Here is a 70,945-nt window from a genome sequence, read left to right as displayed (position 1 = left end):
CCTCCAAGAGGACCTCCAAGAAAAATATAACAGAAACATAAAAAATTAGAACATGGAGGAGTCGAACACACGACCTCCAAGAAGAACATGGAGGAGTCGAACACACGACCTCCAAGAGGACCTCCAAGAGCCTCCAAGAGAAGAGGAAAACTAAACAACTTCCCACTGCGCCAACAGAAACATAATATTATTATTACGCCTAATCTAATATATATAGAAATCTTGGTGGATGCCATAGCTCCCATAGGTCCCAAAGAAATCCGCCACTGAGTATGGGTTGAGCCCGAGCGCGTGCCCAAGCTAGCTGGGCGGTAAATCCGCCCCTGAATTCAATAATATGATTCTAGCAAGTCTTGTATGCCCTACACTTATATATAAACTTCATGCTCTTTTAATAATTTTAAGAGCAGTGATATTTAAACAAACATTTGAGAGAATAAAAATATAATATAAATATAAACGAGAGATTTATTAAAAAGTTATCATAAAATAATTGTACTAATATTATTTCTCTAATTTTAAATGCACGAAACGCTTCCCATTCAGGGGGATGGACCAACTACAATACAAAAATATTATCTATATTCACGAGCATATGTAAAATTTTAATGTCATGAACATATAATCCAAGATGATAGCCGCATATATTTATGTCACTATATATAAAATAATAAGGGATATACATTACTTATTTCTCTACGTTCGTGAAAAAGCAAGAGTCATCTCCTTCAAAATTACAGCCATAAATTAATAACAAATAAATCATAAATCGAACATATAGATCGTTAGAACTTATGTTGGAGGATTGCTGCAAAAATTAAACAAGAAGAAAATGAAATTGAACATTGATCTGTCTGGTGAGGATGGATGAGAGGCAACAGTGACGGAAAGTGCTTCGATGTTGGAACTTGTGTTGGGAATCTGCTGCAATAACTTGATTAAGAAGATGATGAAGATGAACATGATGAAATGTGCACATAAATTCCAAAGATTGTTGTATATCTTGATTGTTGGAAAGAGGCTGCTGCACTTGAAATCTGAAATGTTTAATGTTTATGCATGTAAAACTCGAAGCGCATGGGGTTGCCACACTAACCTTTAGGTTCGATTCGCTCCCACCAATAACTGTATATTGGATGCAATAGGAGTGACCGATGAATCCCCTTCAGGATACTATGAGTTCCTTGACGTGTATTGCACAACCACACCAAGCGTATCTCCTAACAGTATTTTACAGATTTATGATTCCAGCAATTCACTCATGCATTAGAGAATTAATGGATGGTTTAGAGTAAGAGAATGAGAGAGAATTATGTTAATGCAACGAAATTCTGTCCAAAATTATGTAACATTCCAGACTGCTTACAGGATTGCCGACTAACCCCACAAACCAACACGAGTCTTTTCAGCATGCTTTGTCCTCACTCACATGCTTACCGGGAAACTTCCCGGTAGGTCACCCATCCTAGTACTACTCCAAGCCAAGCACGCTTAACTGTGGAGTTCCTATGGATTGAGCTCCCGAAAAGAAGATGCATCTTGTTGATATGGGTAGTACCTAACAATTCTTATAAGCCTTCCTTCAACCATGTAGTCCCATACCTACACGGCCTCCGGATCCCTCTCATTCCGATGTGTTTCGGTTCCTACTATTGCCGTGGGGGTCCCTTGCGGCTTAAACCGTTCCCCTTAGGTCGGGAACCTTTCGTATCCACCTAGCGGGATATCGAAAGCCACGACGTGGGTGTTACATGCCCACCAGCTTCCGCCTGGTTCGTCCCCGAACCACACCGTACTGGGAGAGGTCTGCTCTGATACCAAGTGTAACATTCCAGACTGCTTACAGGATTGCCGACGAACCCCACAAACCAACACGAGTCTTTTCAGCATGCTTTGTCCTCACTCACATGCTTACCGGGAAACTTCCCGGTAGGTCACCCATCTTAGTACTACTCCAAGCCAAGCACGCTTAACTGTGGAGTTCCTATGGATTGAGCTCCCGAAAAGAAGATGCATCTTGTTGATATGGGTAGTACCTAACAATTCTTATAAGCTTTCCTTCAACCATGTAGTCCCATACCTACACGGCCTCCGGATCCCTCTCATTCCGATGTGTTTCGGTTCCTACTATTGTCGTGGGGGTCCCTTGCGGCTTAAACCGTTCCCCTTAGGTCGGGAACCTTTCGTATCCACCTAGCGGGATATCGAAAGCCACGACGTGGGTGTTACAAATTATGTGTCAAATTAATGCCCAAATGTCAAGTATTTATAGTGCATTATATGACCCTTCACATGAAAGAAAGCACCCTTTTGACTTGAATCCATATTATGGTTCATTAAGTACCTTTTTGCCAAAGGTTATGATCATACACACTTGAATCAATGCAAAGGTTCATTAAGCACCTATTTGCCAAAGGCTCCAATGTATATGAAAGACTCTTCATGAAGAGTTACAACTTTTGGTTCTAAAGTGATTCCATTATTTTGAAAATTACCAACATCCGGTATGCCGACGATGAGTCTTTGCAGTGGGACAAAAGGTGTCTGCAGACACGTTAGCACTCCAACGCTCAAGTCAATGATGGAACTAAGAAAGATTGTGTAAAAAGTATGGGAAAAGTGAACCATACCTTGAAGGTGAAGCTAAGTCACCCTTATATAGGCGCACGTGAGAATAACCGACTCCGGGATATGCGACTTGTGATTAGGGAGCAGTTTGAGTACACATGTATGGTGATTGTTGCGCGACGGCGTGCTCGAATGTGATACGGTGCACTGTTATTGATGTGTTCCTTCAGGCGTCGTGCCATAGTGTGGTGCACGTCTAATCCACGTGTCAGCATGGGATTGATCTTCTAGCCGATCCAGAACAAACATAATGAAGAGCGCACATAAATTCCAAGACGTGTGCGAACACACAAAGCTTTAGGTTCGATTCACCTCATCAACTTATGTCAATCAGATGCAAATGGATATAATGATGAATCTCCTTCATGATACTTTGGAATCTTTGATGTGACTAGCGAACGTGTCGATCAATGGTAGTTTACAAAATAAAGTTATGTCAATTTTTCTCATGCACTAAAGAAAAGAAAAAATGATTTAGTATTATTTTTGGCAGATTTTTCGGTTTATAAAAATGTGATGTTATATCTCTTTTTTGCCTTCAAAGTGTCTCTATTTATAAAGAAATTTATGTCATTTTGATGAAGAGAAATAACTTTTTAGAAGAGTTTCTTCATGAATAAACACAATGGTTACATTGCCTCAATAGTCAAGCCTTATATTTGAAAATTCATCTCACAATACGTAGATGAATAAAGCCTTCAGTCTGAACCCTTTATTTCTAAACAATGGAATGAAAATGTGTTCTGATATATGAATAACACACATCGACACGAATATCGGACACAACACGGATGTGTGGGCATTGCTAATGTAAAAAACAGGGAAAATACACACCACTGCTTATATAATAGTTTATTTATTAGAATTAAACACTTTCTTCGTCCAAAATTATACGATGTTTTGACCATTTCATACAAATTAAGAAGTGTAATGTAATTAATGTTGTATAAGAAAGAGAAATTACAAATCATTTTACAAAATTATCTTTCATCAATAGTATAAGAAATATAAATTAAAAAATTGAAAGAAGAAAGAGTAGTAAATTGTTGAAAGTATAATAGAAAAAGTAACATTTAATCTTTCATTGATATTGTAAAATGACTTATAATTTGAAATAATTTTTTTCTCCAAATGAAGGGAGTATAAATATTAATATTATTTATAAAAGAAATCTCGTAGAACACTAACATATGTACTTAGATATCACCCTCTAACAAATTCTAACGTCAACAACATGAGTTGAACCTACGTTCTTACGATGTATACATCAACTCTTTATGTTGAATCAACTTACGCAACAAGTATTTAGTTGTTTCCGCTTTAAAAATGTTGAAGTGATTATTATAAGGGGTAATAGTCATATATGTCTCTGAATGTGTAATAAGCAGTCATGATCCTATATTGTATCAACATTTCAAAATAGTTCTTGATTATGCACTACGTTAGTCAAAATAGTCTTTGACATTAAAATAATCCTTCAATGTTTACAATGTCTTTTATTATAAGGATTGATATGACAATAAATAAATCCTTATAATTATTAATATGATAGTAAGTAAATATATTAAGGGACTATTATGACAGTAACATTTTAACACGAGAAACTATTTTGATTGATAGAGTGCACAATCAAAAACTATTTTTAAATTAAATAATGATATTTGTACAATCGTTTGATGACAACTTTTGTGACAGTTTTTTTTCCTCTCTTTTTATTGATAAAAAACAATAGAGAAAGAAAAAGGAAGAGAGATGGCATAATTTTGAGTATGAGAGAAAAATTGTTAAAAAAATATCACAAAATTATTGTACAAATATTCTTTCTCATTTTAAGTTCCATACATTCATAAACTATTATCACGTTCATATATCAAAAATGATTAAAACTCCCTTGTTATTTTCTGCATGAACCGGTGAAGTAATTATGAGACAAGTAAAAAAAAAAACTAGTGAGATAATCACTTCAACTACTCCCTCCGTCCCTATATCTAAACACTCATTTGATTTTATTTTAATCCCTAAATGTAAATTTATTTTCAAATTACTAGATGCATTTAGTACTTTTTTCCTAAACATACCCCTAATAAATACTACTAATTTGTCTTGAAATATGAATAGTCAAATTTATTATACATACAAACAAAGGACAATTTGGTAATATTAATACACAAAACAGACACATTAATTACATTGACAACTTTTCTTAAGAAATGTGAAAAAAGCAAAGGAGGGTTACATTAAGGAAGGGATGAAGTAGTTGGTTGGTACTATAAACCACTAAAATAAAAACCGGTGCTTATTGAAGGGTCTGTCTCAGCTTGGGGTGCAGTCTAGTGGCAGGGTACGTTTAAAATAGCTGTATAAAGATTAAAGACGGGTGGAAAAGTTAATGTAATTAGGAAAATGACCCCACTAATTTATATAGTTTGGTATTAGTACGATGAAGAAAATTTTCTTGTTGTACTGTTAACTGAAAATTAAGGATTGCCCTCGTTAAGAGGCAGGTCATGCCAAAAATATTCTTTTTACTCAACGATAAAAATTTATTTTTTTAGTATTTAAATGAGTCGTTTATATATACATTATTTATGGAAAAAATGTTAACTTGTACCTTTAAGACATAAGTTAAAAAGTTAAAGATAAATGTATTATTTTAGAACTTGTGTATTCATGTGCGATTTCGTATATTATCATGTAACCCTTTTCGTTAGCTTTCTCAATACAACAAGTTTTTAATGTATGCCAGATTATTAAACTATTTCACCTAAATGAACCGTGAGCGATAGTTTGACCGAGGATCATATCTGTACGTGAGCGATATCACCGATTAACCCTTTTTTCGATTCAATTGCTGCAATTTTCCTTCTTCCATGGCTTACGTTGAACGAGCCGCATGACCTAGACACTAGCGGCGAGGCTGTTGCATTTCAATCGGTGTTTCTCCAACTCTGTTGATTCATATCTCCTTTATTGACGTTTTACCTTCCCGCTCATGGATAATTTAGCACCGCTAGTGTTACCTTGGTTATTGTAAGGGCATTGCTATTAGCTCTAAGATTGCTTTTATTAAATACGATTTTTATCTCCTCGTTGTGAGAGTTTTGGTTTTTCTTTCCTCGATGTGAGAGTTTTGATTTTTTTTTTTCCTCTCCCCATTGTGAGAGAACACTTTTGTGATCACACTACAATATATGTTTTATCATGGATTTTGAAGATCTTACTATTTTGAGCTGGAACATCAGAGGTGCTCTTAGTCTTGAGGGTCGTAGATATGCTAAGAAATTGATAAGGAAACATAATCCTCTTTATTTTTATCATGAAAACTCATTGTCCTTTATCATAAACATCACTATTTTTTTTTTTTTGAAAGATAAACATCACTATTTTAGAATCGTAAGTTTAAAATAGTTGTATAAGATGGGTAGAAAAGTTAATGTAATTAGGAAAATGACCCCACTAATTTATTGGTTTGGTATTAGTACGCTGAAGAAAATCTTCTTTGTTGTACTGTTAACTAAAATTTAAGGATTGCCCTTGTTATGAGGCAGGTCATGCCCAAAATATTTTTTACTCAACCGTCGAAACTTATTTTTTAGTATTTAAACGAGTCGCATATATACATATTATTTATAGAAAAATGTTAACTTATATATATTTAAAGAGTAGTGCTATATCCAGCGAAGGATAAGCGCAACGAATGTCCCGAGACAATATGTGTTGTGTTTTCAATTGGTGGTCAAATTTTCAACTTCCGGTGGAAAACATGGGAGGAAAATGGGAAAGTTAAGGTGCAATTATAGGTTCGCTAGTTTTCACGAAAAATCCATTCGCGACATAAAACATTGGGCATATTTAAAACACACAAGTTATAACGTTAAAATTAAAAGTATTTATTTTGGAATTTGTATATACAATGATGTAAAAGTTTAATAATTTATATATTCAATACAAAATTTATTTATTATTTTATTTTTTAGTTCTTTAACTTGTGTACTTAAGGACTTGACAAAAAAAAAAGTTGTGTACTTAAGGTACAAGTTAGCATGACAATTTATTTTTAATTTTTTAATCTGATCACTCTAATCGAACATTTATAACAAAAGTTTTAAATATGCTCCATCAATAAAACACTCATACGTTGTAATCTCTTAAGTCCAAATACTTCAAAATAGATGACATACTGGTATTTGATGCATATCCTGCACCGATACCTGTCTCATACGCCCTGATACGTATCAGGAGAGTATCCAAAGATTTTTTTTTTAAACAAATTGTTCAATACTTTTCAGATAAACATCTCATCTATATCTATACTATATATAAAGAAAATAATATCTTTCAGCTTTTTGGGCTTGCTTTTTCTCTTTCCAAAAATGCCCTCAATTTTCAATACAAATAACATATGTAAGAAATAGATAAGAATAAATTTTCCTTCAACAAAAAAAAGATAAGAATAAATTTAAATATTAAAATAAAAGTGTAACAAACACATCCAATTTTTCCTTTATCATTTACATCCAATTTTTCCTTTATCATTTAAAAATATAACAAACTAAATGAGTGTATCTATACTTACTTTTTTCATCATCTCAATTATACCCTTAAACAACAACTTTTTCTATAATAAATATTGTTGTTGGTGTCAATAAAAAAAAAAGAATTTAAATTATATTTTTTTGTTATATTGTTGGTTTCATTGAAATAGATAATCATGGTTAATTTAGGCCCCGTTTGGATAAACAACTTATACATATGCTTATAGCATTAAAGCTTATTGAACAAGAGCTTACATTAGAAGCTCTTATACTTAATAAGCTTTTTACGTTTGGATATATACACTAAAAAGTACTTACATAAATTGTGAAGGTGAGAAAAACACAAGAAGGGGGGTTGAATTGTGTTTTGAAAAATTCTTCGTTTCTCTAAACAACTGAATACACTGATCAGAAGCTAAGTGAGACAGCTTCTGAAGTGATGATCAGAATCTAAATGCAGCGGAATAAAACAGAGAGAGAGAAGAAGAACGACACAAAGCAATTATACTGGTTCCTTCCACAATCCGGAAGTAGTCCAGTCCCCCTTGCACTTCCAAGGAGATTTCACTATGAGTAATATCTGATTACAAATGCTCAAGCACACAAGCAAGAGACTTCCAATGCTCAAGCACACAAGCAAGAGACTTCCTTTGCTCAAGAACACAATCAAGAGACTTCCTGCTCAAGCACAACTGCAAGAGACTTCCTAACTAAACAAAATTACACAGAAAATTGTTTAAGGTTGAACACTTGATATACAATCAGAGGTGCTCACAATACAAATCAGATACAGACTCAATGGACTTAAGAATTTCTAAGATATGACTTTGAGACACAGAAATTCTAAGTGAATGCAGAACAATTTCAGCAGAGGTTTGGTACTTGTGAAAATCTTGTGAGTCTTTCGTTCAGCGTTCTTGCATTACCAATTCTCTAGGTCTTCACTCCTTTATATAGAGGTGTGAAAGAGACGTTGTGAAATTGCCAGCACACCAAAGAGTCGTTGTTGAAGCTTGATCTTTCACCAATGATCTTTTGCCTGATTTGGTTGTTGTCCTATGAAGAACAAATTTGAAATCCATTCCTTATCCAAAGGAACATCTATGCAGGCGAGACCGTATTCTGGAGCTGTTTTCTTGTCTTGAAGTGCAGACACAAAACAGAGTAGTGGAGAACGTGGTTGTACAATTCGTACAAAGTACAATGTCAACGCTTTCGTCCAAATTGCAAACACACACCTTCAAACACCTTTGAAATGACCGTTGCAAGCTCCACTAATCCTTTGTTTGTGTTTTCGAATCCAATAGACAGCTTTTGCATTGATGATTCTTCAATTCTTGATTCTTTGCAAATCCAGTTGATATTCAGCTTCTGGTGAAATGGCTTCTGATGAGGCAGCTTCTGATGATGCAGCTTCTGATGATGCAGCTTCTGATGAGATGACTTCTGCAGCTTCTGATGATGCAGCTTCTGATGATGTGACTTCTGGACCTCTTGTCTTCAGGAGCACTATTCTTCAGGAGCAGCTTACTTCAGGAGCGCTATTTCTTCAGGAGCAGCTTGACTTCAGGAGCGCTTTTTCTTCAGGAGCAAGTTGCCTTCAGGAGCGTCCAAGCTTCAAATTTTTGTTGTTTCCATAGCTCTTTATTTGCTCATTCAGAACCAATGATGATGTAACTTTATAATTATGGTCCTGTACACTTGAACAAATATTAGCTAATCCAATTTACAATTTTTAATACCTTGTTATCATCAAAACTCTTTAAGGTTTATTGTTAAACACATTTTGTTCCAACAAATTGAAGTGTTTGGATGTATCATTATATAAGCATTTATAAAATATTAATATGATTTTAATTTAGAAAATTAAAGAATCAAACAATGATTAAAAATCTGTCAAAAAAACATGATTAAAAATTTAGTAATAATTTTAATAGATAAAAAAAAAAGATGAATGTTTGTATAGGTATGAAATTATTATCTAAAAATAATAATTGAAGAATCAAAGTAGTGATATAAACATTACAATTATTTATAATGAGATAAATAAACAATCAAAATATCATTATTGACAAGTATAATAATATTTTTTATCCTAACAAGTATAATAATATAAATAAAATAAGAAACGATATATCGATAAATAGAATAATATAAGTTGGCATAAAATATAAAGATAAGCGTATAAAACTATAAGATAACTTTGTTAAAAAAAATTGTGTTTATTAAAATACAAATATAATTGTGAGTTTGGAAAAAGAAGGTTCAGTGAGAATCGAAAGAGCAATTTCAGAGAAGCTCCGTGTTAAGCCTAAAATATGAGCTTATTAAAAATATAGCACAAATTGGGATAAGCACTTTCCATTGATTTATCCAAACACTTTTATAAATGCTTATGTTAGTAGATAAGCTCACATAAGCTTAAAATAAGCTAATCCAAACGGTAGTTTGTTATATTTTGAAAGCAAAAAATATTTATATTTTTACTTTTAGGCCCCGTTTGATTTGAGTTTATGAAAAATAGCTTATGTAAATAAATAAGCTTTTATTTTAATTTATAAGCTCTCACAAGCGAAAATTGTATCTTTATAAACTGTTTTTTCATAGACTACCTTAAAAACTTATAAATAATACATAAAAACTTATTTATTTGCATAAGTTGTTTTATATAAGCTAAAATAAACTAATTCAAACGGACCCTTAATCAAAATTAAAAATTCATAAAAAAGCACCGTTTATATTTTTCAAACGTTAGCGAAATAAAATTAGCGGAAAGACGGACACGTGAGTGTCTGTCTTTTTGCTAGTTATAATACATTTTTCTTTTGAAGGAAGTAAATTATAATACATATTACTCCCCTCGTTTCTTTTTAAGTGTCGTTTTAGAATTTTAACACAAAAATAGCGAAGTGTATTTTTGCACATTATTTTCCTATTATACCCTCATTTTAATCCACTAATAACTCCTATTTTTTTGCACACACTTTATGTTTCCAATAAATTTAATATGTAACAAAGAATTGTTAGTTACTACTCTCTTTCTATAACAAACTCCTATTTTTTTGTGCGCTTTATCTTTCTCTCATAAGAAACAATTTTCAATTTTCTAAATATTGTGCATATCTCTTTAATTATTTTAATTATTTTAAGTCTATATCAAAATTATTTCAACTTCACATTAATCGAAATCTAAGAAAAAATTAACTTTCCTCCAACTCCTTTAATCAAAATTAAGGCTTCAACCATTTCTCCCTCTTCACCTCCCATCAACAGTTCCAATGAGTCTTCCACTCTTTCTTCCTTTTGAACATTCATGGAGTCTTTTATTTTTTTTCTCATATATGTTCTTTTACTTTGCACTTGAAATTTTTAACAAGTGCTACTCATCTTATTTGTAATTTTAACTCTTCATGGAACCATTATCATAGGTTGCAAAATTTTGTTTAAATTTGAAGATAACAAGAAACAAATTTTGTTTTAAAACAAAACAAACGCACTTTGTTTAAAAAAACAAACTTTAATTTTCCAAATATATAACATTAATTAGTTTGATTGAAAAATATAAGATTGATTGAAAAAGGATATAATTGACAAATCATACCCTTAAAATACCAAAACCACGTTTAAACAGGAACGAAAAATTCACCCTAAAAAAGACAATTAAAAAGGAACGGAAGGAGTACTAGTTAGTTTTATCCCTATGTGATGTAATCTCAAATCCTTCGCCTTCTATTTATAATGAACCAACCTAGTAGTCAGCACTACACTACACCTTTCTCCATGGATTCCCAAGTATTTGCCCTACTATCCTTTGCCACCTTTTTCCTTGTCATGCTTGTGGCACTAAAAATAGGGAAGAATCTCAAGAAAAAAGGCTCAGCTCCAAACCTACCTCCAGGACCATGGAGGCTACCTATTATAGGACATATACACCATCTTGTTTCCTCTACACCACATCGAAAATTAAGAGACTTGGCCAAAATACATGGACCCTTGATGCAACTACAACTAGGAGAAATCTTTGCCATTGTTGTTTCCTCACCAGACTATGCTAAGGAAGTACTTAAAACCCATGATGTAATATTTGCATCTAGGCCTAAAATTTTGGCCATGGAAATACTATCATATGGATTCACAGATATTGGTTTTTCACCTTATGGAAATTATTGGAGACATTTACGTAAAATATGCACAATGGAGCTTTTATCACAAAAACGTGTGAGTTCATTCAAGCCAATAAGAGAAGAAGTGCTTACCAATCTCATCAAAAGGATTGGTTCCAAGCAAGGGTCATCCATCAACCTCACTGAACTTGTAGTTTCGTCAACATTTGCTATCATTTCAAAGGCTGCGTTTGGAAACAAATGCAAAGACCAAGAAGAGTTTGCGTGGTTGGGGAAGGGAGAATCAATTGCAGGAGGTTTTGAGATTGGTGAACTGTTTCCTTCAGCTAAATGGCTTCAACTTGTTTCTGGTTTGAGGCCTAAACTTGAGAGGTTGCATAGACGAATTGATCGTATACTTGAAAACATCATCATTGAACATAAAGAAGCAAAGTCAAAAGTAAAAGATGGACAAGAAGAAGCAGAAGAAGATTTGGTTGACGTTCTTCTAAAATTCCAAGGTGGCAATGATAATGACAAAGATATATGCTTAACTGACAACAACATCAAGGCTGTAATCCTGGTAAATACAATAACCCTTTAAGTATAATTTAGATGAATGTTAGATACTTATTATTATTATTATGATTATTACTATCATCATCATCATCATCATCCACGTTGAAGCAGGTTTTGGACTTCACTTGTATACCATTCAGGCGGAAATGTCATTGACATTAACCAATTCAATTGCGACACACAAGACAATTCAATTATTTTTCTCTCTTTCTTTCCTTCACATATTTTTACGTTTAAAAACATTGTATTGTCACGTCACGTATCACATTTGAATTGAAATTGTAAGAAGAAAAAAAGTATCACATTTGAATTGAACAATGTGAAGTTATGTCACATAAGTGCAGTCCTAGCTAGGTTTTTGATGTCTAGGTTACCATAATAGAATCACAATTAAGATTTGCATTTTAATTTTCAGGACATGTTTGGTGGAGGAGGTGATACATCGGGTTCTACCATAGTTTGGGCAATGGCAGAGTTGGTCAAGGATCCAAGAGTGATGAAGAAAGCACAAAATGAAGTTAGGGAAATGTTCAACACAAAAGGAATTGTTGATGAGAACTATATTAATGAACTCAAATATTTGAAGTCAATTGTGAAAGAGACCTTAAGGTTACACCCTCCAACCCCACTTTTAGTTCCAAGAGAATGTGCACAAGCATGTGAGATTGATGGGTATCATATACCAATCAAAAGCAAGGTGATAGTGAATGTATGGGCAATTGGAAGAGATCCAAAGTACTGGACTGAACCAGAGAGGTTTTATCCGGAGAGATTCATTGGTAGCTCCGTCGACTACAAAGGGACTAATTTTGAGTACATTCCTTTCGGCGCTGGAAGAAGAATATGTCCAGGCATCACGTTTGGTTTGATAAATGTTGAGTTGGCACTTGCATTATTGTTGTATAACTTTGATTGGAGGCTTCCCAATGGAATGAAAGGTGAGGATTTGGACATGACTGAGCAATTTGGAGTTACCATCAAAAGAAAAGATGACTTATACTTGATACCTACTGCTCCTCTTCCTTCTATGGTATAAACCATGCAAGCAAAAGAAAACATCGTAGTTGAGCTAAGGACTTTCTAAATTTGTTGTTCCGCATTTAGTTTTCAAATAAAACTTCTCTATGTTTGGGTTTATTAGGGTTGGGGACTTTCTGAATTATTATTGTTGACATATTTTAAAGTGAATTATGATGTTTGGAATAAACGGTATATGAATATATATACTTTTGTAATAATAGAATTGAGAAAAATTGAAAATGAATAAATGATTGTTCTTTCGCCTATACCCCCTTTCTTTTCCCCCCCTTAAAATCTTATATAAGGTGATTCATACTCGTTGGGACTAATATGTTGGTCTTAAAGTATCCACAATGGTAAGTAAATCAATGGGTAAACATTTACCTTTTTCATGTATGTTGCTCATGTGTGAACTCAACAATGAAAAAATTGGTGCAATGTCAAAATGACTCACTTTATAGCCAGTGCAAAGAAAATGTGAACGTACGTAGTTTAGAATTTGTGGTCTAAGTTTTGGTGGTTTGAGTGAAAATTAAAATGTGGATGATCCCATGTAAAAATCTATGTAGCAGCCAAAATGAGTGGAAATCTATTTTTGATGATGGTGAAAAAAGTTCTTTTTATAAAAGCAATGGGAAGGGCAGAGGTGTCACTATAGAAACATGTGGTCCTGATCATGCATAAAATCTAGATTTGGACTATCTTGTGCTCTCATACTCTCTCTTACGGAGGTTGAAGACAATGTTATAAAAAAAAAAATAATACAGTGTGGAAAGACCATAGTAAAATTATGCTTCTTTAATCTAATGACAAATAATGAACTTACCCATACTTTTGCATTATGAAGCACGGAAACTCCTCAGATTAGACGTGTCTCGGTGTCGAACACACGTCGGTGTCTGACACCGACACAACACCGACACATATGATTACACTGAATTATGTAATTTTTACAAATTATTAACGATATCGGCATGTCAGTGTCTGTATCGTGTCGGGTGCCTGTATCCGTGTTTCATAGTTTTTCCACCCTAAATGCCCCAAACATAGACCTATTGGCAATTTGAAATACTCTAAGAGTGCATTCCCTGGTATAAAGACAAAAAAATTATAAAGAAAGTCGTTGAAAGCGTGAAGCAAATAAATAAATCGTTGATTAAGATTTAGATGCCAAAGATCAAGATTTTAAATTGTTGTAGCAGGTGTGTAGTTGCATCGAGATTCTTAATAATGTAAAAAACAAAACTATAGAGATCCCAAAAATCTTGACATCTATGTCAGCCCTTGTTGCCAACCAATTTTTTTATGATAGTTGACAACTATTTTCTTTTTATTTTGCTATTGGTCTAATAACCAACACATACTCAAATAAAAACACAATGAAATAAGTGTGGAATGCAGAGACCCGAGATCAAACCTAGAACACCACGTAACTTCACAACCAAACCACTAGACCGTAATAACCGGAACCAACATCTGAAATACCACATAAAATGTCCTCGCAACTTAACGATTATTTAAAATAATCATATAGCAGTGCAGTGCTGTAATACACATTACTAGTTGGTTTTATCTCAATCTCATCATCACCTTCACATATATTTAAAACCTTGATTTTTTTTTTTGTTGGACAAATTCAAAACCTTTGTTGATAGCTAGCACTATACTACTCCTTTCTAGTTGGTTAACTCCATGGATTTCAATTTTTTTGACTTACTAATAGTCCTTGCCTCCTTTTTCCTCTTCATACTTGTTGCACTGAAAATAGGGAAGAATCTCAAGGAAAAAAGATCAGCTCCAAAGCTACCACCAGGACCATGGAAGCTACCTATTATAGGAAACATACATCATCTAGTTACTTCTACACCGCATCGAAAATTAAGAGACTTAGCCAAAATTTATGGACCTTTGATGCACCTACAACTTGGAGAGATCACTGCAATTGTTGTTTCCTCACCAGAATATGCTAAGGAGATACTTAAAACCCATGATGTCATATTTGCATCTAGGCCTAAACTTCTAACTATAGAAATATTGTCATATGATTACACAGATATTGCTTTTTCGCCTTATGGAAATTATTGGAGACAATTACGAAAAATATGCACAATGGAGCTTTTCACGCAAAAGCGTGTTAGTTCGTTTCAACCAATAAGAGAAGAAGAGCTCACCAATCTCATAAAAAAGATTGATTCGCAACAAGTGTCGCCGGTCAATATAACTCAGCTTGTAGTTTCATCAACATTTGCTATCATTACAAAGGCCGCGTTTGGCAGCAAAGGCAAAGGCAGAGAAGAGTTCGGATCTATTGGAAATGGAGAATCAATTGCAGGAGGTTTTGACATAGCTGAATTATTTCCTTCAGCGAAATGGCTTCAACGTGTTTCCGGTTTGAGGCCTAAACTTGAGAGGTTGCATAGACAAATTGATCAAATACTGGAAAACATTGTCATTGAACATAAAGAATCAAAGTCAAAAGCAAATGAAAGTCAAGGTGGAGAAGAAGATCTGGTAGACGTTCTTCTAAAATTCCAAGGTGGTAATGATGGTGACCAAGATATATGTTTAACAGATAACAATATCAAGTCTATAATCCTGGTAAGGATAATAAACCCCTTGATGTAGAGCTTAGATGAATGTTTGATACTTTAGAGCAATACTACTATTTGCCATGTTAATAGTTAAAACAAGATATTTCTTTTTTAAAAAAAAGTTAGCAATGTGTCGCTACGTTTTTGAGGTCTTGATGCAGCGATAGAATCACAATACCTTGTGATGACCAATTGGATGCCATCAAAATATCTCTTTTAGCTCTCTCTGTTGATATCCTTGCATTTTTCTTTGCAGAATATCGTTGGTGCTGGAGGTGATACATCAGCTTCTACTATAATTTGGGCAATGTCAGAGTTGGTAAGGGATCAAAGAGTGATGAAGAAAGCACAAGATGAGGTAAGAGAAATATTCAACGTGAAAGGAAACGTTGAAGAAAATTGTATAAATGAACTCACTTATTTGAAGTCAGTTGTGAAAGAGACCTTAAGGTTACACCCTCCAGGTCCTCTTTTACTTCCAAGAGAATGTGGACAAGCATGTGAGATTGATGGGTATCATATACCGATCAAAAGCAAGGTGATAGTCAATGCATGGGCGATTGGAAGAGATCCAAAGTACTGGACTGAACCAGAGAGGTTTTATCCAGAGAGATTCATCGGTAACTCTATTGACTACAGAGGGAATAATTTTGAGTACATTCCTTTTGGTGCTGGAAGAAGAATATGTCCAGGTAGCACATTTGGTTTGATATATGTTGAGTTTGCACTTGCATTGATGTTGTATCACTTTGATTGGAAGCTTCCCAATGGAAGGAAAGGTGAGGACTTAGACATGACTGAGCAATTTGGAGCGACCGTCAAAAGAAAAGATGACTTGTATTTGATACCTACAGCTCCTCTTCGTTCTGTGGCAAGATAAAACCATACATACAAGCAAAGGCTTATAAGTATAACCTTGAATCTGTTGTTCCATATTTACTTTTGAAATAAAGCTCTGTTCATCTTTGTTGGTATAGGCTTAGGACTTTCTAAATTTCAGTGTGTCCAGTCTCGGCAGAAACTGTATTAGGAGCCAAAATGCTGACAAAGTAAATTTAGTTTTCGATAAACTGCATGAAGCATTTATGAATTTAGTTTAAATGACTATTCTTTCTCCTGAATTAATATGGTCCTTGAGCATCCCCTACAGAAGGTGTACCATAATGTGGCTCTGTTACAAATTCTTACAAGCCCTATACTAATCACAAATTTAAAATTTGAAAGTAGCATCAACCATGAAATCAGGATATACAATGCAAATCCCTCAATAAACTCAAAACTTATCCGTGTAAATGGTTCGCATGTGAACGATGAAAAATATTAGTATTATTGAACATGTCTCAGTTTATATAGCTAGTGTAAAGAAAATGTAAGCATAGTTTAGAATTTGCAGTTTGAGTAAAATCAAAATGTGGATGGATGTTCCAAGGTGAAAAACTGTGTACTAGCCAAAATGAGTGGAAATCGTTTTTTATGATAGTGAACCAATAAGTTGAGAATTAAAAAGTGTGCATTAAGTCTGAAAGAAAGACATTTAGAATGGTGTTTGCAGGTGAAGAGCGACGGTGACCGACTTAACTTATCGGTTCGTTCAGCTGGAAAATCTCACACAACCTTCCATGGTACAAAAAGTACAAACTACAAACATACTATGTAAAGTATAGGGGGGAAAAGTGATGTAGTATTTCAATAAATCATTTGACTATTTTTTTCTTCATTGGAATAGACCTTGGAGGAGGGAAGGTTTCCTCTAAATAAGTAAACAAAAAGTCTGCATATAACTTAGTTACACACCTCAATAAGGTTTGAAATTGCTTAAAAAGCACAAAAAAACTGCAGAAGACTACATATCCTTAAAAATAATAATTTTCATCTACTTCTTTCTACCCTTATTTTTTTTGTGTGAAACCACAAACCATCCATCATCTGCTTTACCAGCAACCTCTGGCTGAGATCCGTTAACCGGCTTGTTCGCAGAATTCATGTTGGATTCGGATTTTGAATTGTCCACATCCATGTTTGCAGCATTATCATCCTCAATAATGTTTTCATCAGAATTGTGCTTCGGCTGAGACCCATTAACCGGCCTGTTCACGGAATTTGTGTTAGATTCGGATTTTGAATTGTCCACATCCATGTTTGCAGAATTATTATCTTCGTCGCCAGAACCACTATCCTCATCATCAGAATCACTATCTTCATCGTCTCCATCAGCATTCACAACCTAGCATAACATAAAATGTTGGACATCAATTCAAGTAAATAGAAGGACCATCTAAGAAATGTGTATCCATCAACCAAACATGCTTAAGTAACATATATAGCAAACTGACAATTACCATCATTTAGCCCTATGTTAAGAAATTAACAACATAAAAGTTGTTCACATGATCAACAATCAAGTCTGTTCCTACTTGTTTTTCTTGGCTACATAGAGCAATCGAAGTTACAGTTACAGAATGTATATTAAGTTCGCAAATAGATAATTTCCATCTAAATTAAAGGTTTGATCTAAATTTGTTTATGGAGGGGGGCTGATGGCCAAGAATTTAAAAGAAATAAAGGCCTAAGAATTGGGGTGAATGAAGGAAGGTAAGCTAGAATGCAAGCAAGGAAGGGTGCACCAACAATTCAAACTCAGATGCTCGAATTTTATATCAATGAATCATCAGAACTCAAAAGCCTCTAAATTTTTGCAGTGAAAACTTCTCCGTAGACTAAAATACCCAATAAAGCCAAACCACCTAATGAAACCATACTATAATATGGAATAAGATAAGAAGAGCCCAAATTAGAATATGATCCGTAAAATTATAAAATCATACTATAAGTAAATAATGCAATCAACAACCTTCAGCTGCGGGATCAAGCAGTCCCTAAATTTGATCACTTCTTTTTAACATGGTACAAGAGCAGTTTACATCATTTCAATTTTCATAAATACCATGTAAAAAAAGATTATAACTTTCATCAGATTCTTCAATACCACTGTCAAGTGGCAACAACCGCAATTGATCAAGCCGAACGTAGACAACTCAAGTAGGTATTTGGCCAAATACGTCAGAGAGGCTAGAGGTTTTGGCCAAAGGGGAGAGAATTGAGGTGTGGACTGTGGAGGAATATTGAAGGGAAATCTGATAGGAAATGGTACAAATAAATTTGTTTAGAATTATGTTGACAGAAGAGTGTCTCTCTGAAGGTTAAGCTTGGTTTAGAGGATTTTCTGTAACTTGAATACTACTACACACATTTGCATCTCTTCACTGTTTCTGTGATGCATGAGGTTATAGAATAGGACAACCAAATCATTAATCACATCAATTAATAATTCAATATTCTTCTCGCTTAAAACACCATAGCAAGGTCCTCGTGAGTTTAGCTCAGTTGGCAGGGACGTTGCATATTATATGCAGGGGCCGGGGTTCGAACCCCGGACACCCCACTTATTCACCTTTATGAGGTGAATTTCTAGCCACTAGGCTACTAGACCAACAAAAAAAAAAAAACACCATAGAGTGTAGACATTTAAAAAATCTAAATCAATCATACTTATAAGTTAGAAATTTATAGAACAGTTAAGTTCCATTCCAAATGCATTGTGCCTTAATTTACCTTTCCCACGGGAGGATGAGCAACTTGATTACGACTAGCTTCCCTGAGACGCTCGACAGACTTAAAATTACCAACTAAGCATTCTTCGTGCATTTTCATTAGTACTTTAGCTACCTACATAATCACAAACATGTACATAAAAATTAAAAGCAATTAAACTATATGCAAACACATACATACATGTTTTTCACCAAGTAACAAGTCACATAATATGCAATACTCAAATTCTATATGACTAATTCCCAAAAGCATATCACAATACTCGTCGGCAAATAGGTGTAAGTGTAACCAAAGGTCAACAACCTCCATCTAGGCCACAATATCAATGTGACTGCAATTGAGGTCGCATTTGTGGTTACACCAAGGCTCAAACCTATTTGACAAAACTGGGGAAGAGTGAATTATCATTATTAATTGTAATAACACTAACACTAATAGTCATTTGAAACTTTTCTAAGAGATTTGAACTCCCTTGAGGTTATCAACAATGTTTTTACCACTGAATTGAAACCTAAACTACAAACCACATTTTAAATTCTTGATGAAAACATAATTGCTAAACAGTTGTGTTATTTGACAATTAAAAGACAGACAAACACAGTACATATTTATCTTCATCTTATTGAAAAATTACTGTATTTGAACATTAAAATACATACACCATATGAGTTTATCTGTCTTATTTTTCATCTTCTATACACACGAAAATATGATCCCGTATTTGTCATAACAAAACTATATATCTTAAAAAGGTAATGAAGTAAATAGAGACCTCTTCAACGCTACCCTCTTGATGCACAAGTTTGAAAGAATCCATGGCTTGATGAAGTAAAGTTTCAAGGTCATAAACATCAAGGTTTTTGGAATGAGTGAACCAAGAAAGAATGTTGGAAGCGAGTTTTTGAGCTTCTAGGTGAGAGTTACCGTCGCACCATCCTTCTTCAATGGCGTATTGGAGTGCAGACCAACGTCCCAAAACCAAACTAATTCCTTCTTTGAATACTTGTATCCATTCTCCTCCGTTAGGACATGCCATTTCCGCAACGAATGTGAGGTTGAGAATTAGGGTTTATGTATGCTGGTGGAGAATGAAGATGGTGTTACCTGGAATGGGTACGTGAAATTATGAGGCCGTCAAGGTTATAATGGGAAGATTATTACTTTTCCCACCTTATTTGTTACTCGTCGCCCTATTTTATTCCCAAAATGTCTTTTGAATTTTATAATCCGAATTTAATTCCCAGAAATTTTCGGATTTTATAATCCGAAAATACTTTTTACCAGAATTTAAATACATTTTAGTTACATTTTATTTTATTTTATATTATTTAACACTACCAAAAAAAAAAGATGTCAAAATCATAAAATAAATGCAAAATAAACAAAAATACAAGAACAAAATTTATACACATAAAATCTTATTTTATTATTATATCGATATATTTACAATAAGGTATGTTTTTTGTTTAGGGAAGGGAGATTGGGATAAATTTATTTTATTATTATATTGATATATTTGCAATAAGGTATGTTTTTTTGTCTAGGGAAGGGAGATTGGGATAAATTTAAATATGTTTCACAAGAAGATGGAGGTGATGGGGTAAAGTAAAGGTAAACTAGTGGTGCAAGCTAAACTAGTTGAGAATTAGGGTTTATGTATGTTGGTGGAGAATGAAGATGGTGTTACGTGGAACGGGTACGTGAAATTATGAGGACATGAAGGGTATAATGGGAATGGATCAGTTATGAGCATGTATAGAGCTGGGTATGTGGGTATTGTGTAGGGCGGTCGGCTTACCTGCCCGAATAAATTCACATGTTATATGGATTGGACTGACCCATATACAAATTATAACTAAGTTGTAATATGTTGATCTGAGTAAAGTCATGTTGGTCCACGTGAGCATAGTTCCGGGGTTCGAACCCCGGATATCTCACTTATTCACCTTGAAAATGGTGAATTCTAACTATTAAGTTACTTAACCAAAAAAAAGTCGTGTTGTGCAAATATGATGTTAAAAATAATAATACAACTTAAAAAAAGGGAACAAATCATGCTGGTACATTACGAAAAATTTCCTTGTAAACAACATTGTATTTAGGATGATTTGAATGATTCAAAAATTCACCATATACTAACAGATACAGGTGTTTCATTTGTTGAAACTGACATTAAATATATTGTCGGTTGGTTAGTGATGACAGATGGATACGGCGTGATAACTTATTGTTCGGTTACTGCACTGATGGTGTGGATAATGAATGGTGATAGTGAACAGAGAAGTGAGAGAGAGGGAAATGGAACAATGGAAAAAAAATGGTGTATTGAAGTTGAAAAAAAAAAGATGACATAGATAAAGTAACGTTTTTGGAAAATGAAAAAGAAATTAAAGTGGGGGACACAAAATTAATTGTGAGATTTGAATTAGGTTTAGGGTTTTCATATTAGCGAGTACAAATAAATAAATTGTGATTCATATGCTTGGAGTGGTGACAATTTTCAAGGATTCATCAGATGAGTGAATTATAAAGGGGGAGTCAGTTATGTAAAACCACCCACTACACATTAGTTATGCTTGGAGCGTTACCTATTTTCAATGATTTATGAGATTATGGAAAACAGAACATAAAGGGCAACAACAAAGACACCTATTTATAAGAAGAGATTGAGAATTTGAAAGTTATCATGAAAAACCACCCACGATGCTTGGAGTCATGGCTATTTTCAAGGATTTATCTAAACCCACTACACATCAGTCATGGTTGGAGTGGCTATTTTCAAGGGTTTTCAAGCAACAACATTGTACGTGTTCAGGGTCAAGACTATATTTTCAAGGATTTATGAAAGGCCACTACACATCAGTCATGCTTAGCGTGGCTATTTTCTAGGAACAACATTTGCACGTGTGTTCAGGCTGAAAAAAAAACTACCTAAGCAGTGTTTAAGGATACAATAACAAAAATACGTTGAGGTGGCAATTTTCCCTATTTTTTAGGACTAAATCACTATTAGAAATTATAACCATTGCCAATCCTAACCTATATCAGAAAATGTGAAGACTGTATATTTGAAAATTCAAGGATTGAGAAACAATCTTAATTGAATTGAAAAATCATAAAATCCCCAAATTTTGAAACCCTAATCACTATCCAGAAAATCAAAATGAATAAAATAATAAAATAGCATTGATATCAAAATTAGTTTAGTGCCATTAATAAGTTATCATGGACGAAATATGCATCAGAATCATATTTTTGCGGAGAAATCGAAGGAAAAGGGGGAAGAAAGGGTTGGAAATGGTTGATTTCTGGGTTGAGATCGCATGAATAAGGGGAGAACATAACTTCATAACCGTATAACGTTAAAGTCGGGAAGGAAGGGAAAAGAGATTAATTGCCTTTTAAAATGTCTGTTTGGTATAGGATATGCATTAGTGGAAGTGATATTATAACACTAAAACAGCTATTGGTCAAGTGGTCAAAATGCTTGGATGGAGGCAATGGGTTGCGAGTTCAACTCTCTGTAGAGACATTTCATAAAGATTTTTTAAACCTCTCAAAAAAGGCAGGATTAGGGTTAATTAAAGTGGGGGACACAAAGGTAATTGTGAGATTAGGTTTAGGGTTTTTATATTAGGCATGCATTGTGAACCTTCGTATTATATATTAAGATAAGATGTATTTGTTAAATTAAAAGCATGTTATTTGTTAAATTAAAAGCATGTTATTTTTCAGAATTTCAGAAAGATTTTTTAAACCTCTCAAAAAAAGCAGGATTAGGGTTAATTAAAGTGGGGGACACAAAGGTAATTGTGAGATTAGGTTTAGGGTTTTATATTAGGCATGCATTGTGAACCTTCGTATTATATATTAAGATAAGATGTATTTGTTAAATTAAAAGCATGTTAAATTAAAAGCAAAATTATATTAGGCATACATTGTGAACTTTCGTATTAAAAGCATGTTAAATTAAAAGCAAAATTATATTAGGCATGCATTGTGAACTTTCGTATTATATATTAAGATGTATTTGTTAAATTAAAAGCAAAATAACATCAAGAGAATATAAAATGTCTCAACCAAATTGGCACCATTCATAGTATCTAATCTATGGTCAAATATTCATATAAAATATTTTTAAAAAAAATACACAACCTACGAATTTAAAAAAAAAATACACAACCTACGAATTGATATAATAAAAGATTATTTAAAGACTTTTTTTAAGGAAGATTTTTTTTAAGAGACTTCATTATCTATATTGTATATCTATATCTATTCTATGTTATATATATAAAGTGGGGGACACAAAGGTAATTATGAGATTAGGTTTAGGGTTTTATATTAGGCATGCATTGTGAACCTTCGTATTATATATTAAGATGTATTTGTTAAATTAAAAGCAAAATAACATCAAGAGAATATAAAATGTCTCAACCAAATTGGCACCATTCATAGTATCTAATCTATGGTCAAATATTCATATAAAATATTTTTAAAAAAAATACACAACCTACGAATTGATATAATAAAAGATTATTTAAAGACTTTTTTTTAAGGAAGATTTTTTTTAAGAGACTTCATTATCTATATTGTATATCTATATCTATTCTATGCTATATATATAGAAAATAGCATGTTTTGGCTCTTTTGGATTGACTTTTTTGTTATTCCAATTATATACATAAACATATTTTCATATACTAATGTTCTATTGTTGGTGTATTAAAAAAGACAAGAATTTTTATTATATTTGTTCTATTATTGTTGTCAATATGAAAAGATAAATATGATTTTTTTCTTTAAGAAAAATGGTTTGTTGAGTTTGTTACATTTGAAAGTCATAAATATCTATACTTTTTTTTTTGACAAGTATCTATACTTATAATTTTAATCTATATCAAAAAAATTATATAAAATATTGTTTGTAATTTACAAGCAAATTTATATAAAATATCGTAGATAATATACACCGTTAGCGCAATAAAAAAAGCGGAAAGACGAGCATGTGAGTAAAATATCTATACTTATATTATTTTATTTTATATTTTACATATATGATTTCATATAAAGTAATATATCATATATGTAAAATATAAAATAAAATAATATAATATAAAATTATCTTAAATTTTATTTGTAATGATAATTGATAATTGATAAAGGGTGACACCACAAGATATTGCGAGATAGATTGCTTTGTATATTAAAAATGACTTTATATTGATCCAACGGTTAACAAGTATATACAATAACAATTATTTTACTTTTGTAAAAAAGAAAATTATTTTACTAAGTATGATTCATTTTTTTTTTCCAATGAAAAATAAAACAACCAAAATCTCTAACTAATTAATATTTTTAAATAATATTGTTATGTAAAATATTTTGTTGAGATGTATTCTGAACAAATTTTTTATTTCAAAAAATAGCTAGATTAAAGAAATTTTCTAAATGACTTGGATTTTTAGATTTTCTGATAAATTCTTAACGATTTTTTTGCTGTTAAAACTACTTAACAATATATAAAAACAACTCTGACAGCTAAAAATAGGAGTCAACATATGTGTTGGGATTGTTAAAAAAAGTATAAAACATGCAATATTTACACATCAAAGTTATGTCAATCTTTTAGATTTCAGCTATAAAAGTAGGCAACATGCAAGATTTCCACATCCTCACAAAATTGAATTCTACAAATTTTTAACTTCAATTCCAAAGAATTCAATAAGGAAAAATAATCTTCGCTACGGTATTTACACAATTATTTTTCCTACTTCGTTTGAAACACTTATTTTAATTTTCATTATTAATTTACACAAAATAATAACAGTAGATGCATTATCCATAACCAATGATGTAACAATAATCATTTGCATGCAGGTAAACATGAGATTAATCTCTAAATCGTTTATTTTCTCATTATCAATACTTGTGATGCTATCAAGCACAACTTATTCACAACCACAGTCTCCAAAAGTTATTCAATCAACAACATATTTGTCAAAAGAGTTTGAAATAGGGCCTGGAGAAGTCGCGGCAAAACAAATGTTTGATATTGAATTTCCAAAGGGTCATGTTGGAATCAAGAGCTTTGATGTTGATCTAGTTGATGAACATAGAAACTCTGTACCATTGTATGAAACTTACATTCATCATTGGTATATTTTAAAATATATTATAAAGAAGAATATGTCAGTGTCACAAGATCCAAATGATCATACCAAACCTTCTGGGGATCCCATTTTCAAACGAAATGATGGAACATGCAACAATGGTATTCTTCCACATCAATGGGGTTCTGGAAGTGAAACCCGAGGAACAATTACAAAACTTCCATATCCATTTGCGGTTGAAGTAGGTAACCCTGCAAATATTACAGAAGGGTGGGAAGAGAAATGGTTGTTGGGTCTGCTCGTCATTGATACACGAGGCGCTAAAAATAAGAAAATTTGCATTCAATGTAGGTGTGACCAGTTTAATCTGCCTAAAAATTTTTATGATGTGACATTTGGATTCCATGGAAAAGTGACTCCTGAATATAAAGCAGGAGTCCTCTGTTGCCAAGATAAGTTTCAGTGCAAAATGAGAAAGGGATTTCAAGCACCAAGGAGAAATCTTGCCATAAGATACAACATAACCTGGGTTAACTGGGACCAACACCAAATTCCAGTTAGATTTTATTTACTTGACGTCACTGATCGGGTAAGAACAAATGGTTCTGAAATAATCCACGATTGTCAGGTAAGCATGTAATTTAAATTATTATTTTTTATTTTGTGGTTAATTAAATTATGTCATGACCAATATGATGTCATGACTAGAGCTGTCAAAACGGGCTACCTGGCCCGTTTCGGGCCGGCCCGAGCGGGTTGCGGGCTTTTTTGGGCCGAGCTAAAAAGCCCGGTTTAAATACGGGCTGGAATAATAGAGCCCGAACCCGGCCCTATACGGGCTAACGGGCCAGCCCGCATGCACTTAAAAAAAAATCTTTTAATGATCCTAATTCTTAACAACTTGCAAAAGCTAAAAAAACATAAACAAATCACAAAGCTATATGGACATAATTACACAATTTATAGCATGTTCACATAGCTATATAATTTATGCAACTTTTACTTGTAGAATTACAACCACAGAGTTTATAGCTTAATCAAAACAATTTTTTTTTTGAAAGAAGAACATTTAAAAAGTTAACATCTGATATTCCAGTAGCATATTCACATAGCTATATAATTTATAATCACACAGTTTATAGCATGTCCATAACAACAAATACAATACAACTCAACAATTCTTGATATTCTAGTGTCGTTCAAAGCTCATTGGCTCTTCGCATTCAAGCATGAGCAACAGAGCACCATATCAAATAATTCAAATGAATAAGCAAACAACAAATTAATCAAAGGTTCTTAGAATAAATCCTTGAACAGTTCAAACAAAGAAGAAGAAGAAGATAACATTGGAAGAAATCCGTAATAAGGATTTGCCAATTGAGCCAGTCCACACACACCACACCAAACTGAACCCAACTTGTAGTTTTTTTTTTTCCGGGCTTCCGGGCTGCCCGTAGCCCGAACGAGTAACGGGCTTTTTCAGACCGGGCTAAAAAGCCCAGAATTCATTCGGGCTGCAATTTTTTGGCCCAAGCCCTACGTTTTATTCGGGCTTTAGGGCCGGCCCATTCGGACCAGTCCGTTTTGACAGCTCTAGTCATGACCAATATCAGGGAAACTCTATTTACTATCATAGAATACTAAAAACTATCATTTGCATGTAAAAAGAAAATAAGATAATTTCTTAAACCTTATGATAATTTTTTTTATTACTTTGCACGTAAGATACGAGTGATCCAAAAAGATTTCTAAATTTATTACAGGCAGAGTTTACTATTCCAAAAAATAATAGTACAAACCTTTTCCACGTTCAAAAAGCAAGCATACCTATGGAGAAAGGTGGTTATCTTATCTACGCCTCTGGTCATGCACATACAGGTGTTGTTAATGCAACATTATACGGACAGGTAAAGTTTACTATTATTCATTTGAATAAATTTTGAATTTTGTTAAATATTGGTGTGTTATCTCAATGTATTTCTTAAACGATAATACGTTTTCTTGATTCCATATATAGTTAAATTAATCTTGTGATAATGCTTTATTAATTTTTTTTTTTATATTTTGGATTAATTAATTAGGATGGAAGGACTTTGTGTACATCGACACCAACATATGGAACGGGAAAAGAAGCAGGAAATGAGAAAGGTTACCTTGTTGGAATGTCAGTATGTTATCCAAAACCAGGTTCAATGAAGATTGATGATGGTGAAACCGTGACCGTAGAATCAATATATAAAAATGAATTTCTCCCTGCAGTTATGGGAGATATGCACTTCTATTTGGCTGATCAATTGCCGTATGAAGCATAGAAATCAAACTTCTATGAATTTATAAATTTTTTATTAGATATACTTGTCATTGATACCATTAATGTAACACCATAAACCCAAATTTTAGATACTTAATAAAATAAATTATTTACGAATGATTTTGACAGCAGACTTAAATTAAGTATAAAAAATTAATTTTAAATAAAAGGCTTAGGATGTTACAAAACATTTATATGATGTCCTAAATTAAAATATCTTGGAGCAAAAGGAACCAAAGTTTATCAAACTATTTATGATCTAAGAGACAATTGGCTTTCTCTATAAAATAATTTACAAAATAATACTATTGATCCAATAGTTTTACCTACCATAAAATTGTTCAAGACTATATAAAATATCACGGACACATTCCTTACACAATTTGAATCATCGACCGACAATCTACAAGAGTCGTGCTTTCGTAAACATGCACACATAAATAATGAAGGGGTGAGTAGTCAAAAAAATTGAAAGATAATACATAAGTAATAAGAACATTGAGTATGCATATATATCATATAATCACGAATGTGCATCATATCATGCATGAAAATGTGATAAATTTATAATATAGATTAATTTTGAACCATGATATTGTGTTCTTACTAGTCCTAAAATAAAATGTTTGGATGTTTTGACAAATAGAGGCACTTAGACTAGAATCTGAAACACTTAAGAACATAGTAACCTTGTAAAAAGCATGTGAGAACGTCTCTAAGGTTGAACCACCTTGGCTGCCTTGCATTTTTTTTTAAGGATCGACCGCCTTGTCCTTTGATTTTAACTTTTAATTCCACTTCAATATTGTTGTGTCAATATCACACTCTCTAATATCATTGTCGTTAGTGATTCAAATAAAAAAAATACCATTGTCGTTATCATTACAAAGTTCTTGATAACTACCCAGACCGGTGCACATTAGAGCTGATGCTCCCCCTCCAATGGCACTGACTCGAGGCTTATCATATTGTTTTTTGATATATTTTTTTAAGCAATCTATTAACTAAAAATTCACACTTAAAGTGAATAAACGAGGAATATGAGTTCATACGTATTGCAATATTCATACCAACTAAGTCATACTTAGATGGAATGATTCTTGATATTTTAATTAAGTTATCATGTAATATTTTGTATGTCGATATAAAACCTAAAAAGTCACTCTCAATGTATAAATATTTAATTACTTAATAATTAATAGCAATATAATATTAACCATTAGTAATAGAATACCAATAACAACTTATTCACAATTTTTAAAATAAAATTACCTATCAAAATCACTTGTCTTGCATGTGATACACTAGGACAATAACTGTGGTCCACTCAAATATTAATTCAACACCAAATATTGTGAGCCCTCATTATTCTGAAAACAAAGAACCTCAAATCCAAGCATCCAAGCATAAGTCTAAAAAGACCAATATTCCAATCTATTCAAAATTCCCATTCATATTTTATTATAACAAAACCACATTTTATCTTTAGTAAAAAAACTGAATTTGAACTCTTTTGTCCTACTTTTTATTCTCCTTTTAAAACTGACAAAATCTCAAACCATAGAAAAAATTAAAAAAAGATTAAGAAAAAAGTGGCGTCAAAGGAGGCATAAAAATAGGATTTGAAAAGGGTAAATCTTTTTCCAAAAGAAAGAATATGCTAAGAATAAAAAGATTAAAAGTCCACAAATTCTATGGGCTTGGTAACTTTCTCTTCAAGAATAAAAAAATATATTAATTTGGTCATTGATTTTGAAATTGAAAATCCAAAGAAAAAAAATTAGGTAGGTTTTGTTTTGGGTGTTTTGAAGTAGTTGTTGTTTTAGGTACAACATAAAAAGGGTTACCCAACACAACAAACTCAAAAACATAACACAAACGTTATTCACACTTCACTCTCCTAGTAGAACATAGTATCTCTCGCCAACAACTACCATGGATTCTGATTATGGTATTCCCAGAGAACTCTCAGATCTTCAAAAGCTTAGATCTTTATACCAACCTGAACTCCCTCCTTGTCTTCAAGTGAGTTTTCATTCAAAAAATTGTTTATTTTTGTGAGATTTAGATCTTGGGTTTTTGTTAATTTGTTAAAGTTTTGATTTTTGATTTGTTTTTGACTTGGGTTTTGAATTTGATCAAATGGGGTGGACTTGTTTTTTTGTTTTTGGATTTTTAGGTTTATAAAGTTTTGATTTTTATGTTTTTTTGTGAGATGGGTGGTGATGAATTTGAATGTAATGGACTAATGGGGTTGATTTTTTATTTGTTTTTGACTTTGATGAAATGGGGTGGACTTGTTTTTGGTTTTTGGATTTATGAAGTTTTGATTTTGAGATTGGTGGTGATGAATTTGGATGTAATGGGGTTGATTTGTTACTGTTTTGATGTGCAGGGAACAACTGTTAGGGTTGAATTTGGTGATGGAACAACAAGTGCTGATCCAGCTGATGAGCCTACTATAAGTAGATCTTTCCCTAATACCTATGGACAACCTTTGGCTCATTTTCTTAGGGCTACTGCTAAAGTTCCTGATGCTCAGATCATAACCGAACACCCTCCTATTAGGTTAGTTTATCTATTTTGTTTTGATTTGTTGATGTTTTTTGTCGGCATTGTTGTGAATCTGTTTGATTTGTTTGTGTGTGATTTGAATCTCACAAGTTTCGTTGTCGCAGGGTTGGAATTGTTTTTTCTGGAAGACAATCTCCTGGTGGACACAATGTTATTTGGGGTCTTCACTCTGCTCTCAAGATTCACAATCCTAAGAATGTTTTGCTTGGATTTCTTGGTAATTTGCATGACTGATCTTAACTTCGTTTGTTAATTGCTTTGATTGATATCTCTTTGATGCAATATATTATATTAGCGTGTTTAGTTTAGATTTTTAAAAAACTATGTATGCTTGGATTGGCGATGAGTGTTTAGATTTGTTCCAATCAATTTTCTCGCGTTCCAAGACTAAAATTACCGTCATTTTTTAAAAAACTATGGTTTTGACAGCAGTGAATCATTGTGATTTTGGTTAAAGCTACACTTTGGAGCTTATAAAAATTCACAGTGAAACTCACCATGATTCCTAACATGCACGAACCGGAAAATTTTGCTAACCCATGGCATCACTGTTTTTCAATTTTAGCCAAACACATGCAATTATATTGACCATGTAATGCAGATATTTGTTAGAAAACTGAGTAAATAAGTCTGCATGCTCCTTTTCCTTTCTTCAGGTGGGTCAGAAGGTCTATTTTCTCAGAAAACTTTGGAGATAACTGACGATATTCTCTCCACATACAAAAATCAAGGTTGGTTGTGACTAAAGAAGCCATTGTTATTATTAGTCAATCGATTATTTCTCGGAAATTTTTTAACTTGTTATTATCATACGATGGATGTTCTTTATTAGGTGGTTATGATTTGCTTGGGCGGACGAAAGATCAAATTAGGACCACTGAACAAGTTAATGCTGCTCTTGCTACATGCAACAATTTGAAACTTGATGGCCTTGTCATCATTGGAGGTATAATTCTTCCTGGATCTTCATCTATGGCAACAGTCACATCTTTAAAAGGCGTTTCTAACTGCCGAATTTTGTATTTTATCAGGTGTGACATCAAACACAGATGCTGCGCAGCTTGCAGAAACATTTGCTGTTGCAAAATGCCCTACAAAGGTATATAATCTGTTGTTTTAGAACTTGTCATTTGTCCAATGATCTGAAATGGAATGACTTATTATCGTAATTATTATTTGATCAATGAATTTATGTTTTATATTACTCTAGTTTCAGTGTACAATTTCAGTAATAATTTACTGATCATGGTTATTGTGATTATGCAGGTGGTTGGTGTTCCTGTGACTTTGAATGGAGATCTAAAAAACCAGTTTGTGGAAACAAATGTTGGCTTTGACACAATTTCTAAGGTATATTTCCTATCAGGGTGACAACTCCTATTTAAACACTTTGAAAATTAAGCTCAATATATTTTCTCTACTTTATGCTTCATATAGAACATGAGACGTTATTGAACAAACGATATCTTGATTTTTTTTTTTTTTTTTTTGTTTACTCAGGTGAATTCCCAGCTCATCAGCAATGTCTGCACTGATGCTCTCTCTGCAGAGAAGGTAAGAAATCTAACATCCTAGTAAATACATATGAAATGATCGCATTTCCTTTTGAAGTACCTTTCTGACTGAATTTTCTTTTCTAGTATTATTATTTCATTCGTCTTATGGGACGCAAGGCATCACATGTTGCATTGGAATGCACTCTTCAGTCCCATCCAAACATGGTATGAATTAATGTCCTGCATCATTTATTTCCGATTGTTTGTTTGTTCTATTGTTTGATGCTGACTAACTATTATTTACTATGCTCTGTTCAGGTAATTCTTGGTGAGGAGGTTGCTCAATCAAAGCTTACCCTTTTTGAAATTTCACGAAAGATTGCTGATGCAGTTCAGGCTAGATCAGAACAAGGTTTGAATTATCTGAATTATCTCTCTCCAGTTTTCACATTTTCTTTATTTATTCTTTTTTTTTCCCCGGTCTTTTGAGATCTGATATCACATTATTATGTTTTGTTCAGACAAATATCATGGAGTAATCCTTATTCCAGAGGGTCTGATTGAGAGCATTCCTGAAGTGTATGCGCTTTTGAAGGTAAGCCTTCTTGCTCAATAGTATGCCCCCACCCGTGTTTATTGTCAATAGTTAATCTCAAATAAGTCAATCCAAATGGGCCTTTTGTCATTGATGTTAGTTGATTGTTTCTTATGAATATGGTAAAGAATGCAATCTTAATCCATTCTTGGAAAAACCTTTTGCATCTCAGGAAATTCACGTTTTACTCAGACAAGGTGTTGATGGTGAGAAGATAGCTAGTCAGCTTTCACCATGGGCTTCTGCTTTATTCGAATTTCTACCACCATTTATTAGGAGACAGGTAAACTTGTATATATTTTGTTTAAATATGGCCTCGACTCGAGTCAAGTTTGTTCTGATGAATGCAGCGAAAAATCTAGTTCTAATGAATGCAGCGAAAAATCTAACTTGACTTGAACTTCAATGCTGCAGCTTCTACTTTATCCTGAATCAGATGACTCAGCACAGTTGTCTCAGGTAATAGTCACCAGATGATTTGTTATTCACATGATTTGCTAGAATTTCAGTTCCTTCATGTCTTTGTTCTCCTTTCTATGCAATGCTTTGTAGATTGAGACTGAGAAACTTCTAGCTTACCTTGTGGAAGTAGAGATAAACAAGCGCCAGAAAGAAGGAACATACAAGGGAAAGAAATTCAATGCGATTTGCCACTTTTTTGGATATCAAGCTCGAGGATCCCTTCCATCAAAGTTTGACTGTGACTATGCATATGTATGTTGATTTAATTTCCTTTGATTAAGTATTAGGTTAGTTAATCAGCATGTGTTCGATGATAATAATTTGTTGATGTTATTGCAGGTTCTTGGATACATCTGCTACCATATACTAGCTGCTGGTTTGAATGGATACCTGGCAACTGTAACTAACTTGAAGAATCCTGTAAACAAGTGGAAATGTGGTGCTGCTCCAATTTCAGTACGTTTCTTTTTCGTATTTTTGTTTATTTCTTGTGCTCAGTGGTTATTCATTCATGATGGTTTTATATAATATATCTATGGACTCCATATTAGATAATGTTTTTTTGACAGTTTTATGTGTTTGCAATGAACTTTAGGCTATGATGACGGTGAAGCGTTGGTCTCCTAATCCTGGAGCCACATCAATCGGAAAACCTGCCATCCATCCAGCTACTGTGGATTTGAGAGGCAAAGCATATGAGTAAGACTTCTTGTCATGTTTTACCTATGTGTTTATGCTTTGAGCCCTGTTTGGATAAATAGCTTAGTTAAGTGGGTATAACATAAATCCTTATTATTTCTATAACAAAAGATTAAATAAAACTGCTTTCAAATAAGCTATTTTCATAAGCTATCTTGGAGCACTTATGGAATAAACCTGAAAACAACTTGTGCACATGTTATATGCCGTTTTCCTATGTTCTCTCAAACAGTCTCACCAGTGCATATGCCATTGTTTGTAGATATGCTAAGACAGTCCAAACAGACTCTTGACTTTATTTACTTGATTTTATAGTTTATATACTTGATCCATACTTGCGTTTTTCCTCGCTGATAACATGCACACTTGTTTTTTTTTTTCTCTATTAAATTACAGTCATATTGCTTGGTAGTTAAGGTACCGATGTATGTTGTTGATTGCAGGCTGTTGCGTCAAAATGCGACAAGCTTTCTTATGGACGATATTTATAGAAATCCAGGCCCGCTTCAGTTTGATGGTCCTGGTGCAGATGCCAAGCCTATCACTCTTAATGTCGAAGACCAAGACTACATGGGTCGCATCAAGAGACTTCAGGAGTACCTTGAACAGGTATTGTCAATTAACTGTGATATTTTAACAGCACAAAAACCTTTACAAACAATTGTGATTTAGTGTTTCACATCGAAAAATTCAAATCTTATGGTATATTCTTAGCATAAATACTGAATCGGCTATATAATCTCATTTAATGATATGGTAAGAGTTTTAATGACTGTACATCGACAGTGTAAACTTTTTATTTTAATAGAGATTCAATCATATTTCACTACAATGCCAGTTTGTTTATCACTTCCTAAAATATCTCAATAAACATCTATGTAGTGAGATATAATTGAACAAAATTTTAATTGTCAGTGCGTCATTAAAATAAACTCGAACATCAATGACTCGAACATCAAAGTAACCCATGATCCACATTTCTTGTTGTGCAAGTTACTATTTATTGTAATATTTGAAATTAATATCATTTTTCTCGTTGTTGCTAGGTACGGACCATTGTAAAGCCAGGGTGTCCTCAAGAGGTTCTGAAAGCAGCTTTGAGCGTCATGGGGTCCGTTACCGAAGTTCTAACCGCCATGTCATCATCTTCCGGCAACACTTCATCCCTCTGAATGTGACATTTTGGAAGTTGTGTTGTCAAAATTTTCTGGCGTAACATTTTTGTTTTTTAGTTTTTATCATTTTATAGTCTTGGAAGTAGTTATTGGTTGAGAAATAAAGTAGTTGGTGAGACACTTGCATGTCGACACATGGAATTTGTGAGATTACTTTATTCAAAGTTTTGATTCCATCTGTTTCTATATACAATAACTGAGTGATTTTTTAGTGCCAATTGACAATTTGTGTTTGTCTTTTATCATAATCTTATTTATATTAACATACAAGCGCCATTTTTTTATTTTTGCTTAGATCATCATAGCTTGAGATATAATATTAGTTCTTAAATGTACCGAAATTGCAAAAACATCTTTAGTGCTTTTTTTTTGTTAGCAATTTTATGGACTGAATTGACCAAGGAAGACCACTATTTAGGAAAAAGTTTAACTACCTAAAAACATATTTGATATTTGATGAGGACCAAAATGATTAATCAAAGAGACACTTGTTAATGTGTACACATTTTTGATGCATTAAGGGGTCAATGTGACAGTTAATTACACTTCTAAGGATTAAAATGTTGGTATATCTTTTTCAAAGGAGGTTATAAGATTAGACTTGAATTTGAATGGGTGATTAATGTTGAACTTGGTTTTCTAGAATGAAATTTCAACCATAATACCATTCAAATACTAGGGGTTAAAACTAAGCATGTGATATTAAAAAAAACCATGGATAGTGTTGTGCATTTTTCCAAAGCTAGGAAAAGAAAAACAGTCAATATCATGAAGGAAAAATAGTTTCAACTTTCAATGGTTCATTGTGCATTTGTCAAAGTTCTAGAGCGAATGATGGTTGGTCAATTACTAAATTATTAATTTTTTCTAAAGTGTTATTATAATCCTATATTAATAAACTTACCGCCCTACCTCAGAAACCTATATACTGTTTGCTTAATAAACAATCTAATGATGTACTCCCTCCGTCCCGGAATAACTGACCCATTTTCTAAAAAAAAGTGTCCTAAAATAACTGACCCATTTCAATTTTCAATACAACTTTCATCATTCCCAATACAATATAACACTAAATAATACTACTTTTATCATTCCCAATATAATATATTCCACTTTCCCCTTCATTTATACACTTTTCTTAATTTGTGTGAAAAACCAAAGTAGGTCAATTATACCGAGACGGAGGGAGTATAATATTGTCAATAAAGTCAAGTTAAGGGTTTGAAAAATTGTTTATGATTATTGTGAGAGCTACTTCTAGATGCCGTTGATTACATTGAATCATTACAATGAATTCCACATCGATCAAATGTTGTTTGTTGTTTATGAAGTGGGGGACTTACGAGTTTTGAGGATGCTGTTGAAAAGACAGAAAATATTTATTAATGGGTCTGGCTAATGGGTGACTATGAAACACTCTTTAAACATTTTAAATTAAACAATTATTCTTTAAAAAAGTCAAATATTTTAATTTTTAATGCACTGAATATACATATTTTCATAAATATCTACCACTTATAGTCTTTAAAGAGTGTCCCCAGAGACACCAGTTAGCTTTTTCCATTATATTATACTCCCTCCGGTCTCAAATGTAAGAAACAAAAAAAAAATGCACACATATTAAGAAAGTGGATTGACTACATTTAAGTCATTATAAAAAGTGATATTTTTCTAATTTTACCCTTGTCTTGGAGTAGTAAAAACAATTAATGAGGTGGGTTTAATGAGGGTAAACTTGGAATTGTGGCATTTAATAGGTTCATTTTACTATATTTTTTCTTATATTTGAGACCACCAAATTTATTTTTTTGTTTCTCACATTTGAGACCGGAGGGAGTATAATAATTCGTTAGCCTTTGTTCAGATGAGTTTTGTCCTAAAGACTTATGGTTGGTGGGTTGCTACCTTTCTATAGAATCATTTAGAAAGTTACCAGATGATGATATATTCCCATTTCTCTGTGAGAAAGAATTGAGGTGGATATGAAATAAATTGGCAACAAATAATGACAAAACCTAGCCATATTAAAGTTTATTCCATTTGGATTTGGATGGTAAAAGTTGTAGAGATTTGTTTTTCCTATTTGTCTAACTTTTATTTGTATTCTAAACTAATTGTCAAGTGGTTATAATAACCAAGTGGTTATAATCCAATGATTAATGAACTTTAATATGATATACAAATGTGATGTTTGATGAAAATATTCTTTGATTGTGAATCATACATTCACACACTCGAATATCAGTAGCCCTTTGATCAAGATCAAATAATTAAAATTAAAATTTAATATTTTAAATTTTTAAAAAATAAATATTAATTTATGTATTTTTTTTCTAGATCGTTTGATTTTGATCGGACAACTACCAATGTCTCAAATACGCGAGTTCGTTGTTTCTCCAACTGGAGATAATCTAATTTCCAAAATCTATATTACTTCAACCCTTTTTGTTAGAACTGACAAGTTAAGACCTCTTCACAACTTATTCTTTTTATGTTTGCTTTCACGTTAGATTGTGAGCAACCACACAGTTGAGCAGAAGCTACAAAATGAAGTTTCACACATGTGTCTCTCCTTCCACCCCTACACCAAACATAATATCTGAAGCTTGCCCAATTATAACAGACACTTTAATTGGTTTTGGGAGAAGTTTGAAAGAATCATCTCTACATATATATGGAAGCCACACATTTGTCATCCTAGCTAGATTCCATGAAGCATTTGGAAAGAAATCACTTCTTCTAGGCATATGTTCTCTAAGAAAACATACATTGTTTGGCATATTCTTTCTTCACAAAATGGAAGTTATTAATTACTGAATCAAAACAATACACATGTATGAAGTATCTTCCTCTCAAAAAAGTATCAAGTATCTTTTTTTTATGTGTGGACAAAATAACACCTAGTAACCTAGGTATGCAATAATTTGTTTTTTCTTTTTGCGCTATCAAATAACACTCATTTCTAATAGAAGAGAGGTCTTCAGTTAGAACTACAAAAGTACACAATGAATAAAACAGATTCCAACAGCTATGGTGGCAAAATGGATAAACTGATCAATGGTTTTGAATTTAGATAGTGATGAATGGATTAAAAGGTGACAACTTCGTTATCCATCGACAAAAGGTGGGCAGCTGTACCTATCTTGAGTTGCACCAATCAAAATCATTCAACTGTATTTTACTATTTTATAAACATAATTAGTGAAAGACAAATGAATGACTTTGATTATTGCAACTCGACATAAGTAATTCTACCTATCATATTTGTTGATGGATAACGAGACTTTACTTTAAAACAATCCAACACCAAAACTTGTAAATAAAAAATTCAATCAAATCCATCAATTAAAACATAAAATTCATAGGAGGTGAGAAAAGAAAGAAACTCTAAAAAAACAAAGTTGAGATTCTAATCAAGGCCCAAATCCACTTGCTTTTGTGAATAAGCCCATTATTCTCTATAAAAACACAAATGCTATTATTACTTTTTCCACCCTATGAGCTTCTCATGTGCCGGATTCTAAAATCCGAAATATTTCAACGTGTTTTTTTGAAGTTTTATGCGGTTTTTCTGAAGTTTGGATTCTAAAATCCAAACTACATAGAGCATGCGAGAAGCTCATGGGGTGAGAAAAAAAACAATCAAACACAAATAAACGAGTGGTTGCATCAAATCAAAACTTTGCCCTTGTCGCAAACAAATTCAAATTGCACTGATCTCAATTTCCCGGAAAAAGCCATAAGGTTTTCCTTTGGTGCAGGGAATTGCAATGGCAGATAATGATGAAGAGATAGCAATGCCAAGAGATGCAGAGATTGTGAAATCTTTGCAAAAATCAACGGGAGTGGAGAACCATGAGCCTTGTGTTATAAACAAGTTTCTAGAACTATGGTATTGCTATGTTGTTGATGTGTTAACAGATTCTCAACTTTATTCTGAACATGCTGGTAAGATTGTAAATGACTGTGATGATGTTAAGCTTGCTGCTCAGTCTAAGGTTGATTCTAGTTTTTCACAACCACCACCTCGCGAAGTAATTCATGTTATATATTTGTCACTTATTTCAACATGTAGATTTTGTAATAAGAAGCGTACATCAGATGAATGATAGTCAGATCCCTAGAGACAAAGTAACACTATATAGTTTCTGATATAACATTATGACGTAATTTGATCTATGTAAATCATTTTGTTGGTTACCACATAATGAGCTTCAAAATATTTGCTTGCTTGAAAGAATGCCTTTCTCTCAAGGGACTCTATGTCATGTACTCTTTCTCTTTTAGCAATAATATGCTGAATGTAATCGCCTGCCAGGTTCTTCTTGCGTTGGCACAAAATCGCAACAAGATACCATTGCCAAAAACTATAGCTGAAGCTGGTTTTCCTCTTCCACCTGACAAGGTCACATTAGTTTGCGCCAGCTACCAGTTTGCAATTCCAAAACAAAAGGTTGACTGAACCTATAGAAGAGACAGCGGACGAAGAAGCTGTCAATCCTAACCCTTCACTGGAAGAGAATACAGATATGCAACTGAATGTTCATCAAAGAGTGTCATTCCCTTTGACCAAACGCCAAAAGGATTAATTTTGTGTCTCATTTGCTGCTAATGTTTAAATTAGTCTAGCTCATAGCTTCATTTGGAATTGTTGCATTACAGTAGCGTGGTAGTAACAAAAAAGGGATTGTGGTGTTAATGTTGATTTTATCATGATTACTTTTTTTCTATTGAATTAATTTTGTTTCTTGTTAGGATAGAATAAGTTAAACTGCAAAATAAACCCAAAACAATGGAATGTGAAAAGATAAATAAGCAGGGTCAAAATTCAAGTCCATCCCAAATAAAAAAAAATTATAGTACATATTTGTATGCTTCATATCTTAAACCGTTTCTTGGGACTTCACCACACACAGTTTCAAGTAGGCTTCATGAGCAATAGATCTACAATTGATTCTGGTCCATACTTCTTAACTAACTCTTCCTGTTTCCACCATCAAATCACACTCAAATTAGTAGCAATCTTGGAAAATAGAGCATTGATAAACACTATACAATACTCAGAATTAATTTGTTTATAAACCAACATCAAAAGCTTTGAATAAATAATTGTCATCTAACAAAATGAACTTGGCTACATTCATGTTATGGAAAAGAAATTAGAATGGGAGAGATCCGGTTATCATGTAAAGAGTTATCTATCAATAAACACTTTTTTTCAATATTCAGAACCAGTTCCTATCAACTTGTACAAGAGCTCCTTCTCACGGAAGAAGCTATTTTATAAAATTTAGCGACAATGGTTATCATGGTCAAGATAGATTTCAGGTTATGCAAATCATTATGATACCATTGGAGGGAAAAGAAAAATTGCACAGCAAAAGAAATAATTCGTAGAGGCGCGAGCCATGTCAGCAAACTGGTGGCTGCAAAGTTAGTTACATAAAAAGGGAAAGTGGGAGTAGAGAGTGTGAGGAGAGGTGCGAGTATGAAGGTACTTAACAGCATAACATGTGATTTTGTATGGAAGGGGAGTGAGTGAGTATGAGGTTTATAACAAAGTGCAGGCAGGAGTTAGTGAAATATGTAGTTCTGAGTTCATTCTCCTTTTTTCTTATCGACGTTCCTTTTCTTCCTTTTTCTTATAGAAGTTCCTTTTCTGTTTGAGTACTGCATTTTATACAATGTGCCTGAGGATTGTCATGTCACATCATCTTCTCTAGAAATCCTTCTTTAATACTAAAAAGAGGCACGTAGGATTTATACTTCAACCATGTGCATCGCTGCTTATTATTTTCGAACTGAGTTTTACAAGTTGGTCTTTTGATGATATGGATTAGACTTTTGAGAGAAGTTGGCAACAAAAGGGTCTAAATCTCATTGACTCTGATGAAGCTAGAAACAGTAGATTGTTTTCGGTTTATATTTCTGGTTCACTTAGGACAAAATGGATGTTTTTTGGGATGTATTGTTAGTGCTTGACACACCCCACTTCGTTAGATAAGGCTTGGTTGTTGCTACATTATTAGCACTTGACCCGGTTAGCTATTTAGAAAATTGTTAGGTGGGTAACAATGCATAGAAATAACAAGGGTTGAGAGGGAGAGGATATCTTGTGTAAAGGGGGGTTGCAGCCCCTTGAAGTTCCTGCAGCATTCTATCCTTTATAATAAAATACCAGTCCTTATCACATCATGACAGCAATTTTACCAATGTCGCAAACTCGCAATGGCATAAGACTAAATGCAAGCAAAAAGTGGTATAGAAATTAATAAATAAGAATGGTGCTATAGTCACTTAAGTTATTTATCATACCCTCAATAAATTTATCCAATTGAAATAGTTCAATGCACCCTCAACTAAATGCAATAAGTCTATAAGAATGGTGCTATAGTCTCACATTTAATACAGATAGTGCCTAATAAGTGCTTATAAAGAGCTTGGACATTCCTCACCTTATGAGTTGGTCTTATGAGGTTGAGCTAATTCCAATATTAAAAAGAGCCTATAACTAGTGTTGTCAATCGCAGATTACACAAATTAGAAGTTCATTCAAATTCCGCTACACAACATTGCGAATTCTGCTACGCAACATTGCTCTAGCGTCACAATAGCCGCTAGCGTATCGTGAACAATAGCGATTTGTTTAAAAATTCTATTACCGTATAGTGCTATAGAGCCACTATTTAACAACACTGCCTATAACATGTTTGTTTGAGAGAACAAGTTAAAGTGAGGGAATGTGCTAAAGATGTTAAATCACTTGTGTTATAATCAACATTACATTATTTTTTAACCCCATATACTTTTTTCATGGTAATTATAAACAGCCTATGTAAAGAGAATGTACCTTTAAGGAACTTATAAGGTACACCTAAGATATATAAAGGAGGACCTAGTAAATGTCATCTTTTCTTTCTTTAGGTTGCCTTCTAACTATATTTCAACATTCAATAAGCAGTTGATTATTAGCGATACATGTTGTAAAATGTAAGATACAAAAGTCCAAAAGCTCAACCACATCAAACAAGTGTGTGCACATCATAATGATTCAAAAGATATTTTACAAGTTATCTTAGTAAAAATATGATTGTTCTTCTATTTTAGCTAATCCACAAATAAAACCTATTCAAACATGCTAAGAAAACACATAAAATATCATAGTACCATATTTTTTAGTTGAGCATCAGTGTCAGCTGCACTGCACACACATAGTTTTTTACTCAGACTTGGGAAAATGCTATCAACAAGTTTACCAGAAGAACAAGAACAAACTGTACCTCATTGAGGTTCCATCCCTGTCATTTTTTTAATGCTATCAACATCTGATTAATGATTCCCCAGTCAATAAACTTCCAGGCTGTGTGTCTCTGGAAAATAATTTGTTGAAATCTGGGTTTCTTACACGTTTGTAATGTGATAATCTGATACATAGTGCTGAAAATTGCCATACTTGAAGGCCAATAGTCTACCTGAGAAGAATCTGGAAATTGTGTACCTGGACTTTCTGCAGTTGCCATCTATCGGACCACTACATTCATGCAAATGGGTGAATCACAACCACTCGTGCAAGATCAAACGGATGACATCGTAAATTTGACAAATCTGTTTTAAACATCAGAATATTATCAGTGGTCAAGATCTCCCCACACTACCACCAATAATATCATCCAAAATGCGGATTGGTCCCATATGACCCAACTTACTAAAGAACCCTCGAACCAACACATTCCAAGTGGCGATATTGGGAAAGATTCCTTTATTCAACATTTCTTGAAGATACACAATAGCCTCTTCAGTGCCTGACCAATTACAGATACCCCACAAAATAATGGTATGTGTTATTATATCTGCACGAAATTCCTTCTCAGCAGTGATATTATCCAAAACCTTGATAGCAGTTTTAACCTTGCCCAACTTACAATAAGCATTAACAGTTATATTAATCGTAATGGTATCTAGCTTTACTCCATTTACCAACATTTTCCCCAAAAGCTGCAAAACCTGTTGATGCATTCCATTAAAAGAAAAACCATACATGATAGTATTGTAAGTGACACAATCAAACTCCACCTTCCTTTCTTCCAACTCCCTTATAAGTCCACAAGCCTCTCTGAATGCATTTGCCCGAAAGAGACCATCCAATAACTCATTATACGTTCTGATATTAGGTAAACATTCATATTTCTCCATCTGATCAAGCACATTCATCGCCCATTCTACTCTTCCGGCACGACATAAACCCTTGATAAAGTTGTTGAATGTAATAACAGTTGGAGGACAACCATCGGAAATCATATTATCAATAAGATCAAAAGCTTGATCGAACATAGACATCTGACAAAGGACATCCACCATGCAGGTGTACACCACAACATTTGGACGACAACCACAATTTATCATCTTGTTCCATGTTTCACAAGCACTAACCAAATCCCCCGATTTTGCAAAACCATATATGATAGTGCTATATGTTGTCACGTTCGGACGGATTGAATCTTTCTCCATCTGATTCCATACAGATATTGCTTCATCCATATTCCCATCGGAACAAAGACCATGTATGAGAGTGTTGTATGCGACGACATTTGGACTAACTCCCTCTCGGATCATGAGATTCCACAAACCAAGAGCATCACCTACTCTCCCTTGCACGAAAAAACCTTTCATCAAAGAAGTAAATGTCTGAACATTAGGTCTGCATCCTCTCACAAACATTCGGCCAAAAACTGCAAGCGACAATTCAACATTCCCCATATCAGAAAGACAACTAATAACAGTCGAGTAACTAATAACATTCGGATCAACACCTCTATCCACCATCTCATTCATCAAATCAAACGCCTCCTTAAACCTACACTCTTTACACACTCCATGAATCAAAGCATTATAAACCGGCACAACAGGTTCAAATTTCATCGCCAACTCTCTCGCTTTATCCACATCCCCCAATTTACACATAGAAGAGATCACCGTAGTATAACTAACATCATCCGGATCACAACCCTTATTCGACATTTCAACAAGCAACTTACATGCACCATCAACCTTCCCATTTTGACAAAGAGCCTTAAGCAGAACATTATAGGTAAACACATTCGGCTCCAAACCTTCACTTTTCATGTTATTATAAAGCGCATTAATCATCTTAAACAAGTTTTGACTAAGCAAAGCATCCAAAACAAGATTATAAATCTTAACACTAGGTTCACAACCAAATTCTCTAATCCTATAAAACATTTTCAAACCTTGTTCACCTAAATTTGATCTCCTATAACACTTGATAACAAACTGAAACAACTCTTGAGAACATGGTATATTTTCTAACTTCATTTGTTGTAAAAGATAAGAAACACTGTCCATTTCATTGTTTCTACCAAGCTTTTCAATCATGGTTTCGTACGTTAAATGGGTGTGTTTGAAAGTACCTGAATTTGACAAAGATTTGAAGTATTCAAGTGATGAAATAATATCATGTTCTTGTCTCAACACTTTAACAACATGGGAATCTGGAACAGGACAAGGATTTGTTATTGGGTTTGTGGTAAGAACAAATGGGGTTGGAGATTTGCGTGGTTTTAACAATAAGGAACAACCATTTCTCAAATTCATTGCTATGTTTCGGTGGAAAAAGAAAAAGGTTTGAACTTTGGAACAATTCTCAACTGGAACTCACATCGCTTCTCGAATGCTTTTCTGGGTAAATTTCTTCACTTCAACCCCTTTTTTTTCACTTTTTCTTATTTCCCTTTATACCCTTTTAAACTTAACTCCTCTAAATATGCTCAAGTTTCATTCTTTTGCCTTATTCCATCTTCATTTTAGTACTCTGTTAATGAGTATATTGTTTTTTAATTGTTTTAATAATATAACATGATTAGTTGATTTAGTTGGTGTTTCTACTCCACTTCTTGTTACGAGGTATTTTGTACTTACTTAGATCGGGTATATGTCATCTGTTAAACGGGTTTGGATCTTATCCTAAAAGCTAGTTCAAGGATGAGAGCCCAAATATTTTATGGGATTTTAAGCATCGTGGGACTCTAATAGAACTTTAATACCCACTCTAATGTATTTTATGGGAGGTTTTTGGTAACTAGAAACTTGACATTGACTATCTCAAACTAATGTTTCACTCTCAATGCCAATTTGCTGTCATGAAAATGTTTCCCTCCAATAAACAAGCTTGAAAGATTAATCCAGAACTCAAGTTAGATTCCTAATTGATTCTTATTTAATTGGTTTAAGGTACAAGCACAAAGGTAGAGATCTGAGAAACCGTATGAATGTCAAGCGAAAAAGTAGAAATGCACACATAGTTTTCAGACTCGGCTCGGACCGGCCGGTCGGACCGGTCGGACCGTGAACCGGTGGGTAAGCCGGTTCGAGCCAACATTTGGATCGGCCATGCAGTTAACTCGGTCAAACCCGGTCAAAACCGGTCAAAACCGGTGACTCGGCCGAGTCATGGGTCCGACCGGTTTTTTGCTTTTTTTTTTTTTTTTTGCTTAACTGAAAGTCTGAAACGACGTCGTTTTGCTCAATCAATCTTGACTCCTTGGAATTAAATGTTATTGATGATAATACTTGTGTTGGAATTATACTTTCTTTGGATCTTTTTGGATTTTTACAACTGGGGCAATCTCTTATTTGAATTTATGATGGAATTGGAATCATACTTTTTTGGGATCTATTTGGATTTTTACTACCAAGATGTATTTTGAGTTATGACTATGTTTTGAATTTGAGCAATTAGCCTATGAAATTATTATTGTTGGATAGTTTTTATCTTATTTTATAGGGGTCATTATTTTAGTTTTTAAAGTGACCGAGTCACCGATTCAATCCGAGTTAATCCGGTTAAATAACTATATAAATTTAATCTAAGGACCGAGTTATCTAACCGAGTCATCCGAGTGGTTCCGATTCAGTCATGCGGTTCGACCAACGACCCAGTGGTTCGACCATTGACCCAGTGACCCAGTACCCTCGCCGAGTCGATGACCGAGCCGAGTCTGAAAACTATGAATGCACAAGAAAAGAAAAATAAAGGCACAAAGTGTGCAAAGAAAAAATATATATTATTATAGGTTTGATTGTTTCTTCAATGTTGCTGGTAAGAAGTTATCTTATGAAGGAGGATGTCTTATCAATGTTAGGTGTAGTTTTGTGGAACAAAAATGAACTCCTTTGCATAGAGTTTGGTCTTACAATTTATAAACTAAAAAATAAACTAACTCCTAACTTGCATGGATGTCATGTGTCTTCTAACTTCTTAAGGTCTTTTTCTACAAGTTTCCTTTTGAAATTTGAATCTACAAAGCTGTGAAACACATAACGGCTTACTTGAAAAACTTCTTCGATACACCTTATAAGGCAGTTTTTATAAGTTTCGTAAATCTAAACGTTACTTTTGGATTTCTTCTTTGAAATAGTAATCTTCAAACTTTTGGCTTGTTCTTGATCTTTGTAGAAAATAAACCCAGTTTGCGTGAAAAAATGTTATTTGAAGATCCCATATATCCAAACAAGAACAATTATGACGTAATTTGATATATATATATATATATATATATAATTGGTCTCATTTAGTGGAATAATGTTTGATTGTTATTGTTTTGTTGTAACCGTGGCTAGTTCCAAACCACTATTATCTCTTTTTTTTTTCCTCTCCTTTTTCGGTTCACAAATGTCCAACTTAGTTTTGCCACTAATGTGATGGATAGGTATTGCGCAATGTGCAACAACATTTTGTGTGAAATGTTAGGAACACTCTTTTTAACATTCATTTTCGTATTATTATGTGAAATCAGTGTGGGGAACAAGTCTTTTATGGTCACAACCCCAAATAAAAACATTTGGGTATACTCACATCAAATGAAAAAAATATATCAAAAATAATTTAATCACATCGATCAACATCATTTAATTTTATTCTCTTTTTATTTTTTTATTTGGTGGAGTCTGCCTAAATTATTTTCAATTGGGGTTGTGCCCATTGAAGAGTTACTCTCAACGTGGGTTCCACACTTTGAAATGGATCCCACATAAATCAGTAATACTCACATATGTTTCAACCTATGAAGTCCGTCTACTTCAAACATGGAGACGTATTTGTATCAAATATTTATCATATACATACACTTCATGCATGTACTTGCGGATACGTACCAACGAAGTATCGAAATTAATTTTTACAATTTTAACCAATATTTTATCGGACACTTATAAGATACTCCACGGATACTTGTAACAAACTTCACATATATACGTATCCTAGAAAATATGAAAGATAAAAAAGTAGGACAATATTGTGAAAATTTATTAAAGATGTATATGATACAATTTAAAATATGAATCATTAGAATTGTTTCTTGGTGAACCATACTTAAAAGTTCAATTTTTTTTTGAAAAAATCAAAATGGAATATATTAACAACGACATTGGAGACCCCGCAGTACAAGATGTACCAGAGGGACCAACCCGAAACAAGACCAGTCACAAAGTATAATTACAAAAACAAGGTCAGTCGATACCCAGACAAGATAAAGGGTTCGACCACCAATTCTGAGTACCGTACACAAAAATGGTTTTATTGGCCTTTAGCCACCACAAAGAATGATATTTCACTTTTTCTAAAAGCTGATCAATAGGTGTTTTAATGTTATTGAACAGTCTGTTGTTTCTTTCATTCCACACCAGCCATTGAAGGAACGATCGTCGCGCCTTTGAATGACATGTATAATGAATAAATTGATGAAAATGGTCACTAATATTTTGAGTATCTGCTGCACACACACCAATCCAAGACCTAATATGCTGCCATAATGAGCCAAAAACAGTGCAATGAAGGAACAAATGAGATGAAGACTCGTCGGTGTCGCACCCCGAAACACATAAAGTATCTGCGCCCGGAAGAATATCGCGCCTTTGAAGATTGAGTTTCGTGGGAAGTTTGTCTTTCAATAATCTCCAAGCAACAATGAAAACTTTCAATGGAACCTACTTATGCCATACAAGATTTTCTGTTGCATCAATAATGTGAGTGTCCGTAGATGTCAGAGCATCATATGCGCCTCTCACTGTGTATCCATCATGGATGTCTGGATCCCATTGCCACCTGTCAGAAACATCAGGCTGTACGCTTCTCTACCAACTCCTCCTCCCACACCTACAAACGTCTCCGCCTACTCCACGCCTCACCACCTTCCTCCCAACCAAGGGCACACATATCCGCCACCGTACTAAACTTATTTGTTGTGATATCAAATAATCTAGTAAACCTCCTACACAAAGGAACATCTCCAACCCATCTATCCAACCAGAAAAAAGTGTTTGTTCCATCCCCTAAAACTTTCGACACCCTCTCTGCAAACCAGCCCCCTTCATTCTCCCCTACTCCATCCATAATCTTCGCTATCTCCCTCCACCAAGAAGAAACACTCCGGCCCCCAACCTCCAACCTTCTTGCCTCCTCACCATATCTCGCCACCAATACCCTATACCAAAACCCGCCTCTATCCACCAACAACCTCCAACACCATTTTCCTAACAAAGCTATGTTAAATTCCTTCAGCTCCCTCACCCCCAATCATCCATACTCCTTTTGTAAACAAATAGAGCTCCAAGCAATCCAGGAAATTTTCCTGTTATCCTCACTCCCTCCCCAATATTTTTTTTTAAATAGATTCAATGAGAGAAATGATACCTGACGGAGCTTTGAAAAAGGAAAGAGCATAGACAGGAAGCGAGGTCAGGACAGACTTGAGAAGAACTAACCGGCCCCCGAAGGATAAAAAGCGACTTTGCCACCCCGCCAATCTAGTTTTAGTGGTAGCAATCACTAGTTCCCAGAACGCTAACTTACGAGGATCACCTCCAATCGACAAACCAAGATACAAAAACAGAATTTTACCCACTTTACAATTTAAGATGGAAGCTGCCTCATTCAACCATGAGTCCCCAATATTGATACCAACCAATAAACTCTTTTGAAAATTCACTTTAAGACCATACATGTCTGCAAAAAAAGTCAACACTATCCTTAAAGCTCGCACATTAGCCCAACTCTTTGTACCTAACAATAATGTATCATCCGCAAACTGCAAATGGGACACCACCACCGAATTGGTCGTACCAACCCTGTAGCCCGTATACAAGTTATTTGCCACCACCGAATTCATCATGACATTCAATCCCTCAGCTGCTAATAAAAAAAGAAAAGGCGACAGAGGATCCCCTTGACGCAGACCCCTTTGCAAAGGAAACTCATCTGTTGGGCCGCCGTTTACCAAAATTGAGGCAGTTGATGTACTCACGCATTCTTTTATCCATTTCCTCCACAACAACGGAAACACCATTTTATTCATAACTGTATCCAAGTACCCCCAATCCACCGAATCATATGCTTTTTCGAAATCAACTTTAAACAGCATTAACTCTTTATTAGTTTTTTTAGCCTCATCAACCACCTCATTTGCAATTAAGATGCCATCTAGAATCTGTCTTTCTTTCACAGAAGCTGACAATTGTAAACAATATTAATTGCAGTTAAGATGCCTCATCAACCACCTCATTTGCAATTAAGATGCCATCTAGAATCTGTCTTTCTAGATGCCATCTAGATGCCGATAATTTGCAAACAATGAAGGTAATGATAAAGAGTAGTCAATTAATCAATATTAGAATCTAGAATCTGTCTTCAATTTTTTGTATATGAAGGTAATGATAAAGAGTAGTCAATTACTCAATATTAGAAAATATTTATTTTGAGTTGTTTTAACTATGCTTTGTTGATATCTAACAACTTAAAAAGACTCGATTAAAAGTACGATATTAATAGCAATAAAAATATATATAAAAAATAAATAAAGATAAAGAATATTTATGATTATCCGTCCAAATAAATCATTGTTTATTATTTGTAAGTTGGTTAATGAATACAACCGTATGACAGAAAGTACTTAATTTGTCTATGTTGATAATGCTTTTGGTGGCCTCTAAATGGCTATCAGGAACGTCCCATTGTTCCAAGTGGAGAATGTGTAACCCATAATTCCATTGATACATTACTGTCAAACAAGGCACCACTCTCTGTTAATCTTGTCCAAGTCCAAGTTCTTGATCTTAAAGTTGATGGAAAGTACTTAATTTGTCTATGTTGATAATGCTTTTGGTGGCCTCTAAATTGCTATTAGGGTTATGGTGGATTCCGAATTACATAGTTCAATCTACCTATATTGATAATAGAATTAATTTTATTGATAATGGAGTTCATTTTTGCTTTTGGCGGCCTCTAAATGGCTATCAGTGTTATGGTGGATTCCGATTTACATAGTTCAATCTACCTATATTGATAATGGAATTAATTTTTGCGTGCTGGTTTTGTGTGACATGAACGACATGAGTTTTTTCTCCGTTGTTGAGGCTGATACGAAAGTGGATATGGAGGTTGGCCCTCTCCCGTCGTTTCTTTACTGCAGTCGTTCAACTATGCAATGTATACAATGTCGCTTACTTTCTTCGGCTCTAGATTAATGTTAACATGCCCTCAAGTTTTGGTGGCACCCAACATTTGTCGGCGCACCCAACCTTTTCACGTACATTAATTATTAAACAATGCCAATGACGTATAAAAAATTCTAGAAACATTGAACAATGTCGATATCTTATAAACAATTCTATAAACATTGAACAATGCCGATGACTTACAAAAAATTCTAGAAACACCCACAAAAAAATCCCAAAAATTACTATTCAATCGAAAATTCACACATCCACAGAAGAGGTAAAATGTAAAATTAATGAGGAATGAAACCAGTTGGAACAAAGTCTAACATTATTATTTATTTTTTATGGAAAAATCTATTGTTATTTGTCATGTGAAACGACCTTATTAGAACTAGGGAAAAAGAATGGAGAATAGTAACGATAGTATGATTTGTAGAAAAAAACGATGGTATGTTTTAATTTTATATCTATACTGTATATAAAGAAAATACATAAGTTTTGGTTGATTTTTTCTCTGTTTAAATTAACCCTTCATTTAAAGTATTTTTTTTAATGGAAAAATGTCATTAAAGTATTTTATTTACTATTTAATATATTTTATAATATTACTTAAATTGTCACCCCTAAAAAAATTACTTAAAATTTTAATTAAAAATAGTTAAATACCATTAAAATAGGAACCACCACACTAATATTATATATAAGGGGAATCTTCTTAAAAAAAAAAATACATATAAGGGGAATGGGAGATTTTGGGCTAGATTTTTCATGATTTCAATTATACCATTAAACAAATTTTTCTATAACAATGATATATTGTTGATTTCAACGTAATGGATAAGAGTTTAAATGTCACAAAAATCTATACATATAGTTTTAATCAAAATATAACTAATTTTAAAGAAAATATAAATTTTATAAAAAATATTTATAATTTACACGCGTTAAAACAATAAAAAAAAGCTGACAAACAACGCAAGTAACTTTACTCGCGTTAACACAATAAAAAAAGCGGACAAACAACGCTAGTAACAATAATGTTTAAAAAAAAAATGATAAACAGTGGTGGGATTGAATACAGTTGCAATGAGTGATCATCAAAAGGTCCATATTCATAGGAGCATTAATTTTTTCTAATAATATATAGAGAGAATGTACAAATATTTCGAGGAATCTTTATATTTTTTTTTTATAAAAGTACATGATAATAGTTAGAAGAGTAAAAAAATAATAGGTGAAGATAACTGAGAGAAATAATTAACATTATTGATATTCTCTATCTAATTTTAAAGTGGCAAGTAATTTATAAAATTTGTTAAAAAAAGTAATTTATAATTTGTCCATAAAATAGTAGAACATTAAAAACAAATATGTGATTGTTTAAACAATTATTTGATAAATAATGGATACATAATACATAAATGTAATATTAGTTAAAATTTACAATCACTTTGTATTTCTAACATATATCATATTTATTCTCACATAACATACATGATTTAAAGAGTCATATTTAATACATGAAAAATGAGAAGATAAATGTATGCATTATTTGCAAGATATATTAGTGGTTTATGTATGTAGCCAGTTTTGTTGTTTGTGATTGTAATGCATGACTTCAAAAGTCATGTTTAATTTGTCATAATGAGATAAATTCATTTGTGTGCGATCTATCTAATATTTAAAATTGATTTTGTAATTTGAAATATATGTTATATTAATTGTTTTTTTATCATTTTCTTAATTAATAAAGTATGCATTCACCGACCAACAATGATTGTTCCAAGTGGTAAAGGACTTTGACCCATTAACAAGTTGTTAAAGGGTTCGATTTAGTCATCACCAAATGAAGTGATTTAAATTATTTACTTTTGAGTAAAATACACTCCCCTCCCTTGAGTGATTGTAATATTACACTCCCTTCCCCTCTTGTTTTAAAACACACACCTCCTTCCCTCGTAATAATATGATATATTTAGTCCATTTTAAAATTTTCAATTAAATTTTGTAGTTAATCTCCATTAGACACCAAGTTCATTACTATAATACCCTTTTCTTTGCACATGTCTTCATCTTTTCATTCGTTTACATCACCATAATTGCCATTGTTGAGATTAGAAATTTGTGTGCATCTTCAATTGCCCTCTAAATTAACCACCCTATATGTCTATCTGTGTGCATCTTTCTCTCCATTTTTTCATCTAACAGATACTTGATTGCAATGCTGATGTCTGTCAATAGATAAGGTGTGCGTGTTTCCCAATATCCGTGAAGAAAGGCATGTATTTCCCAATTTCAACGTATGTCCAAGTGATTTGAAGAGAATAAATGGCACAATTAGCAATTGCCTTCAATTTTAGTGGGTTCTCATTACTGATGATGTTTTTATTTTTTAGATAAGCATGCGTGGTGATGTTGATGACATTAGGCAAAAGGGTATTAAAGTAATAAATAAAATTTCTAATGGAATTTGATTTAAACTTAACTGAAAAATTTAAAATGGATTAAATATATTATATTATTATCTCTCAAGGGAGGAAAATGTGAGTTTTAAAATTAGAGGGGAGGGTAGTGTAATATCACAATCATTCAAGGGAGGAGAGTATATTTTACTCTTTACTTTTTAGATCATTCCATAGCAACAATAACAAGCACATTTAGTGGTTTATCGAAACTAGACTTAGTCAATTCAAGAAAATATTTGATGAAGTTATCTTTTGTGTTGTTTCTTAGATTTATTTGTTGACTATATGATGAGATGTCTTTCTTTATTAAGACTGATACTACTTGTTTTGTTTTTTTTTTTTTTGGCTTAATAGCAGTTTTCTCGAATTACGATTTTGGCCTCCTAAGAAATAAACTACAAAACCGCCCCCTAAGTTTTGCAACTGTAGCAGTTTTGGCCTCCAAGACCAATTTTTTGTAAAAAAAAAAAATACACGTGGCACCTCACTTAGGGTGCTACGTCAGCGTAGACTGAGTCAAAATTGACCTTAGGGGCCAAAGCTGCCACAAGTGCAAAACTTAGGGGACAATTTTGTAGTTTTTTTTCTTAGGGGCCAAAATCGCAACTTTGAAAAAGTTAGGAGGTTAAAACTGCTATTAAACCTTTTTTTCTTTTTTTGTAAATTAACAATTATTTTTTTTATCTTCATTTCAACCGCCCTAATTTTTGTTCAAGTCCCTCCGCTATGCACAAAGGAAGTAATTCTAATAATATTATTAAGAGGTGAACATTATTATTTTAGTTGGTTCATGACACCAAATTATCAGAGTTGATTAAGATGATAAAAATGAAATAAAAATGTATTGACTCATTTTGGTTAAGAGTTTAATTGTGGTGGGTTGACGGTTCAAAATAGTTTTGCACACACAACCAATCAAAATATTTTGAATTGTCACGTTTGGTCCACATAAATTAAAATCATTAATTGATGTATCAATTCAGAATATTTTGATTGGTTGTGTGTGAAAAACTGTTTTGGACTGTCAACCAACCCACCACAATTAAACCGTTTTGAAGTGGTTCGATCAGTAACCTAATAATTCGACCATTAGCTCAATGTTGAGCCGATGATTGATCCGGTGTTTTTTTAAACTATGCTTGAGAGTGCTTTTGAGAAGTAAACATGCTAATTGAAAAGTTTTTTTTTTTTTTTTTTAAAGGATGCTAATCGAAAAGTTGATGTATCTGGAGTAAATATTTTTAACATGTAGATTGACTTTTCAATTATCATTTTTATTTTCTTGAAAAAAAATTATCTTTTTTTATTTATTTATTTTCGATTCCCGGAGTAATTTTCAATTATCAAAACCGGATCGGTCCATGAACCGATTAGAAAGAGCACTAAAAGTAGTGAAAGTTTGGGTAATTCAATTCAATTCAATTAAACTATCTTCTTCACCATTTCTCTGGAAAAAAATCGATGAAACTGAAAGAGTTAGAAGGTCACCTTGGTTCTCTCGACCAATTCCCTCAACCAAAGATTGAGCTTGAACAATACCCAACTGGACCTCACATCGCTTCGCGTATGCTTTTCACTGTAAATTTCTTCTCTTTATGCCCCAATTTAAGTTTTACTCTTTAAATATGCTAAAGTTTCATTCTTTTGCCTTATTCCATCTTCATTTTGTAGTACTTTGTTAATGGGTATTTTTTATTTTTAAATACCTTTAATAATATATGATTATTCTTTTTCTTTTTGGTGTTAGAAATGCGGGTGTTGCGTTGAATGTGTGGTAAGACTAGATGAGATAGGATAAGAAATGACAAAGTTAGAGAGAGTTGGGTAGCACTTATAGTAGAAAAGATGGTGGAAAATAGACTTATGTAGTAAGATAGTCAGAACACTATGGTGGAAAATTTGGTTTATGACAGAACACTATGGTGTAATTTGATCCATGTAGCCGACCCCACTTAGTGGGATAAGGCTTGGTTGTTGTTGTTGAAATACTTTCTATTCTGTTCTTTGTGCTTTGATAATCATATGGAAAGTTTTCATCCTGTTGCATTACATTACCATTGAGAAGGCACCACACACTAAAACTAACTAACACAATAGGGAGTTGGCTTGTCGTTCTTTTCACATCAGTTTTAATTCAAGGAAATAATCTGTAATTGAATCCCTTGTTTATATTGATCTATGAACTTCTTGCTACATCTGTGCCATTCAAACTAAATCATATATTCTTTTGAAGATTTTCTCGCACAGGTTCTCAATACTAGTATATTATTATTACACATAGAAGACTTGAAATTGCAGATGTTAGTAGGTTACTATGATACCATAGATTAAATATATGACATCCTAGGTTTTTGGCAAACATCAATATATACAATTTATTGATATATAATTAAAAAGAAGATGTACCCTCTTGAGATATATATCCTCCTCTAAGGATAAGTTGATTCACAGAGAAATTACCATTATTATTACCCCTAACCGCACCCTGATTTGAAAGAATATTTCCTTCAATTTGCATACGCGCATCGATAAGATTTTCTTAAGTCTTCAATCTTAATTTGATTAAGAATGTTATTGTTTCAAGTTCTATCCATAACAAGTGTAATTAATTTTTGGTACGTAGAAATGGAATATTAAGAGCTTGATGTCACCATTTTTGCCATATGATATCTCTAAGAGAGGTTAAACTATTATGTTATATACATAGTATGACAGGATCAATTTCTCAAACTGTCCTTCTTTCAAGGAATGATCTTGATCTCTTCTAAGTTGGACACTAGCATTAGTTCCCACAGTTAGGAACTAATGACTTGGAAGATTATTTCCCATGTGAATGTATAAATGTTTCCGCAACATTTTTTCCAGTAAATTTGTGCAAGAACATGCAATACAGAATTCCACAAACTGAAAGAGATGAAGTTTGAATACTTACTAGGACCACTAACTAGGAACACGCAATACTAACTATGTAGTCAGTGGAGAAATTCTAGGTGCTAACTCTGCTCCTCTCTGGTTTGGACTGTTTATGTTTTTTGTGCTCTAATAATCCTATGGAAGGTTTTCATTTTATGGTTGAGATTAGGGAGGAAGATAAGGTGGTTAGGATATTGTAGAAAATCAATCCAATGGTGTGCAAGCATGTGTTGATTTGCAAATAATAAGCTTATGGATGAGTGCAGTTTGTTTTTTTAATCTAAGAATATTTATTATAATTCTACATTCTGAAAGTCATGTTTCTATTGTGATTCGTGTGAATCAGGCCGAGAATTCTTTTGATGATGTGAGCAACAAAGTAGTAGCTGACTTTGGATGTGGTTGTGGTACTTTAGGCATTGCAGCTGCCCTTTTGAGTGCAGAGTAAGTTTCAGCTTTCTTTCTTGGATCTTTCATCAGTTTGTCTTTTATTTTTCTCAGTCATTTCCTTTACTTTATGCTATGTAAATCAGAGCTGAGACTATAATGACATTGATTATAGGTATACAAAATTTTGAACTACTATTTTATACAATCTACAAAAGGATTCTGATTCCCTGCATTAACTAATACACGTTTATACACATTACTTGATCTCGACAATTGATTTGAGATCTATTGGCGCAAATTAGAGCTTCATCAAATCACCTTTAAATAATCTACATCATCAATTTGAAAATAGACGATCAAAATCAATTACTTTCTCACACATCTAATGTGCGGAATCCAAATCCGTATGCAGAAGCTGTCATGAATGAATTTGTATTTCCTAATTTCTGAATTATACACTGTTTCACATACATGGTTTGTTGGAAATTCTGCTTTCATTGTGGTCCTCCCCTAGCCGCCTAACTGCAGCATTTGGGTTACCTTTATTGCAGCCTCGAACACCTTTAATGTGTTGGGTGTGAAATGGGTGGATTTAGTCCCACATTGCCGAGGGATATGGCCTGTGTAGTGTTTATAAAGCATGGACAGCCCTGCCCTCACTTTACAAGCCGGTTTTGTAAGGATGAGTTAGACTCAATATAAAATCCGAGACGGTTACTTAGAGTCCCTCCTTCCTAAATCAAATACCAAGTTCAAGGATGAAAATTCAAAGTTCATGTTTATTCAATTTGTGCTTCAAATTAAAAAATTGAGATTTTTTTTTTTCAAAATCATGTTATTAGAGATGATAATAAGTCTTCACTCAAAAAAAAATTGTTTCATAAGAAATCATGAAGATTAAAATTTGACGCATCTACACATTGTAAACTCATGATTTTCTAGGCCAAGGGTTGACAAACACTAGTCTATAGTCAAACATGATATTTTTTTTCTTGATTGTCAATTGTATTTTACCCCATTTCAAAAATACTTACAATTTCCTCTCTAAAATAATCAGACGCTCAAACATAAAATTCACATTAACTTTTTATAAAATCATAACCATAAAGAAGTTTAAAAATAATTATAAGATCATATCATATATAGATAAAAAATCCATTCTGATACCCGAAATATAAACTTTTATTTCTATATGATCATATAATAAGAACAGTTTAATAATTTATTGGGGAACAATATGAAAGAAAGTGAGGTTAAAGTGATTTGGTGGCTTCTCAATCACAACTGATATATAGTTGTTAGAAGTTGAACCATTGTTTGCGAAAATGCTGAGGATGTAATAGGTCTTATCTCTCCTATTAAAGGATAAACCTTCGATAATTTTCTCGAACTTCAATTTCGCCTCAGTAATTTGCTTGTTGTGTTCGGTAACAGCAAAGTTAGCGATATCAATCACATGTGGATCACTGATGTTCAGGGCTTGATTTGTGGCCGTTGAGGCAAACAAAACAAGGATAAGAAAAAGAGATTGAAATCTCATGATGTTTGTATTATAATAGATATCTCTTCAAGCTTTAGAAGTTTTGTTGGTGTGAGTAATCCTTAGCCAATATGTTGTTATATACACAAATTATATCAAATTGTTAATTTTTTTACTAGTGGAAATAAATATAATTAAGTCAAACCAGTTTTATTACTCAATCAAGTCAAATCTATAATATTATATAATAATTGGATTACATAAAAGTTGAATATTAATTCATTTAGTTGTATTCACAAAATATTACCTATTTTTCTTATTTATATTGCACATACGTTATATCAAGTTGGTAATGTTTTTATACTTGTGGAAATTAATATAATTAAGTAAAATATATATTTTTTTACTAACAAAGTCAAACCTATTATATTATATAAAATGATATTACATATAAATGGAATTTTTATTCATTTAAATATAATTATAAAAATAGATATTCTTATTTTTATTCATTTAAATATCAATTTGACTCAATATATATTCTTATTTTATATAACGTCAAGTCAAATATATATTTTTTTGACTCAATTAAGTCAAATTTATTACTAAACTAAAAAAAAGTAAATTTTTTTACTCCATTTGTTCCTACGTACACGTTACAGTTTATCACTCCACACATGTCAATGCACAACTTAAAACATTAATATCTTTAGTTATCTGTAATAAAAAATTATAAAAAGTTGATATTTTGAAAATATTCATTGAGCCAAATCGAACAACAACTTATATTATATTATAATTTATTTTTTCAGGGGAATTATATACTATTATTTGTCATTATATATTAGTAAAAAAATATTGTCAAAGTAGGTTATCTATCTATACTATATATAAAGAAAGTTAACTGTTTGTATTTTTATATTCATTAGCGCAATAAGATAAGTGGTCAGACTGGCACAAAGTGCCCATCTAAACTGTCTAAACGCTGGTGTTAATAATGCACATTGTTAAACTGCGATATGAACGGAGGGAGTATAGTATACTAGCATGGAAATGGGCACTCCCTTGCCTATATGTATGCTCTTTTTTGTTTTATTTTGTGCTAACCTGTGGATATTTTATTTTGTGCTAATCTGCCCTCACCTTACAAGTCGGTTTTGTAAGGATGAGTTAGACCCAATATAAAATCTGAGACGGTTACTTAGAGTCCCTCCTTCCTAAATCAAATACCAAGTTCAAGGATGAAAATTCAAAATTCATGTTTATTCAATTTGTCTTTCAAATGCTTTTTCTCCTCTCAATCGAGTAATATTTTAATATTACTATAATATTCTTTTGATTTGTGTTAGCGTTGATCAGACATGTTCTCAGCATTGACATTGATCCAGAATCTCTTGAAATAGCATCTCTTAATGCTGAGGAACTTGAGGTATTGTTCTTTTGCTCATTATATTGATGAATGGAAGTCTTAGGTTTCTCTATAACCAGGTTTCTTGTTGGAGGAAAAGAATAATCATGCTCAATTTGTTTTGAATGTTGTACATATGTTGAGTGACAAAGATTCAGACTTTTGATTTTTATTTGATCAATTTCATAAGTGCTTTAAATTTGTATATTTCATTTGAAGCAGTTGTTATTTTTATGTTGGCTGCTACTAAGTAATACAACTATTAATTTTGTTATTCAACCTAAACTGCAGCTGGACATGGATTTTATTCAATCTAATATCATGGACCTGAGATGGAGAGGTATTTTCAACGTCATCTTTGTCCTTCAATAGTATGATACCATCACATTGTTCAAGTTTTTGTCTTGAAGCATAACTAATATTTTTGGATATATAAATTCTGACCTTATTTCTGGAAATATTGGAGGACTGAATCTAAACAAGTTTATAAGCACTTTGATTCCATATCATATAAAATACTAGTTGATGATGGGCATAATTTTTTTTTTCTTCCATTTTTCAAGGGTTAATATTTTCTTATGAGTGTAATGTGTTTGAATGTTTTCTATGTATCAAACTTGGTTTATGTTTGAACTCTTGTGGTTGTATAACACACACCTAGGATTATGTTGCTTTCATTCATTGTGTTTGGGATTCAAAATGAATCTGATCATGTTGATTTTTGAACGTATTTGTAATTATCATTGACATTTTCTAACAACAATATGAAATGAAGGCTTACTGGCAAGTTCAGTTTGCTGATTTTCTCTCTTAGCTTTTTGCCTCTCCTTGCTTTGCTCTTAAGGATGTGCATATTTTGCTCTTAATTGGCTTCTAATTATGTGTCCAGGATCCTACTTGAGAGTATAATAGACTGACCTATATTTCTGAATTGTATCCTCATTGTATTGTATTGTATGAAGGAGGTCCGGGATATGTATGATCTCTGCTGCTAACAAATTAACCACTAACATTTGTCTATAAAAAATGCATGTTATTTACTGGCATTCAGTGTATTAGTGACTAACGATTATAGTAGTTGTCAAACAACATAATCTAGATTTATCTGTTGCTGAGAATTGTTTCTGCATCAAATTCATATGATATGATCATCTTCGTACTTTCGCCAGGTCCAATTGTTGATACAGTTATTATGAATCCCCCATTTGGAACTCGGAAAAAGGGTGCAGATTTGGATTTTCTTTCTGTTGCTATGAAGGTAAGCAATAGCATTGATGCTGGTTATAAAATAAACATATGATCTGACTGATGCAAACTCTAATATATTGTTCCATATTTTTGTTTCATTAGGTTGCTTCTCAAGCTGTTTATTCTTTGCATAAGACTTCAACAAGAGATGTAAGTCAGTTGCATCTTAAATTCGAGTTTTTCAAATGAGTAACTTAGTTCTGCGAGCTTCATTAGATTGATTTTGACCACCACCAACCAATATGTTTTGTTTTCCTCACTGATGTTCTTGTTTATTTCAATTAATGGATAGCCGCGACTCACGTCTATAAGGGTCTGTTTGTTACAGTTTTTTTCTGTGGAAAAATCACTGTTTTTTATGAAAATAAATAAATAAATTACTTTTAGGAGTAATCATCTGTTTGTTACAGATTTATAAAAAATTGATAGCCTAAAAAGTAAAATATATAAGCAGCTTCAAATGAGAAGATGTTTTAAGTAGCTTTATTTGAAAGTCATTCTCGATAACTGATAATTTTTTCAAGTGATTTATATTATGGTAAATAAACACAAATAGCTTCTGCTTTTTAAAAAATCTCTAAAAATTAATTTTTCGATTATTGAATATCAAAATCACTTTTTTTATAATCTATAACAAACCTACCCTAAATCTATGTAGCTCAACAGCATAAGTAAATTTCCCCCTTATATATAACAATACCATGGGTTGATTTTTATATGATTGCAGCATGTGAAACGTGCAGCCTTAAGGGATTTCAATGCTAGAAGTGCTGAAGTTATCTGTGAGGTGAGTGCAGTTTACAATATATTTGATATTTCGAAGTGATTTTGATAGATTAGTTTTCATGTTCCAGTGTTTTGTGTAGTAGTAAGCGTGGTGCAATTGTGGACAATTCTCATATTGTTGAAATCTGATATTTTTGTATGATTTGGCAGCTTCGGTTTGATGTACCGAAATTGTACAAATTTCATAAGAAGAAAGAGGTAGATATTGCTGTTGATCTCTGGCGTTTTGTACCTGCAAGTCATCAAAGCAGAGGCATTTAGTGTAGACAGAATTTGTGTGGTATTACAATAGATTATGATGAGATCTGCATTGGAGTGATTGAGTGCTTATTAGGTACTCTTGTTAAAAAATTATAAATGAGTGACGTGTACACGTGAAATCTGTTTAAGTACTCAAAATTGAGAGTTTATTGTCGATGCTAGAGCTTTGTAAAAAAGAAAAATCTTAGTAGTCAAAGTTTGAACTGTGAATCACCTTAAAGGCAAGAATTTAATAGTTGAGGAACTAACAAGAGTGCTTTGTCAAGTTGAGTGTTTATGGTTATCTTACATTAGTTGTTTCAAGGATGTGTGACAATGATTAATAGTAATGTTTCAGTAATCTACACCAAGAAGCATTAGTGATTAGTGTTGCCACATTATTTACTCTAGATATTATTATCACCGAATTGGCCTCTTAATGATTGAACTTATACTCAAGCATTTCTCCTTTTTTTCTCTTCTTTACCTTCACTTATTTTCCCCTCCTACAGATATATAAGATTATAACTGTAAGTTTCTTGACATGTTAAGATGACAGAACAAACATCAACATCATCTCTTGGAATTTATAATCTTGGCTCCAAATTGTGTCCACCTTTTTTATCTCCTCGTAGATAACAAGTGCCTCAGACATGCAAGAACTGAGACAGGGACTCTCTTAATTTCATTTAAGCTCTTCAGTGGTATAATGCACGGATCAAGAACTACAGTGTGAAACCTAACTTCAGCTCAACGTGATCAATAATTTTAGTATTTACTTGGTAAAATTAAATTGAGTATAACCAAAGCTCGCAAGTTCAGGATAGGACATACTCTTTTTAAATGGACAAAAGGGTTTTTACAAACTCATTTAGTTAAAAAAAAAAAAAAAAACTAGGTGATAGACCATAAAAATGTTTATAGGCATATTAGGCCGGTCAACTAAAATAAATGTAAATATATTTATTATATTTGATTTTATATTTTGTATTTTTTTAGAAGTACTTTGCATTAAGTTATAAATTTGCTATTTTTTCAAAATAATTTAAGCATATACTAACCTACATATATTTTTTAACAAAATTAAATATTATCATGAAATATAATTTAAATAGGAGATCATATAAAATCATATTCTTTAAGATTTCAAAATAAAATAGACATTTAAACATAGTAGCATTTCATACCAAATTTTCCATAAGACTAGATCATGCTTAAAAATAAGTCACAAGTAACATGTCAGATTTAGGTATTGAATTTTTTAAACACATCAGATTTAGGTAATAAAAAATTCATAAACATTACCTGAAAAAAAAACTCATAAACATCATGGCACCATAATAGAATGATTAATCAGAATAGTCAGAGACCATTTGCATTATCACTGCTTTGCGTGTTTGGGGTGGACAATGAAAAATCATTCTAAGTTTGTCTACATCTTTTATGACAGCACAATATATAAATTAGATCATAATTCATCTCAATGAGTTATAAAATACAAGGGAGTAGTTAACACAAAATCACATTCTTTAGTCATAAATTAACATGTTTTTTTATGAACTACATAAATCACTTTCTTGAGGAAAAAACTCATGAGTGATCTCAATGGAGTACAATGTATCCGTGAAAAGGAATGTTGTTGAAGAAAAAGAAGAAAGCAGGAAGATGAAGTTGAAACTTAGGAGTGGTGGAAGAGAAGAACCACATGGGGCACGTGAATATGCAAAAGATTGTTGGGATGACTGCTATGCCATAATCGAGATTTCAACAAACTTAAATCCCTAAATTAAAAACTAAATCTCAACAAGGAACATAACCATTTAACACCCAAGAAGACAAAATCGAAGATGTTTGTTGTGGTTGATGCTTCATTTTCACGGCCACAGTTGGAGTTGCCATGAGTCTAACTCATTCCGGTGTTTGTGAGGGAGACCACAAATTCAATTTACGTAGAAAGAGATGTGGATGTAACAAGGACTTATCAGTGTCATTTTGTTATGTTAAAAATGTGTCTTTGGCTGTAACAAGATAAAATTAGAGTGTAACTAGAAAAATTAATTATTTTTATGTTGATTTACAAATATAATCATTAATGTCAAATATTGATTAAAAACTGAAAGCAGGGTCAAAAATTCAAATCTAGCCCAAATAAAAAGAATTGTACATTTCTTGACCCAAAAAAAAAAAAAGAAGAAAAAGAATTGTACATTCCGATATGCTTCCTATCTTAAACTATTTTTTGGCTCCACCACAAAGAGTTTCAAGTAGGCTTCATGAGCAATAGATCTGCAATTGATTCTGGTCCATACTTCTTAACTAACTCTTCCTGTTCCACCACCAAATCACACTCAAATTAGTAGCAATGTTTGAAAGGGTCTTGTTAACCAGTGCCCCGGGGGCACTGGTTAAGGAAGCAAATGTAGTAATATTTGCCTTGAAAGCTGTATAATCAATGCATTAAAAGATTAAAAAGTGTCTTTTTTGACTTTCACTTTCTTCATTTAGCTTCCTTAACCAGTGCCCCGGGGGCACTCGTTAACATTTTCCTATTTGAAAACAGAGCATTGAGAACCACAATACAATACTCAGAACTAACTTCTTCATAAACCAATATCAAAAGCTTTGAATAAATAATTGTCATCTAACAAAATTAACTTGGCTACCTTCATGTTAGGTAACTTAGATAATTAGCTGTACTACCTAATTAGAAAGTTTGTTACAAAGAGATATCATAGGTTATAAATAATAGGTAGAAGAGATTAGAGAGGCCTACTTCTTTATTTGGAAAAAAAACTTCGAATGGGAGAGATTCAGTTATTATATATAGACTTTTCTATCAATTTATACTACTTTTTTTCTGTATTCAGAATCAGTTCCTATCGACTTGCATAACAACCTTCTTACACAAGAAAAATTAGCAACTTTTACTACCTTCCAAGACCTTCTTAAAAAATATGTTTGGCCGAGCTTCTCCTTTTACAGAGTAGGAAAGCCTAAAATAAGCCGGGCCAATCGCTACCTAAGTGGCGGTGGTATCATACTCAAAGGTGGGTTACGTGCTATATAATTTATTTATGATATACTATTGGAGGGGAAAAAAATTGCACAGGAAAACAATTAACTCAGAGACGAGCCATGTCAGCAAAGTGCAGGTAGCCAAGTTAGGCACATCAGATGGACAAGTGGGAGTAGGGAGTGTGTGAGGAGAGGTGTGAATGTGAGTAATATGTAATGAAGTTGCCCATTTAACAAGAAAGTCCTGAACAACATGATGTGCGATTTTATATAGAAGGGGAATAAGAATTGAATAAGGGATATAACAAAATGTAGGTAGAACCGTAGAATGAGTTAGTGAGAGTATGTGGTTCCTAGTTCATTCTCCTTTTACTTATATAAGTTCCTTTTCTGTTTGAGTACTGCATTTGACGCAATGTATATGAGGATTGTCATGTCACGGCATCTTCTCTAGCGATCCTTCTTTAATGAATACTAAAACGGGGTAGAGAGGATTTATAATTCCATCGTGTGTTGCTGCTAATTATTTTAAAATTGAGTTTTACTATATCAAAATTCACAAATTTCTAGACATCCATGCAGAGAATACAAGTTGGTCTTTTGATGGATAGGGATGAGACTTTTGAGGGGATTGACAGTAAAAGGGTCTAAGGAGTTTCTCATTTGACTCTGCTGAATTAGGAACAGTAAACAATGGCACCCTAGAGGGATTGTTTTGAGGTTATGTTTATGGTTCAATTTGAGGACAGGGTGAATGTTTTTTGGGGTGTATTCTCAGTACTTGACAATACAACCCACCGAAAGGGATTGTTGGTACTTGACCTAATGAGTTAGTTACCAATTAGTTGGTTAATTGGAAATTGTTAGACAAGTGAGTCATGATGTCTATAAATAACAAGGGTTGAGAGGGAGAGAATAGAAAAACAAAGATTGTGGAGCATTGACCAAGAGTTGGTTCTTGGGCGGTAACCAGTAACGACGTGAATTCCACTCATTAATAATAATTGCCTTAAGATTTTGAGATGATATATGGTGTTAAGCCCACTGTGGGTTCCTCTTTGCCAATTGACGGGATTCATCTTCAATTTTCGACTCCACCTGACCTCCTAACAGTTTTCATTTCTTCCTTTTATTAATTACGAAAGTATCACCTAGTTTTTTAGTTTATTTAATTGTTTCTCATGCAAATATTAGAAAACAAGATGGCATTTTTCTAATGAAAAGCGAAAACAGAAAATATTTTCTCAAACCAAACAAGTATCTTAGTTGAATGAATGATATAAAACTCAACAAATAAAGAGGGGAGTTAAAATGATGGACCTCAATGGAATCATTTTCATTGGCGAGCTCCAGACATTCCTCAGAAAGCTTAGCAAGCGTTTGTGCTAGGACAGAATTTTCATCCTTAAGAGTGTCTATCTTATTATATAGCTCTTCACATTCTTGCTGGCAAGGCACAAATAATGAGAACATCAAATGAAATACAAAGTTCAAGAACATGATAAAGTTTTATAAATTATGTAATCCAGGAGGAAACTATAACAAATTCACAAGAGATGTAAGAAACGTCAACGAGAAGCACAAGTAAAATTTTCAACTTCCACAATAATAATGGAAGATAACATTTGGCTGTTTGGGAAGCCAAGATCCTATGATCATACAACAACAATAACAATAAAAGTCTGCTCTTTTACCACTAGGTGGATTCAATTACATGGATCAATCGATGACATAAAGCCCTACCATGTATAATCATAATCATGTACCCTACAATCATGTTCCAAATAAAGGGAAAGATTGTTGAGAATATAAGTCGATAATAAAGAAACTATTAGTTTACGTTTTTTAAAAAATTATACTGTTAATATAAACATGTCATTGAAACTGATCATCAATGAAGGAAACTAAGACCTCAGAACATCGTTTCTTTGATATTTTGCTATCTAGCTCTCAATAGTTATCAGTATATCTATCTTTACTGTCTAAAATACAGCTTAGCTCCCAGAGTTTTGTTATGTGCTTTAATAAATAGGTGGTTGCAAAGTGATTAATTTTGTATTTGTCACTGCCATTTAAATGCATGTTTAGGACATAAGGTCACAAGAAAAAGCAAAGGAAAATAAAAACAAGAAAGTGATAAAATGTCAAGTAGAAAAAATAGGACATCAACCAAACACAGCTGTTTTGTTATCTTAATTACTTAATAAGTTAATTAGCTCATCATAACATTTAATAATTTATTAAATAAAATTAGAGTACGGAGTTGAAAAAAACTTTTTGGGACTAAACGATGAGATCCAATAATGAAAATGAACCACCATCATTTTCTTTCTACATTTTAATCATGTGCAACCAACCCATTGTCGAATTTATATACATTTCAATATTTTCTGTAATTATGAGGATAACTATGTATAACGGAACCACAAAACCTGCTGCAATGCACCAGTCATGGTCTAGTATGTACCTGTTTCTTTATCTTTGATCTTTTAGCTGATTTCCTGTTTGACAATCTTTTTCTTTCTCTTCTTATGTCATCACCTTCCTGTCAAAAGAAATGCAGCTAAATAAGAAATACTAGACTCTGTGCCAGATAGTTATGAATCAAACTTAGCAACCTTGAGAAGGAATTTACTTACTGAAATGTATTCCCCATACATATTTAGCTAGAATGCTAGATTGAAAAATGGTTGTAGCATGAAATGCTTAAAGAAAAAAAAATGCATACTAAAACAAAATAGTTTTTTTAGACAAGTTGAAATTTAAGTTCTTACAAGATCAGTTGCGCATGCAGGAAAACATTCTATAACTATTGCCAATTTGGCATGGCGTCGTGGATCATACAGATATTTTTATAGGACTAGGTAGATGGTGCAACTATGCTAGCCAACAAATTTAAGCAAATCTAGCAAGATTCGAGATGGAAAATGAACAATTTAAATCCTATACATACAATGTGTCGATGGGGCATCTCATGTGGGTATAATAGCTTAAGCTTTCAAGAGAATCCAGCCTTAGAGTTTTATTTTTGCGACCTCCATTTTTCTAAATCTATGTTACATCGACGCTTCAAATTGAAGGCGTGTTCGAGTGTTTGACATTTGTCAGTGACCGACACTTGTACGAAACTAACACCCATGGTTACATTCCATCACTTCTATTTTATTAAATTATTATTGGTCTACATGTTTGTGTCTGTTTTATAGTTCTAAAAAAGTTATGTTGTAACACGAGGTAGTGTGGACTTATTGGAAAAGACCGAGTCCTACATTAGTGCTTAATATGTCCTTATAAAGCTAGGACATTCCTTACCTTACGAGTCGGTCTTATGAGATTGAGTTAATTCCAATATCAAAGAGTGCCTATAACTAGTGTTTTCAATCGCAGATGACACAAAATGGCAGTTCATTCAAATTCGGCTACACAACATTGCTACAGAGCATCTATTTAACAACACTGCCTATAACATGTGTGAATGATTGAACATGTTAAAGTGAGATTTTCCAAGTGTGTGCATATCATAATGATTCAAAAGAGATTTTACCAGTTATCTTACTAAAAAACTGATTATTCTTCTTGTTTAGCTAATCCACAAAAAAAACTTTTCAAACATGCAACAAAAAAGCAAAGAAGTTATAATACCATATTTTTAAGTTGAGCATCAACATCAACGTCAACAACGTCGGCATCAGATTCCTTGACGACTGTCCCTAAATTCTGAGCCAGACCAGATGGATTTTCTACAAGGAAACAAGATGCAAGACTGTTAAGTCACATGAGCTGCAGTTCATGTCTTTGGAACTATTCACCTTCTGAAATTCAAATTACAGATCATAATAAAACATGATTTTTTATTATAAGATAATCAAAAGGAAAAACCATAATCTTACCATCCGCAGTAATCATGTTAGATTTATGCTTCTTAGTTAAAGGAGAATCCTGCCACAGAAAGGATGTAATTAGACTTTTTCGAAGAATTTAACCATATGACCTGTACTAAAGAATAATTTTAAAGCCTTAATAAACTACTCATTTCTTAAGTGTTCTAACTTCGAAACATAACAGTGGCACAACACATTAACATTCATCAACCACATATTTATATGAAAAATTAAACGATCAACATACTTTGTTACTGTCATTTTGATCTCCCTCTGGTGATCTCTTGCTTCCACTTGCTGCACTGCGCACACATAATTTTTTATTCAGACTTGGGAAATTGCTATCAACAAGTTTAGCCGAAGAACAAGAACAAATTGTACCTCATTGAGGTTCCATCCCTGTCATTTTTGGGTGCAGAAGACTGGTTTCCAAATTCTCTTGATTCCCCAGTCATTAAACTTACAGGTTGTGAGTTTCTAGCAAATAAGTTGAAATCTTGGTTTTTTTGGCCAAAATTTCTGTGTACCATTTCTGAAAAAGCCTTTGCAGCATCCTGACCAAAATGCATAAACATTCATATATGAATATACAAACTCATACACAATTCATTATGGAAGTTGTTCTAAGATAAAGAAATGTTCATTAAATCATTCCACTAGTAATTGGTAACCCCAACCCCACCCTAAAGAAATATGAAAATTTCACTAAATATATACTAACCAGAAAATGAATTTCATAGACATTATGATAGAAAAAATAAATTAATGAAGCGCAATGAATATATCTATTGAAAGGTTTAGGCTCACCTCAACAACTATGTGGGGTTTATTGGACAGCCTCACGGGACCATGTAGAGCATCACGTTGAAGTAGTGCATTGTTTGCCTGCACCAAACAACAAAGAATGTGAAAGTGAAGCAGATGACTGGTCCCTCTGTCCTAGTCTAAGAAAGAAGCATGCCGTACAAAGCAGTAATATGTATATTACCTGATTTTGCAAGATGTACTGATGATACAAGTAAGGAGCAGCTGCAAGTGGATGGTTATAAAAAGTATTTGGAGTAGACCCAGGATTGTAATAAGCCTGTTTGAAATTTAAAATAAGATAAAATGAGTCAGTTTTTTTCTCTATGTAAAAGACGAAGTTACGTGACCAAGATACCATCACAAATTGGTTCAGAGTAGAAAATGTTTTACACCTGCATAGCTGTAGTCCAATGTGGTAACATAGGTTTGTTTGGAGTTTGCTGATAGAGAGAAAAATCAAAGTAAAATAGAGCATATCAGATATAAGAAGATTGCATTGCACATAAAGAAAATTAATTAAGATAGCCATAACATGATTTACTGACATCATCTTGAGGCACCGTGAAATTGTAAGGTCTTCCAAACGGAGTGGATTCTTCCTTCCCCATCAAGATTGAGAAACTTGTGAATCCTGTAGCTTCCTGAATCAATATTTGCTTTTAAATCAAAACACCAAAATAATGTACAATTATGAACATAATGTCAAAGAATATTTGGCAGACTATCTAGATAGTTACATTAGAACTTCATCAATTACTTGACCAACCATAAAAGAGAATATATACACAGAAATGAATAAAAGTGATCTATTTCTTTTCAACCAATACCAAATTGAAAATTTTCCTTCAATTTAAACCTGACCAGTATTGTCAATCACAAATGCGGAAAATGGTAGTTTGTTCAAATTTTGCAGTGCAATAGTTACAGTGCTATAGCAGAACAATAAAGATTTGTACAAGAACGGAGGAGCGAAAATAAACCTTTTCTTGCTTGATTAACAAGAAAAGGAAAGAAAAAGTGGTAATTTCTCTTTAACACTCTTATAACATTTAATGTAAAAATATTTCAGTGATTAATACACTAAATTGTTTGAGAATTTTACTTCTCTACTAAACTAGACTCCAACAATTACAAATCCCTCAATTTTGTAAAAAAATCCAATTAAAAAACACAATGTAGGTTAAACCGTGTATTCAATATTTCAATTACACAATCCACTATCAACAAGAAAACCTAAAAAATATCATAATCATACTCCAATTGAAACTGAATTTTTAAAAATAAAAACGTTACACAACGAGTACAGCATTGCCAAAATTTTAAGTCTTAACCCTCTGATTCCGAACAAAAGGTTCTGGTAATCCGAAGTTCATCTCAAATGAAAGTAAAGTCAGACAAATAATTGTTTTCGATAGGGTTCGAACTCGAACACCTATCAATCAATCAATAATATTAAAGCAAATAGGAATTCAAAAAGAAAAGATTTGAAAATTACCAGAGAAGTGAAACTGAAGAAGTTCGTGAAAACGAAACGGTGAGAGAAAGTTCTGTGGAGAAGAGAAAGAGCGCGAAAGACACGTTTGCGTAATGTAAACTCTCACTCACTCCGATAAAGCCCAAACACTGTTTTATTCATCAATCAATCTTCAAAAGAGTTTTCATTTCGTTATGGTGAATCTGGGTCGTTGGATAGATTTTGATTTTGATATTGACGGTTAGATTGTTTTTAACGCTTGAAATTTCTTCGCTGCGTCTTTGTTTGATGCATGGGATTTTGGATCATTATTAATTAATTTGATTCAAATTTTTTTCTTAACAAGAAAATATTTTTTAACTTTTTTTGTGGAATTGTTTTTTATGACTTGTCCTTTTCCGGAATAAAGTATTCCATGTTAGAAAAAATTGAAACGTTTTCAATACTCTATATGACTTTCTTTTTAGGATGACTTTTAGTGACTTTTTTCTTTTATTTAAATTTTCTTACTTGATATTTTTTGTTTAATTAAATGATTTAGTTTAATCTTAATTTTATATATTGAATCAAATCAAATATAATTATTTTACTAAAAAACATTATGCTGAATTTTCTTCGGGTTTAAACAAAAAAGAGATGCACGGTAAAAATGTAGTGTGATATGGACCGCAAAAAAAAGTGTTGAAGCACTATAAAATTACTCCCTCCGTCCCTATATGTAACCACCATTTTCCTCTAATAAAAGGGTGTTTACATATAGGGACGGAGGGAGTATATCACACTGAAATTGTTTCTTCATCTTCAATATCCATTAGAATAGAGTTGTCTCATT

General features: G+C 32.9%; 8 protein-coding genes and 1 pseudogene across 9 annotated transcripts; 6 read left to right on the top strand and 3 right to left on the bottom strand.

The window, feature by feature from the left end:
* Positions 1-10,906: 10,906 nt before the first annotated feature.
* LOC146953490 (cytochrome P450 71D11-like) lies at positions 10,907-13,123 on the top strand. Its single transcript, XM_085710296.1, has 2 exons — positions 10,907-11,849; positions 12,261-13,123. Exons 1-2 carry the CDS (start codon positions 10,944-10,946, stop codon positions 12,879-12,881), a joined length of 1,527 nt encoding a protein of 508 aa, XP_085566422.1. The 5' UTR covers positions 10,907-10,943; the 3' UTR covers positions 12,882-13,123.
* Positions 13,124-14,124: 1,001 nt separating this feature from the next.
* On the top strand, positions 14,125-16,422 carry LOC146953489 (cytochrome P450 71D9-like). The gene is made up of 2 exons (XM_085710287.1): positions 14,125-15,463; positions 15,713-16,422. Exons 1-2 carry the CDS (start codon positions 14,558-14,560, stop codon positions 16,334-16,336), a joined length of 1,530 nt encoding a protein of 509 aa, XP_085566413.1. The 5' UTR covers positions 14,125-14,557; the 3' UTR covers positions 16,337-16,422.
* A 698-nt stretch (positions 16,423-17,120) lies between these two features.
* Positions 17,121-20,196, bottom strand: LOC146953488 (uncharacterized). The gene is made up of 3 exons (XM_085748114.1): positions 19,841-20,196; positions 19,069-19,182; positions 17,121-17,680 (listed from the first exon to the last, which is right to left on the bottom strand). The coding sequence occupies exons 1-3, from the start codon at positions 20,102-20,104 to the stop codon at positions 17,330-17,332; spliced, it is 729 nt and encodes a 242-aa protein (XP_085604240.1). The 5' UTR covers positions 20,105-20,196; the 3' UTR covers positions 17,121-17,329.
* Positions 20,197-24,957: 4,761 nt separating this feature from the next.
* LOC146953487 (uncharacterized) lies at positions 24,958-27,496 on the top strand. The gene is made up of 3 exons (XM_085748076.1): positions 24,958-25,812; positions 26,948-27,091; positions 27,266-27,496. Exons 1-3 carry the CDS (start codon positions 24,958-24,960, stop codon positions 27,494-27,496), a joined length of 1,230 nt encoding a protein of 409 aa, XP_085604202.1.
* Positions 27,497-29,364: 1,868 nt separating this feature from the next.
* LOC146953486 (pyrophosphate--fructose 6-phosphate 1-phosphotransferase subunit alpha) lies at positions 29,365-34,738 on the top strand. Its single transcript, XM_085710278.1, has 18 exons — positions 29,365-29,520; positions 29,891-30,063; positions 30,174-30,286; positions 30,726-30,800; positions 30,902-31,015; positions 31,101-31,168; positions 31,336-31,419; positions 31,570-31,623; positions 31,710-31,790; positions 31,884-31,977; positions 32,087-32,160; positions 32,333-32,443; positions 32,575-32,619; positions 32,713-32,874; positions 32,962-33,078; positions 33,218-33,321; positions 33,765-33,930; positions 34,368-34,738. The coding sequence occupies exons 1-18, from the start codon at positions 29,431-29,433 to the stop codon at positions 34,491-34,493; spliced, it is 1,851 nt and encodes a 616-aa protein (XP_085566404.1). The 5' UTR covers positions 29,365-29,430; the 3' UTR covers positions 34,494-34,738.
* A 3,451-nt stretch (positions 34,739-38,189) lies between these two features.
* LOC146953485 (transcription initiation factor TFIID subunit 9-like) lies at positions 38,190-39,185 on the top strand (annotated as a pseudogene).
* A 104-nt stretch (positions 39,186-39,289) lies between these two features.
* Positions 39,290-44,182, bottom strand: LOC146953484 (Pentatricopeptide repeat (PPR) superfamily protein). Of its 2 annotated transcripts, none has more exons than XM_085710254.1 (2): positions 41,664-44,182; positions 39,290-39,480 (listed from the first exon to the last, which is right to left on the bottom strand). In XM_085710254.1, the coding sequence occupies exon 1, from the start codon at positions 44,106-44,108 to the stop codon at positions 42,132-42,134; it is 1,977 nt and encodes a 658-aa protein (XP_085566380.1). In that variant the 5' UTR covers positions 44,109-44,182; the 3' UTR covers positions 39,290-39,480; positions 41,664-42,131. The 2 variants fall into 2 exon arrangements, with proteins under 2 accessions (XP_085566380.1, XP_085566384.1); XM_085710258.1 differs by having other exon boundaries at positions 41,777-44,182.
* Positions 44,183-53,802: 9,620 nt separating this feature from the next.
* Positions 53,803-61,323, top strand: LOC146953483 (S-adenosyl-L-methionine-dependent methyltransferases superfamily protein). Its single transcript, XM_085710244.1, has 8 exons — positions 53,803-54,049; positions 55,731-55,828; positions 58,614-58,683; positions 58,954-59,002; positions 59,832-59,920; positions 60,013-60,060; positions 60,638-60,697; positions 60,847-61,323. The coding sequence occupies exons 1-8, from the start codon at positions 53,933-53,935 to the stop codon at positions 60,955-60,957; spliced, it is 642 nt and encodes a 213-aa protein (XP_085566370.1). The 5' UTR covers positions 53,803-53,932; the 3' UTR covers positions 60,958-61,323.
* Positions 61,324-62,970: 1,647 nt separating this feature from the next.
* LOC146953482 (light-inducible protein CPRF3-like) lies at positions 62,971-70,423 on the bottom strand. The gene is made up of 12 exons (XM_085710234.1): positions 70,135-70,423; positions 69,185-69,280; positions 69,032-69,079; positions 68,821-68,916; positions 68,640-68,717; positions 68,214-68,386; positions 68,080-68,134; positions 67,842-67,890; positions 67,594-67,691; positions 66,419-66,496; positions 65,272-65,397; positions 62,971-63,262 (listed from the first exon to the last, which is right to left on the bottom strand). Exons 2-12 carry the CDS (start codon positions 69,245-69,247, stop codon positions 63,197-63,199), a joined length of 930 nt encoding a protein of 309 aa, XP_085566360.1. The 5' UTR covers positions 69,248-69,280; positions 70,135-70,423; the 3' UTR covers positions 62,971-63,196.
* Positions 70,424-70,945: the final 522 nt, after the last annotated feature.

This window comes from Medicago sativa, chromosome 1 (assembly GCF_051527215.1).
Source record: "Medicago sativa cultivar Bolivia chromosome 1, Bolivia_mono, whole genome shotgun sequence".
Lineage (NCBI taxonomy): Eukaryota > Viridiplantae > Streptophyta > Magnoliopsida > Fabales > Fabaceae > Medicago > Medicago sativa.
This window is presented reverse-complemented; position numbering and strand designations above follow the sequence as displayed.

What these genes read in the sequence shown, in the direction of transcription:
- LOC146953484 (XM_085710254.1), bottom strand. Translation starts at nt 44,108, where the DNA reads ATGAATTTGAGAAATGGTTGTTCCTTATTGTTAAAACCACGCAAATCT.
- LOC146953488 (XM_085748114.1), bottom strand. Translation starts at nt 20,104, where the DNA reads ATGGCATGTCCTAACGGAGGAGAATGGATACAAGTATTCAAAGAAGGA. An exon ending in AAGAGGGTAGCGTTGAAGAG is followed by an intron (nt 19,183 to 19,840) that starts GTCTCTATTTAC and finishes GTGATTATGTAG; the next exon opens with GTAGCTAAAGTACTAATGAA. An exon ending in CTCATCCTCCCGTGGGAAAG is followed by an intron (nt 17,681 to 19,068) that starts GTAAATTAAGGC and finishes ATGTTATGCTAG; the next exon opens with GTTGTGAATGCTGATGGAGA.
- LOC146953482 (XM_085710234.1), bottom strand. Translation starts at nt 69,247, where the DNA reads ATGGGGAAGGAAGAATCCACTCCGTTTGGAAGACCTTACAATTTCACG. An exon ending in AGTACATCTTGCAAAATCAG is followed by an intron (nt 68,718 to 68,820) that starts GTAATATACATA and finishes TGTTTGGTGCAG; the next exon opens with GCAAACAATGCACTACTTCA. An exon ending in ATGCTCAACTTAAAAATATG is followed by an intron (nt 66,497 to 67,593) that starts GTATTATAACTT and finishes TTCTTTTGACAG; the next exon opens with GAAGGTGATGACATAAGAAG.
- LOC146953489 (XM_085710287.1), top strand. Translation starts at nt 14,558, where the DNA reads ATGGATTTCAATTTTTTTGACTTACTAATAGTCCTTGCCTCCTTTTTC. An exon ending in ATATCAAGTCTATAATCCTG is followed by an intron (nt 15,464 to 15,712) that starts GTAAGGATAATA and finishes TTTTCTTTGCAG; the next exon opens with AATATCGTTGGTGCTGGAGG.
- LOC146953483 (XM_085710244.1), top strand. Translation starts at nt 53,933, where the DNA reads ATGAAACTGAAAGAGTTAGAAGGTCACCTTGGTTCTCTCGACCAATTC. An exon ending in CTTCGCGTATGCTTTTCACT is followed by an intron (nt 54,050 to 55,730) that starts GTAAATTTCTTC and finishes CGTGTGAATCAG; the next exon opens with GCCGAGAATTCTTTTGATGA. An exon ending in GCTGCCCTTTTGAGTGCAGA is followed by an intron (nt 55,829 to 58,613) that starts GTAAGTTTCAGC and finishes AGCGTTGATCAG; the next exon opens with ACATGTTCTCAGCATTGACA.
- LOC146953490 (XM_085710296.1), top strand. Translation starts at nt 10,944, where the DNA reads ATGGATTCCCAAGTATTTGCCCTACTATCCTTTGCCACCTTTTTCCTT. An exon ending in ACATCAAGGCTGTAATCCTG is followed by an intron (nt 11,850 to 12,260) that starts GTAAATACAATA and finishes TTTAATTTTCAG; the next exon opens with GACATGTTTGGTGGAGGAGG.
- LOC146953487 (XM_085748076.1), top strand. Translation starts at nt 24,958, where the DNA reads ATGAGATTAATCTCTAAATCGTTTATTTTCTCATTATCAATACTTGTG. An exon ending in AAATAATCCACGATTGTCAG is followed by an intron (nt 25,813 to 26,947) that starts GTAAGCATGTAA and finishes AATTTATTACAG; the next exon opens with GCAGAGTTTACTATTCCAAA. An exon ending in ATGCAACATTATACGGACAG is followed by an intron (nt 27,092 to 27,265) that starts GTAAAGTTTACT and finishes TTAATTAATTAG; the next exon opens with GATGGAAGGACTTTGTGTAC.
- LOC146953486 (XM_085710278.1), top strand. Translation starts at nt 29,431, where the DNA reads ATGGATTCTGATTATGGTATTCCCAGAGAACTCTCAGATCTTCAAAAG. An exon ending in TGGCCTTGTCATCATTGGAG is followed by an intron (nt 31,016 to 31,100) that starts GTATAATTCTTC and finishes GTATTTTATCAG; the next exon opens with GTGTGACATCAAACACAGAT. An exon ending in TTGACTGTGACTATGCATAT is followed by an intron (nt 32,875 to 32,961) that starts GTATGTTGATTT and finishes ATGTTATTGCAG; the next exon opens with GTTCTTGGATACATCTGCTA.